Source organism: Saccostrea echinata, unplaced genomic scaffold, assembly GCF_033153115.1.
Source record: "Saccostrea echinata isolate AGI-Se365-2 ecotype Australia unplaced genomic scaffold, CSIRO_AGI_Sech_v1 ptg000009l, whole genome shotgun sequence".
Taxonomy (NCBI): domain Eukaryota; kingdom Metazoa; phylum Mollusca; class Bivalvia; order Ostreida; family Ostreidae; genus Saccostrea; species Saccostrea echinata.
In genome coordinates, this window is record NW_026889758.1 from 27,172,421 (window position 1) to 27,244,509 (window position 72,089).

Consider the following 72,089-nt stretch of genomic DNA (forward strand, 5'->3'; position numbering starts at 1 on the left):
ATATATATATATATATATATATATATATATATATATATATATATATATATATATATATATATATATATATATATATATATATATACACCAGACAAAATTGCTAACGCACCACTTGTTATTCTTCTTTGTGAATTGAACATTTGCCTAATTGGTATAAGTATAACTAGTATATCTAATATGCCATCTTTTCCAAATCCAGTGGAATTGACAAATGTCTTGGTGTCATGACAAGACCCTTAAATGATCTTTTTGACCGAAAACCAATTTCCCGACGTGCACTGCGCACCGTTTTTGCCCAGATAGGAAGCTGGTAATTACCGATGGTGGTACGAGAGGTTGTACGAGAAGCAGTCTCCAATTTAAAAATCAAATAATATACAGCGATTGTCTATCATATCGCGTAGTATCCATCCAGTGCCTTGCTGTACATACCTGGTCCACCCAACTTCCGGTTGCCCCAATTTTGTGTTTATATCCACAATTTTGAAATTGTTGTGTGGTGCTATGCCGTGGTTATGTATAGTAAACATTTTTATGTTTGTGAATCTACTTGCAACAATTTTTCACTGAAGGAATGCATAATTTTTTGATTGTTTTAATTAATTTTTTTTTTTTTTTTTTTTACAAATTTCTCCAAAGGAACCCCCTTCAGACACCATACTGATTGCTTTAGCACGCTTTTCTAGGGTCAAACGCCGCAAACAGTGGATTTTTTGGTGAGTTTTTAATTAGTACAAACATAGAGAACACAAACAAAAAGAAAAAAATAGAAATTTATTCCTTTAAAAAAATATGGGCACGATTTTCATTTTTTTCTATGAAATGGTTACGCTTGAGTTAATATTGTACTTATTTATGAGTTAAGACATTTAAATGACTCATTTTTACTGAAGTAACACAATCATATATCAAATACATCATAAACAAGTTTTGAAAAGTGAAATATTAACTTTCTTGGATGGTGCGTTAGCAATTTTGTCTAATATATATATATATATATATATATATATATATATATATATATATATATATATATATATATATATATATATATATATATATATATATATAATTTCAAAAACAAAATGAAGAACCGGTACAGTTTTGCTGGGTGTATTAAAAATAAAAATCCAAAAAATCACAAAATATTTTCTGCAAGCGCTTTCGCCATGTTAGGCTCTTCAGGCCTAAGTTTTTGAGGCTACCCACCTTTTTTGTGGGCAGGCAGTTTATTGATGCTACTATTTTTTACATATGTGTTTACAGTAGGGGGTCTGTCATGTATTTTTTGTACATGTGTTGCATAATATCTCTAGTCCTTTGGGCCCCTATCTGTTGTTTTGTGTAGATATTTATTTTCATATGTAGTATTATAGGGGGTCATGATTGTGTTCAGCACCACATGTGTTATTACTATAGTTACATGTTTATGAATGACCCCCTGTGTTGTATATATCTTTTCGTCATTTACAAAATAAATGACATTATTCATTTTATTATACCTCTGTGAATTTTTTCTATATAAAAATATGACGAATAAACTTGCTATTTTTTTAAACCGTGGAATAGTTTTTGTGCTATTAGCCCATGATGAAATAGTCATCAAACTATTCACCGGCAGCATTCCGTTTCCCTCGCTTTTCATCTCGGAGCTCTTCTGGTTTTATCCAGATTGTGACGTAACATAAGTAAAGTCGGCTTCGGTATAATAAAACACCTATTTACTGACTATTCGAACAATAGCAAGTTTATCGTCCCCCTCGACAGCAACTATTTCCCTCGGCTGCGCCTCGGGAAATAGTTGCTGTCTTGGGGGACGATAAACTTGCTATTGTCCTCATAGCCAGTAAATAGGTGTATACTAATACATGTGTTCTCATTTCGCCTGCTTTGAGCAAAAAACGAGCTCAGTCTCCTTGGCAAGGTTATACAAACTAAGGAACATAAAGTTATATGTATAACTGCCTGAAGAGCCTAACATGGCGAAAGCGCTTGCAGAAAATATTTTGTGATTTTTTGGATTTTTATTTTATATATATATATATATATATGGGGGTGAGGGTGAGTGGGTGTGCGTTTGTGTTTGTGAATAAAACGTTTAATTTGCTCTGCTTTAATATACGTTATAGCCCTCTTTGATGGTAAATCCCAGTATGCATTACTTTGTTCTTGTGCTATAAAGTAATGTTTACGCTGTCTGATATTTTCTTTCTTGTCGTTAAATCTAAATAAAAGTGTCCTCAAACAATGTTTTGCTTCACTGTTTCACTTCCAGTCTAATTTTCAATCGTCTCTCAGAATGATGACCTTTAGTTTAAAATGTTGGTGATATATAAAAATTTATAAATTATACGAGTATGTTGTTTATGTTTTGTCGTTTACATGTTAGGACACATTTTAGTTGACAAGATGACATCGTTAATTAGCTACAAAGATGTAAAATCCGAACTAGTACGTAGCTAATAATGCAAAATGCAATTATGAGCGTCGTTCTTTTCACCTCAACTGATTTTAATATGACACCGCATGTCCATATTGCGCAAGTGATGTACTTGACTGACGTTCGCGCGACAGACATTACACAAATAACAGAGCATGAAAATTTCTCTGAGACGACCTTTGCCTACCTTTTTTTGAACATCAATGACAAATTTATAAATTAAAAAAAGATGTGAACGTCATACCAATATCGGTCCCCCTCTTGAATTATATAGGAAATAATTAATGCCCCGACTGTCCTAATTTTGTTTAGAATTAATTTTAGAATTTTGTTACGCATGACGGACGATCGGACTGTCTTGACGAAACTGATGACACTGTATAATTGACATTATTAATGCGTTTGTTTGTCATCTGTGGGTTCTGTTTATAATCTGTTGCTGAAGAACTCGGACTTCTCTTGTGCATTGCAAATTTCAATGATGTTTTGAAGTAGTTTTGGGAAAGTTTTATCTGTTTTGATAAAAAAAAAATAATCATGAGCGAAAATGTCGAAGGTAGGAATTCGGAAGCGCTGGAACATCGGCCTAGGGATCAAAACGAGAACTCGGATCAAGTGAAAATAGAAATAACACCCCCAGAGGAAGAAGACAGACCCACACGCAAACTGGTGGTGGTACCCGTAAAGGAGAAGAGAGTTTCCTACGCTGGCATACCTGCACTGGATGAAATTTCAGAAGATGGATCAACTACGTCATCGCGACATGATCGAAGTCGGAAAGTGTCTTTGTTTTCAAGTCAACTGACCCAACAGCAACATCGAAAGCTCTCTTGCGATCCGTTCTTGATTGTGAATCAGAGAAAATATTCGGACATCTTAGCACCAAGCAGAAAATTTTCAGGTATAAATATTCCCCCGCCTCTCGTTATACCAGGTCGCAAAGTTTCTATTGAACCGTTAAATCTTCCTGGAGTTGCAAAGAAATATTCAGTGATTTCAATTGGCTCGGACTTCGACTCTCAGGAAACTTTTGAAACTCTACCCCATGCGGACCACTACCGCCATGATCTCTATGATGTTGTAGGGGAACTACGGCAGCGACCCACATTGGACGAACTTCGCGACGACGAACGGGTAAGCGTTAAATGTTATATAGGTCTAGGACATTCTAGAGACGTTTAAATGAGCCTTTTAAACTGTCTCTGGCTGATTTCTTAGACATGCAGAGGGGAAAAGGGAGAAATGTTCCATAGATAATTGGGAAGTTTTATCTTAAAACAACCTGACTTTGATGTAGAGGTCTCAAGCGTATACTTAAAAGCTTTTCAATGGAATAATTGTTTTGACATTTTCTTAATTGCATAAGAGGCACGCACTGCATTTTTTAATCAATGGTAAAAAATGATTGGTCTTCAACAAATTGTGCACGCAAGATAATTTTGGAAAAATCAGGCAGTTATTTCGGATCACCATAATAATTTCTAAAAAGACTGTATAAATATAAAATCTTGTACGAACCTATTTTGCATATTATGAGGCTTTTCTCACATTGCATACCTTTAACGATTTGTCTGTACTGAATAAGTAATTTCTTTTGTTTTTAGTCATATTTCGCATTCTTAAATTTAAAAAGAACGAGAGTACAATGCAACGTTTTGCTTGATAAAAAAAAAAGAACTACGTAAAAGATCTATTATCTGTATGTATTTCGGAAGTCCCTTTATGAGTTTTCGGTAGCTTTAAATTCTACATTCTTCCATTTTGTCAGTGTTCTTTTTCAATCTGTTTGTATGAAATTACTGCACGGTGGGGATTAAGAAAACTTCTAATACCGATGAGATAGGTATAATCGATTTGATAAAATAATAATTCTCTGCATCCAAAATCACTATACACGTAAATGTTCTACTACTTGTACTGGCTTTAACAGAAGAACGAGAACGAGTTCTCTGAAGAAGGTCGACCAAAAAAAAAAAAAAAAAAAAAAAAAAAAAAGCTAGATTCTGATAGGTGTTGGCTCAATAAAGAACCCTCACTGCTCAAGGTCCTGAGTCCCGAGCATAGGTCTAAATTTGAAGCCCTTCATCGATAGATGGTGACGTCCCTCTATGACTGAAAAATTCTCGAATGGGAGGTTAAACAACATAGAATCAATCAATCTTCCTTCCCACAAGAACATCTAGGTACCTGATCCCACCTCTGGAAATTTCAGGGGTCCGTGTTTTACCTCCTGTTCACAGATTTGTATTGTTTGTAAGTTTTTTGAGATGAATCACTGTACGTGCTATCTTCAGCTTTTTCATTGCACGGAGTTCTTCGCTATTTATTTCGGGTGATAGAAAGTTGATGTCACGTGTCAGTTGTTTATCAATTAACATTGTTGAGGTACAGAGTCTTGTGGTTTGTGCGTGCTTGCTTATTCTGCTTTCAACTCCAACAATGCAGTGTTAGGGTCAGTCTGTTGCTTGCAATACCTAAAATTCTACTATATTATCTTTTTTTTAATGGAAGTAAAAGTCAACATTTGATGAAAAAAGAAAATTCAATTGAACCAATAGCTTTAAGTTTAAATTTGTATTATACAATAATTACGATTATAATTCCCTAATGTTAATGCTCTTCGAAAAATCCATGAAGACAAAGGACATTTCTTTCCATATCATTTTATTTTGCATAAAAATGCATAATGTGATAAAAGGATTGCCATTGTGGCAATATACTCTAGTACTCATTCATAATAATTTGGCTAATTATTTATTGAACAGTTTGAAGAAAAAATTAGAATGAATATTAATTAATGCTCGTTATACCACTTGTTCCATTTTAAAAATATTGTAATTTTCCACGTTTAATTGCTCTATATCTCGTGTATTGTATGCACTTGCATTTGATAAATTGTCGACGCTACTTTCATATATGTAGACCGAATGATGGATTACAGTACGTTTATCTGCATTTCCACACCGCGGGTGCCGATTGTCTGACCTCTGACCGATGTAACGGCTGCCGCGCGTCACACTATTAAGCAGGTCCTTTTTTTTCTTTAATGAATTACTTAAACCGGTAAAATCCAGAACTCTGGAATTTATTGTTATTACGTCAATATATGAGCATAAAGCGATTATCTAATTAGCTTAGTCTTCCTTCCTTAATTATATTTGAGCATGTTGTAACATATTGTCATTAATATAAACAAAGACTTAAATATCATCTTTCAAATTTGAGACGATGTACAGAGCTACATATATGTATAAATCATATTCTTACTATGTATTTGTGAGTTCTGTTGAAAGTGGGGCTTTCAAAACCTAACAACATTATTTGAATGCTCAAGATGGACTTTCCAAACAGACGATGAAATGGCGACATATCCTAATAGTTTCTTTTAACTTGGATGATTTTTTTTTTTACTTTATGATGCTCTGACATTGTTATGAGTATTAATGTTGTTATTTACTTGAGAATTGTTAGAACAAATGATTTATTTTCACATCTGGACGTCAAGGCGAGTATATTCTGTCAGTATTCCCCCCGGAGATGAAGAATGCGAGACGTTCCCCTTAGAAGATTTGAGTTATGATTGTCCATTGTCAGAGAGATGGATATTTCATCGTTAATAGCTGACCGAGTTTCTTGCATATAAATTCTGAGAATTTGTAATTTTCTTTTATCAAAATCAAAACATATATTTGTTTTAAAAATATACTGAAACACTCAAGTCTTCCGGGATATCATAATTGTTATTCCAAACCTTTTCTCCGAAAAGCTTGGAAAATGGTTTGATTGCTAACCAAAGGCTACGGCTGTCTACCTGTGTCTATTGATGTCTATCACCAAGGGCTACAGCTGTCTACCTGTGTCTATTGATGTCTATCACCAAAGGCTACAGCTGTCTACCTGTGTCTATTGATGTCTATCACTAAAGCTACAGCTGCCCACCTGTGTCTATTGATGTCTATCACCAAAGGTTACAGCTGTATACCTGTGTCTATTGTTGTCTATCACCAAAGGTTACAGCTGTCTGCCTGTGTCTATTGATGTCTATCACCAAAGGTTACAGCTGTCTACCTGTGTCTATTGATGTCTATCACCAAAGGTTACAGCTGTCTACCTGTGTCTATTGATATCTATCATGCCTTTTGACGGAAAAAGCTCAAAAACAGTTCTTGTAGCCCTTTCCAGTTTATATGATAAGAATAATGTTTAATTGCATTACAATATAGTAAGTAAATCATTTATTATAGTGACATGTGTTATACAGTACAATGAGAAAAATTTAATACAATTAAATATTCAAACATCCGACCTATCGGACTTATATGTCACTTTTACCAAGAATGAATGAAATATATATATAGGTATACAAATATTACGCATAGCGTTTTTTGTACAACAAAGATTGCCTGTGCATGTATGATAGATATAAATGTTTGAGGTCTGCCTAGGACAATTTTTTTAAAAGGAAAATTACACTAGCATTAAATGCAACCCCACTTTGTCTATGTAGATTTGACATAGACAAAGTGGGGTTGCATTTAATGCTAGTAAATAAATCTGTTCTGAAATTCGAATATATATTTATTACAATGTAATAAAAAGTGGCACTCGTCTTCTACTTCATCTTTAGAGCAAAAATTACATTATCCATCTTCAAATGATTCTCCTTTATATCTTCCAGTTTCAAATTCCACTTCTACATTGAGCAAGAATAGATCTTTGAAATTTTGGAGTATTCATTTCAGGGTAGTTTTCAGTATTAAAATGTGTTTTGAAATCTTTATACAAACGTAATTTAGGTAGTTGTTTCAAGTATCGTACAGCGCTAATGCAGTGTCTATGGAAAGGCAGCTTCCAACTGAATTATCCTCTCCATGTAGTGCTGGTATAGATGTGTGTGTGTGTGTGTGTGTGTGTATATATATATATATATATATATATATATATATATATATATATATATATATATATATATATATATATATATCTATCTATCTTTGCACCTTATATTTTTTTTTGTTCCGTAAATGTTTTCTGTTTATACAAAATACTTAAACTATTCAAAGTAATTTCGAAACTGAGCGAATCATGTGGAATTTCCATTTATTATTATTTTAGAACTTTGACGCACGCTCAATGTCTTTTCCCCTACCTTGAATTTTCTCCCATTCTTGTGGTTATCTTAACAAATGACGGAATATTGATATATATTCGTTTTGCGTATAGATCGTGTGTGTGTTCTATCACAAGAGAGCAGTATCTAAGATTATAATTATAATCCCTATACCAGATTGAAATTTAATCAATTTTTTATTGTCTTGATTAAAGCTGTGGTTCGCTGTGAGCCTGTGTAAGTTAATTTCCTGATTGGATAGACCGAGTTTTAGTCTCCTTCCTGGGCAGATTAGCACAATACTGATGATCTACAATCTATATCTAGATTTCCAAACAAAACTAATACTTCAACGCAAAAATCATTCCTTCCTGTACTCATTTTATGGTCTCATCCATTGTCAATGCTCCAGCAGAGAGCTAACTAGAATTCTTTTCTAAGATGCATTTATTTTCACAAACAAATATATAAGCTCTTTTTTCAGGACTAGAAAAGAATAGGTAACTTTTTATGAACCATCCTCCCTTACCATATTCAGTGCTTTTTTTTTCCTGAATGTACTGAATAAACAGATAATCTGAATTGTATTCTGAGGGAATAAATTTTCAAGGCAGATTTAATTTATCATCACATGTTTAAATGGCTTTGACGGAAAAAAGTATATTTTGGTGAGCTAGGGGAAGAAAACGAAGCACTTCTATAGGATATTATTATAGAAAAATATTGTCCTAGACATTTTGTATGCATATTACAGTTTTTCATTTACCTGCTTCTCTTAGAAATTGTCAAGCTTTAATGAATTAAAAAAAAAAAAACAGAATTAGGACTTTTGGGAATGTTTAAAAGTTTCAGCTTTCATTGTATGCATGAAACAAAAATATTCAAGAAAGAGTAGATTTATTCATATAAAAAAGGTATTGCACGTTACAAAAGCACAACCTTTGTTGTCTTACTTCATTCAATCATAATAAAATTTGCATTTTAATGCTTCACTTTAAAAATATAAAGGACATAATTAGGCGCAGGTCATACATTGTATCCATGTTGTAAACAGAGTCAAGAATGTATTCTAACAGTTTGCCAGTTTCTGTAAAATAAGACGGTAATCAATTCATTTTGCATAATTTTACTGAAAATTTTTACCAGATGCATGAATTGATGATGTTCTAGAAAACATCAGAACAATTCAGAATTTTGAGGAAAATACATGTACTTATATACACAATAGAACTCGCGGGGGAAAAAAAAAGAAAATCCGCTCTCCTAATTCGATCAAGTTTTTCAGAATTGAATTCTAGAAGGAATTTCATTTTCTAAAACAAACCTACGTCATTGCTTTATACTTACTCGTGATAACAATCTGGTATTGTAATGTTGCTTCTTAACTTGTACTTGTTTATCTTGGTTTCTTCAGGACTTTCTTTTTTATTTTGGTATATGATACCTAAAAATGCATTTATAATTTTCCCTTGAAGCAATTATTTACATTGTTAATCTTATTGTAGAAATCAGAACCTCGCACACCTCTTACACCCAAAAAGCTGTTTGAGGAGGAGCTGGAGGATTCAGCACCTCCGCCTGTCCAGAAAAAGGAGTCGTCTGACGCCAATAAGTTTGGATGGATTCAGGGTGTACTTGTAAGTTCTTTATCCCACAGTTTTTGAAATAAAAAAAAATCACTGCATGGTCAAGTGTTCCAGTGATTTAGTGAAATTCACTGGTCCACACAAATATTCACTAGTCCATCAGCATATTTGAGATACTGAAATAAGAAAAAACCAATTCAAAAACTGAGAAATTGTTTTAGTTACAGTTACATTACAGTAGAGAATAATTCCGATTACATCTCTCTTTCACTTCAATGTCTCTCACTATGTCTGATTTTAGGTTGTTCTTTTTCCTTTGATTTTATTTTACCAAATATGAAACGTTTTAATTTGTGAAAAAACTGTCTTAAAAGGGCTTAAGTTTATTCTATCATACACGCAAATTCAAATGTAGACGATCTCGCAAATAAATTTAAAAAACAGCACGTTAAGAGGTTAACATTCGAAATTATCATCTTCCTCCTTTAACATTTCTAAATTGTCTTAAAATTAATATATCATTTTAGATTAACAAAGTAAATGCCATTACAAGAAAAGCAATCCAAATTTTGCAGTGCTGGGTAATTCACTTTAAAAAAAAGTATTAAAAAAAACATGGTCAATTAAGAGAGCACACTAATATCAACTGACTGACCTTAACATGATTATGGATGTTTCCTATGGAAATTCAAGTTTTCTCACAGTTTATCATTTTAGATTTAGAAGGTACATGTTATTACAAAAAAAACAATACTAAATCTGTCATATTTCATTGAAAAATAAAAAAAGTGTTTATGATCAATAAAGAAAACACATCAGTATAAACTGACGGACCTTAGCATGATGCTGGATCATACTTTCTATGAAAATTCAAGTCTTCTTAATGTATCAAAAATTCTCTATTTATTGCTAAATCAGTGGTATTAGGAATTCTTGATTATTTCCATATGTAAATTAGATTTTCAAGATTTTTACCAATTTCTCCAAGAGGTATTCCTCATCTTCTTGCAACTAAAATGAAATATGGCTTTTATTCTTCATTTAAGGACAGATGATACAAACAGACTTTTATCAAAAATTTTGAAAATAACAACTTAAGTCATGTTAATGTAAATAAAATGAATAAGTTTAACCGCATAGATTTTCATTTTTTTTTTAATTCAAAGTTTGATTTAGAGTGACAAAAAATTGTATAGATTAATAAGGATGGTTGCAGAAAGGTAGAATTTTGAACATCATAGAAAGTTTATCATTTCATTACATTTTAGAAATTTATTATTCGCATTATTTACAATCGAAAGAGGTCAAAAATTATGTACCAATCCAAGCATCCATTTTTTTGTATCATCTGTCCTTAACCCAACTTTTAATGGGTCATGTTCCAAAAAATATGTCCATTTTTTTAAATGACATATTTTTGAAAAGTGAAAGTGGTTAATCTTTTTTTCAACTTTATTTGAATAATATAGCATTAAAACTACAAAAATCCATCACACTGCAGAAAAGAAAATATCTCTTAAAAAAATATTGACATTATATCTTTGTCATTCAAAATTTAATGTCCATCCTGTTACTTCTTTCAAAAGACCTGTAAAATTCTTTATTTTAAAAATTTCTTCAAATAATTGTACATAATTTTGGTGATTCGAATATACAATTACAGTAACTTCATTAAACAGGTGAATTAAACCATGAAAATGTTCAGGTAACTGTAAAGACTCGGGGTAACAGGAAGGACACAACTGTAATAGGATGTACAGTGAATCAAGATTTAAGACAAAAATAAAACTTTTTTTTTTAGCTTAAAGGGTTTAGAAAAGAAGATATGTACAATGAAAACATGATATTACTGAATCTTGTAAATTCGAGACACTGAAAGACATTTATGTCCATCCTGTTACCAAATTTAATTGTAAAGTGCTATCAATATATATCAGTTAATTACATGTATTTTTTCCGCATTCCATGCTGTTGCATAACTTAGAAATTTTTATAATTACGCATACGTTAAAAAAAAAAAAAAGGAATATGAATATAATACCGGTTAAAAACAATCTTCTTCTAATGTATATTTTTCACATTTTCGGATTAAAAGACCAAAAATATGGACAATTTTGTGAACATGACTCTTTAAAATACATTTTCAGGTTGCATAGAATCCAAATCACATTTAAAATTCCAAACATTTAGTGCTGAAAGAAAAATATCAGCATTTCTTCAACTGAATGGGACCACAGGTTTTTTTTAAAAAGTTTTTTATCGTTTTTGCACCGGTCCCGCCCTGGTGATAAATATAGCCTTTCCCTTGTTAAGAGTTTCTTTGACATTGTAAGTATGAATGTTTTTTGTGGTGATTGGGTGGGGGTGCTATTTGTATTTTTTTTCTGCTCAACTTGACATTTAGCTTCAAAATATGATCTTCGTCCAAGATTACATCACACCATTTTGGCAAATGAAAAATGATATAAAATGACCTTGATTGAAGATGCGATGCACTGCACATAAAAGTATGATGTCAAGCAAGCAGTTAAAAATATTTCCTTCAATTTTATGCCATGAACTGAAAGTGTGTCAGTCTCATTATGATATATAATATCAAAAGTATAAATTTTAAGTAAAGCTTTCAGCTTTATGGTATACTTTTGTTTGTCGTTGCTAGTCCATATGCTCCCCCATCCCATCATCTAAACGGTGATTTTCTAATCTAAAAAAGTCTTCTACATCGGCTTGCATGTCATAAGGGAATGCCGTAAATTATTTAAGGCCTGTTAAATCTATAGTACAAATGCACCGGAAAGCAAAGCAATTCATGGAAAAACAATAGGAATCCGTTATACTCCCATTAATGACGAGGATGAATTGTGACACAATCTAACAAGGTTATATTGCAATTGTCTAGGACTTTGCGCAGAGACTACTTGTGTATATGAATCTGGTTCGAAAGACAAAATTACTAAAATTTTAAAATGTGGGGATCAGTGAGTTTGATTTCCTATAAGTACGATCAGTGTTTTGATTTCCTTTAGGTATTATCAATATGTATTTGATTTCCCTAAGTACAATTTTGTAGAAACTATTAGACAGTGTACTGGATTTCCAGTAAGCACGATCAGTATATATTAGATTTCCTTTAGGTATGATCAATGTGTATGATTCACCGTTGGTACATGAAAGTCAGTGTATTTGATTTCCTCTATAGGTACGATCAGTGAGTTTGATTTCCTGTATAGGTACGATCAGTGAGTTTGATTTCCTGTGTAAGTTGATTTATCGTTGGTACATGTACAATCAGTATGTTTGATTTTCTGAAGGTTCGATCAGACAGTGAATTTGATTTCCTGTATGTACGATCAGTGTGTTTGTTTCCCTGTATACGTCCGATCAGTGTGTTTGATTTAATGTAGGTACGATCAGTGTGTTTAATTTACTGTAGGTACGATCAGACAGTGTGTTTGATTCCCTGTAGGTTTGATCAGACAGTGTTTTTGATTTACTGTAGGTACGATCAGTGTGTTTGATTCCCTGCAAAGGTCCGATCAAGCAGTGTGTTCGATTTTTTTGTAGGTACATGTATGATCAGTGTGGTTGATTCCCTGTCTAGATCCATTCAACTTGTGTTTGATTTACTGTAGGTACATGTACGACCAGTGTGTTCGATTTACTTTAGGTATAAATACAATCAGTGTATTTGATTTCCTGTATAGGTACGATCAATGTTTTCGATTTACTTTAGGTATATGTACAATCGGTGTATTTGATTTCCTGTAGAAGTACGATCAATGTGTCTGATTTACTTTAGGTATATGTACAATCAGTGTATTTGATTTCCTGTATAGGTATGATCAATGTGTCTGATTTACTTTAGGTATATGTACAATCAGTGTATTTGATTTCCTGTAGAGGTACGATCAATGTGTCTGATTTACTTTAGGTACATGTACAATCAGTGTATTTGATATCTTGTATAGGTACGATCAATGTGTCTGATTTACTTTAAGTATATGTACAATCAGTGTATTTGATATCCTGTAGAGGTACGATCAATGTGTCTGATTTACTTTAGGTACATGTACAATCAGTGTATTTGATTTCCTGTAGAGGTACGATCATTGTGTCTCATTTACTTTAGGTATATGTACAATCAGTGTATTTGATTTCCTGTATAGGTATGATCAATGTGTCTGATTTACTTTAGGTATATGTACAATCAGTGTATTTGATTTTCTGTATAGGTATGATCAATGTGTCTGATTTACCTAAGGTACATGTACAATCAGTGTATTTGATTTTCTGTATAGGTACGATCAGTGTGTTCGATTTACGTTATGTACAATCAGTGTATTTGATTTTCTGTATAGGTACGATCAATGTGTTCGATTTACGTTTTGTACAATCAGTGTATTTGATATCTTGTATAGGTACGATCAATGTGTCTTATTTACGTTAGGTATATGTACAATCAGTGTATTTGATTTTCTGTATAGGTATGATCAATATGTCTGATTTACTTTAGGTACATGTACAATCAGTGTATTTGATTTCCTGTATAGGTACGATCATTGTGTCTCATTTACTTTAGGTATATGTACAATCAGTGTATTTGATTTCCTGTATAGGTACGATCAATGTGTCTAATTTACTTTAGGTATATGTACAATCAGTGTATTTGATTTCCTGTATAGGTACGATCAATGTGTCTAATTTACTTTAGGTATATGTACAATCAGTGTATTTGATTTCCTGTATAGGTATGATTAATGTTTTCGATTTACTTTAGGTATATGTACAATCAGTGTATTTGATTTCCTGTATAGGTATGATCAATGTGTCTGATTTACTTTAGGTATATGTACAATCAGTGTATTTGATTTCCTGTAGAGGTACGATCAATGTGTCTGATTTACTTTAGGTATATGTACAATCAGGGTATTTGATTTCCTGTATAGGTACGATCAATGTGTCTGATTTACTTTAGGTATATATACAATCAGTGTATTTGATTTCCTGTATAGGTATGATCAGTGTGTTCGATTTACTTTAGGTATATGTACAATCAGTGTATTTGATTTTCTGTATAGGTATGATCAATGTGTCTGATTTACCTAAGGTACATGTACAATCAGTGTATTTGATTTTCTGTATAGGTACGATCAGTGTGTTCGATTTACGTTATGTACAATCAGTGTATTTGATTTTCTGTATAGGTACGATCAATGTGTTCGATTTACGTTTTGTACAATCAGTGTATTTGATATCTTGTATAGGTACGATCAATGTGTCTTATTTACGTTAGGTATATGTACAATCAGTGTATTTGATTTTCTGTATAGGTATGATCAATATGTCTGATTTACTTTAGGTACATGTACAATCAGTGTATTTGATTTCCTGTATAGGTATGATCAATGTGTCTGATTTACTTTAGGTATATGTACAATCAGTGTATTTGATTTCCTGTAGAGGTACGATCAATGTGTCTGATTTACTTTAGGTATATGTACAATCAGTGTATTTGATTTCCTGTATAGGTATGATCAATGTGTCTGATTTACTTTAGGTATATATACAATCAGGGTATTTGATTTCCTGTATAGGTATGATCAATGTGTCTGATTTACTTTAGGTATATGTACAATCAGTGTATTTGATTTCCTGTATAGGTATGATCAGTGTGTTCGATTTACTTTAGGTATATGTACAATCAGTGTATTTGATATCTTGTATAGGTATGATCAATGTGTCTGATTTACTTTAGGTACATGTACGATCAGTTCGTTTGATTTTTTTTGTAGGTACGATGTCTTCTGAACATTTTCGGTGTGATGCTTTTCCTACGTTTGACCTGGATAACTGGTCAAGCTGGGATAGGACTGACCACTGTAATCATTTGCCTGTCTTCCTTATTAACCACTATCACTACTTTGTCCATGTCTGCCATTTGTACCAACGGAGAAGTCAAGGGAGGTAAGCTTACTTTGATACATGTGTATGCACATTATAGTATTTTGCAAAATATGCGGCATCTTTTCACTACCGACATGAAACAATCGTTCAATACCTTAACTAAGTAGTGTAAATTGTGATACATGTATTATTAAAAATTGAGTTGAAAACTATAGTTTTGTTTTGTATTGTTTGAAGGTGGAGCCTATTACATGATTTCAAGAAGTCTTGGACCAGAGTTTGGTGGCTCAATAGGAGTCGTATTTTCCTTGGCAAACGCAATAGGAGCTGCCATGTATATAGTCGGATTCGCAGAAACGGTTCAAGCGTTAATGTTTGTAAGTAGCGTGGAGGGAATTTATATGTTATCTCAGAATCACAAAAAACCTCTCTTCGATTAATTATCATATTAGTTTGTTTTCACGTAATCTAATGAGTTTATTTGAAAATCCCATTTAAAGCTCTGCTTATTAAGATATGTTTGTGAACATTACTTTAAGGATCATGGTGCACAGATAACAGGACATGCACTGAACGATGTACGTATCATTGGATCCGCCACCAGTGTCTTACTGATAGCAATTGTTATAATTGGCATGGACTGGGAGGCAAAGGTGAAGAGTCCAATATATATTTTTAATAACATTTAAGTATGTGAATGCGTTTTTGAAGCATTGATGGAAATTAATTTTTGTCTGCGTTTTAAAACTCTTTCAATTCTGCATCGATATCGTTTCAATTAATTTTTAAATTATCATTTGAAATTAAGGCATTGAAAGGCGACGACCGTTACTTTCAATTCTCGGTCACTTATGACAAAAATAATTAGAAGTAGCACTGGGTAACACATGACTGATTTTTTTTAAAATACTTGTGATACGAAAAACAGTAATCTTACGAGGGTCGTTCAATAAGTGATGGGACAAACGGTTTTTCAAAATACATGTAGAAGCAGTTATTTTATTTTTTCACACTAGAAAGGTTCTATATATTTAAGAACTCCTTTTCATTGAAAACCGTGTGTTTTTTTACTATTGTCTTCGCACAGAAATTCACTTTTAAAGTAATCATGGTCACGTCACTGAGCTTGAAATTCTTAAAAAGGTCTCGATCCAGAAGATGAAAATGAGGACTTGTGTGAAAACAACTGATCATTACAAAGGCTGAAGAACCCAAATGAAAATAGGGTTTTGATATCTGGATGGACTAGTCTTTTAAGTCTTTCAAGTAGTACTAGTTCAGGTGGAATTGGAAAGGGGGAATCAAAAGATTGCAGTCGAATTGGTCGATAGAGATCTGTTGGGATACCAAAAAATCGATGCTATGATTAACATGATATCTGAAAATGCCAGAATTACATGTACAGTGAGAGACATTTCTAAGACACTAAAAAACTCATCATCACAACAGTTGACTGAGTTCTGACGAAGGAATTAATTTAAAAAAATATTGCTACCAAGTGCATTATTTCCTTACAGATGCCCACAAGAAAATACGCTGTAAATTTGTCAACCTTCTATTGAAATATAAACATTTTAACAATAGAAGGTATGATAAACCTGCGTGGTGGATGGCGAAACATGGGTGCACTGTTTATAGCCTAAAATGGAAGGCCTATAATAAAATGCGGAATCAGAGAAAAAGCTTTCATCTTATCATTGCAAATAAGTCATAACTCCAAACAGGTCTTTTACCGGTTTTTCTTTTTATTCGAGAGGTCAAGTAAAACGTGTACCTGCACCCAAAAGAAGGTCCACCAATGGTATTTTTTATGTTAGATTTGTATTGAGAAAGATAAGCAGGTTTTCTGTAAAAGAAATTTAAATACCGGTGACCAGATTAATTTTATTTTGTAGTTGACAACGCTGCTATAAATAGGAATAGAGATGTGAGGGGAATTTTGAAGAAAGTAACTTTTACAGAGCTTAGTCATCCTCCGTATTTGTTAGGTCTCAGTCATTGTGACATTTTTTATTCCATATACTAGAGAAAACCGCTATTATTTTAGAACTGTCGTGGGGAGTGCTATCCATCAGTGTTTTGGGGGTTATAGAGACTTGAGACATTTGTAAAGGGTAGCAGGGAAAACTTTGAAGGATTAGATATATAAAGGAACTGTTTTTGTGCTTTTCTTATTTTTTCATGACTTTTTGCGTAACTTATTGAACGACCCTCACATCTTAAGAAAATTTGAAAAGTGAGTTTTGGCTGATAAAATAGGGGAAGAATACTTTTTTTTCAGGCTCAGATCGGTTTGTTGGTAATCCTCACTATTTCTATCATTAATTATTTTGTGGGAACGTTTATACCACCAGAAGAAGAAAAACAGTGGAAAGGAATCGTGGGATACAAAGGTATAGTTTTCATATATATATATATATATATATATATATATATATATATATATATATATGTATGTATGTATGTATATGTATATATATATATATATATATATATATATATATATATATATATATATATATATATATATAACTAAAGTTTACTGCAATGTGCTGGGTAATTAAGTGAAATATTGAAGTGGTTCCTCCTCCTCTGAGCCAGAATTATTTTTTAAAAGGGTACCATCATGGAGGGTTCTGGTGCATTGAATATCTGCGGGTATGCTATCGAAAGTATCATAAGAATAGTCCTAAGATATGACTTAAGAGATATCTTAGGACAAAACTTAGGATGGTCCTAAGAGAGTTCTTAAGATCGACATAGAAGCTCTCTTAGGAATGTCCTAACTAGGATAGACTTACGAGATTCTTTAGACAAATCTTACATATTGTAACATCACAGACTATGTTTATAATAATTATAGTTATATAATAAAATAAAAAAAATAATTATGGGGACTTACAATTTTTTTAATAACTTTAAAAAAAAATTAAATTAGAGAGAAGTAGCCATAGAACAATTGTCTACTTCTAAAAACGCTTTCTTATTTTAATTAATATATTAATTAAAGGGACAACTCTCTCTCTCTCTCTAAATAAATAAATAAATAATGAAGAAAATATGAAAATATACATTTTGAAAAAGTTTATAAGTTAAGTTTGTACAAATTCACATTTCAATATTAATACTTGCACAGCAAAATAGATAAATAAATTTTATATAATGAACAAACTAAGAAATAAACCCGTCGGGGATTAACTTAGCTTGGGCGAGCAATGTAGGGGACAGAGTCTAGGCAGGGAAATACTGCTTCGATTATAGTAAGATAGCTTTTGACGCGGTATAGAACCTCCTCCATTTCATATAAGGTACAGCGAGCATGGATAGCCCTTGGGGGTGACCTCTTCAAGTTACTGTGTCCCGCTAAATCCCGTGCTGGTTAGTGCTATTCTCATTCATTCGTGATCTTCGACTGAATAATAAGTAGTATAGCTTTAGGTTTTAACGCATATAAAAAACCATCAAAGCAATCTCAACTTTTTCGAAGTTTAACTTAAATACTTTTGTGACCACTAACTCCAATATTAAATCAAGTCAATTTAATTTCTTAATTGCTAAGAAGAAATATCATAATAGTACGGCCAATTACAATTGGACAATTATTTATACATAGGTAGGAACGAAGCACTCAGTGCTTTTCAAAGTTGGAGGGAAGGGGGTGGGCAGAACAACAGATTGTAACTAAAATGTACAACCGTATGATAAACGTACAAACAAAAAAAAGAAAAGGTTCCTGATTAACTCTGAGAGACACAAAAAAGGAAAACCTCTAATCTCGATATATATTCATTGGGGGGGGGGGGGGAGAGACTTTTTTGTGAAAGGTTTTGGGGAAAAAAGTAATAGGAGGATCCACCTTGCTCCCCCCCCCCCCAATACTTAATGCCTGATAAGAAATGAACGATTGCACAAAGTTTGGAGTCTCCTAAGTTCATGTTAGGACGGGTCTTGCAATGTCTTAACTTTAGGAGAAATCCTAAGATATGTCTTAAGTTAGGACAGATTCAATGGCCTCACTTAGGACTAAGATATCTCTTAAGATATGTCTTAGTCCTAAGGTGTCTTCGATAGCATGCCTGCTGGTACATTATTGAATGATTCCGACCGCTTTGTCGTTTTCTTCAGTTTTAAGATGGAATCTTATACTAGGAAAAGATTTCAGCTCCAATCGCTAAATATGCCATATTGGCTACGGAAAACTTGCTATCGATTTTCAAGGTTATATACAAAGCTTAATATGGTAGACATCACGAAACAGACAAAATACTGGGGAGGGGGGTCTTTCTTCTTCTTTTTTTTTTTTTTTTTTTTTTTTTTTTTTTTTTTTGCATTTTATTCATGTAACTGGCCTAGTAATTGTCTCACGAGAAGTGTTGATTTTCAAGGTCAAACAGTGCCGTAAGGTAAAAGGTTTAGCAAGCTTTTGATTTGTTACATGGTTGTCCAACGGTCTTTGTTACATGTATTATACAAGTATTATGTGTAAATGAACTAAAATTGTTCTTGCACGACATTTTACAATGATATAATGCCTGATATTCTTTTGTAGCTGAAGTTTTCTCAACAAACTTTGGTCCTGACTTTAAGAATGGGGAAACATTCTTCTCCGTTTTTGCCATATTTTTCCCGGCAGCTACTGGTATTTTAGCTGGGGCCAACATATCTGGGGACTTGAAAGTAACTATTCTTTTCTAATCTGAAAATAATAAAATTAGTTTAGTATAAAAATAATGAACATGGATATCCAATTTCATTTTGGCATTGATTGTCTTTACTTAATACATTTTAATTGCTTGTATGATTGTTAAAAAATAGGAATGAATAAATAATATATTATACATAACACAGGATCCTCAAAGTGCCATTCCTAAAGGGACAATTCTAGCCATCTTAATCACGACCTTTGTGTACCTTGGTATTGCGTGGACCAGCGGATCGGTCATAGTCCGTGAAGCTGTGGGGGGTCAGGTTTTGAATGCTCTTTTAGATCCCTCTACGAACACTTCCCTGGCCCCTACCTTGGAACTTGTACAGGATTGTAAGAAATTTAATATGACCTGCGAAGGAGGATTACTACCAGACAAAGGGGTACGACTTCCTTAGAGAAAATCAAGAAATCATAAACAAAATATTCTTAGGAGGTTTGATTGTTATTAAAGCCATATTTTAAAGAAAACTTGCTTTTGTCAGAAAATGCTATTAAAAGGTTATATCAATATGAAAGAGATTATTATAATATTTATCAAAGAATTCTTTTTTTCAGGCAATAGGCATAGCTTCCGCCTTTGAACCTCTCATTTTGGCAGGAATATTTTCTGCAACGTTGTCTTCGGCACTTGCTAGTATGGTTGGAGCACCAAAGGTTTTCCAGGCATGTCTAATTCTATTAAACCCTATTGTTTAAATTGAGCATATTATATCCATGAAATATTATAAAATGGTTTATGTGTACAAACCTACACTTTTTTTCCCTCAGGCATTAGGAAAAGACAGACTGTTTCCTCTTTTGCATTTCTTTGCTAAAGGGTACGGTCAAGGCGATGAACCGCGGCGGGGATACATCTTGACTTTCTTTATTTGTGTGGCCATGGTGTGTATAGGTATGTTAACTGTACAGGATAGTTATAGTTTCAGGCACATAGTATCGCTTTTGAAAGAGGCAGCCAGAAAAAAAAAATGACAAATTACCTAAAAATCTCTGACAAACTTAAAAAAAAAAAAAGAAAAGAGAAAGAGAGAGAGAGATTGTCCAAACTCAAATATCCTATTTCGTTGGGGGGTCCAACTTTTTCTACACAATACACATGTTTAATACATTTCCATGGGACGATTTGGGGGGTCCAACTTTTCCCACACAATATACATTTATTAATACATTCACATTGGACGATTTTACTACACTGCAACAAAAAGTGGGGGGGGGGAGCAATCAGTCTTTCTATGAACATTTTCAACTGTAAAACAGCCACCACCCATCCCCATAACACGTGTCTGAATTTAATATTGTTATATTTATCAGCGATCATATGAAGAACATGGCCAGTATACTTTATACGTGCTGCCGCAGTTATAATTTGCTATAGGTTTTCTTCATTAAAAATGTTAACCAATTTTTATCAGTCATAGAAGTTATCAATTAAAGAATAAAATTTGACAACATATGATAAATATATATATCGTGTCGTTGGTCATTTTTAGTGCTTTATATATATATATATATATATATATATATATATATATATATATATATATATATATATATATATTCGTTTTGATTGCAGGGGAATTGGATTTGATTGCGCCTATTATTTCAAACTTCTTCCTGATGGCTTACGTTTTGATTAACTACTCGTGTTTTGATGCTTCGTTAGCCGACTCGCCTGGATTCAGACCCAGCTTTAAATATTATAACAAATGGATAAGCTTCATTGGGGCCTTGCTTTGTTTAGCAGTAATGTTCTTGATAAACTGGTGGGCTGCCCTGATTACTTTTCTGGTTGTCGGAGCTCTTTACCTCTACGTCCGAACTAAAAAGCCAGGTAAGAATTAAAAATAATGGTAATGGACTTACAAGGTGAGACTATTTAATGTTAATTTTTTTCATTAGATGATCAGAACTGTTTTATATTCAGTATATTTCACGCTTAAAAATTACAACCGAATATAAACTATTTCCTCTGGTGAATTCTAGGCATTTTGCATGCCCCCCCCCCCCCCTTTGCTGATCAACAATATTTCCATGAATAATTTTTAGCAATTGAAAGCCAAAAGGTCGCTTTGAAAATTTTTCTGAAGATTATTGACTTGCCAGAAAATAACAGTCAATAGTTATTGTGGTGGGGGGCACTTCTGGAGGGAAAAATATAGTAATGTCGTTCATTTTTGAAATTTGCTTTTAAGGCATACATGTAAGTATGCAGTCTTTTCCCAAGTCACAATAAAATCACCTGTACTCATCAGTAAAAAAAGTCTTCATTCTGAGCCAAAATGAGAAGTGTATTGTACTTTTAGAGTAGAAAGTAATTAAGGGATATAATCATCTTTCACAACATGAGCAACAAATTGTATAAAACTCTATAAGATGATAAAAAACTTGATTGAGCTCAGTTGTAAAGGAGTCAATGTAACATCTCTCCACGTCATGCACTGGAGGATTTCAAAGAATTTTCCTTTATAAGATAGACATTACATAAAAAGCATCTTCAAAAAAATTCTTTTTATCTGGCATGTTGCTGTATTTATATTTTTTTTATGTGAAATAATAACCTGCTCATGTCGCGCCATATGAGTAGCAGTATGTAAGAATTTTATCCCTTCTGAACGAGGACATAAAAGTGAAATCTGCATGCACATCAGATGATTTTTTTATACAAACCTACCCACCCCCTCCGCTGTGGAGGTATATAGTGATATTAGTGTCCGTCCGTACGTCCTTTGGTATGTACGTAACACTTGCAATGCCCACCTTTTATCCCCAACTCCTCCTATGCAACTGAAAAGAAATTTAATGAGACTCACAGAATATTTTTACATGGTTTTATTGTGCTTCTTCTATTTTACAATTCGATCAGACAGATATTTGGAGTTTCCCATAGCAAAAAAATGGACTTATGCGAGAGGGGGCATCATTTTTTGAGCTCAGTGCTCACAGTACCTTTAATTTTTATAGGAATGTCTCCACATTGATTTTTTTTTACTTATCTAGATGTGAATTGGGGATCTTCAACACAGGCCCATGTGTATCGAGACGCACTACAAGGAACGTTACGTCTTGTAAAAGTAGAGGAACACGTGAAGAATTTCAGGTATAATATAATTATAAAGTATTAAATTACGCCATATTGTAACACGAAGTGAACTCCTAATGATCTTTTACAAAATGTGTTGACAAGCTCAGCTTAATACTATTTTAATTGCACTGAAGTTGCACACGAAATGAACGTTTTCCTGCGGATCTTAAGCTGCAGATATAAGCTGCTTTTTATTAAGTGTCAAGAACTTAATATAGATAAGGTGTAGATCCGCTCTTGTATTGTGAGTTTCAATATGCTGGTCTATGTTTCATTGTTACTGGTTACATTTGCCAAAAACTTAGATGAAATTTGTATATAATGTTTATTGATACACCATCTTCTTTAGAATTTCTTCCTTCACGACAAAAAAATGAAGGTTTTTCGATTACGATTAACTGAGGTAGTTGACCTCATTGATTAACTGAGGTAGTTGACCTCATTGATTACAAATTTCACATTTCTTTGATAATCTACCGGTAAATAAATAATTTTAAAATCTAACACAGATATTATATTTTATATTTACATCTTAAGATTGATCTATAATTGCCCTGAATATCATTTCACTTTACAGCTTCTAAATCCTTTTTTAAAACCGTTTTAGATTATGTATTTTGTTTTACATTTATTTCATCAACTCCCAAGCAAGTTTGTATGAAACATGGAAGCTGCTAAAATAAATATAGTATTAATTTTGATTGAATTCCTATCCCTTTTTAAGATAAAGTTTGCCCTAAACGTTTGATATATTTTTTAATGCATTTGATTTTTATGCAATCGAATTTATAGGGATTCGTGGTTACATTAATATGTTATGAAGGAATAGGGCATAGCAATTTCCTTAAGCTTCCATTTTATGAAAATTGATTTAATTTTTTGCTGGCGTTAATTAGGTCAAAATGGCAACTTAAAATGGCGAATGCCTTGTTAAAGACCTAGTCGAAAGCTGTGAGAGTCTGAGAGAAGTGGGATCACAACGAAAATGAACTAGATAGACTCAATATGTATACCTTTATATGATACAATATTCTCGATATCCAAAAGCTTTTTTCAGTAGTTTTAAGGGCCTCCCTAAAGTATTCCACAGTAAGTATAAAATGATGCTAGCACACACCCACACACCCACACACACATAATTATATATATATATATATATATATATATATATATATATATATATATATATATATATATATATATATATATATATATATATCTTAAGAAATGATTTTAAGTTTTTCGGTTTTTTTCCTTGATAAGTTCTTGGTTGAAGGTGTCTATATAATTTTTATGTCAGAAAAAAGCGATTTTATTTCTTTCTTCAGTCATTCTATAGATTAGGGAGATTATTGCTTCATAGCTGAATTTGGATTTTATTTTCCTTGTATATTCAAAGTTAATTAAAAAAAACATTTAAACTTATATGAAATATATTTTCAGACCACAGATTCTGGTTTTATCGGGCTATCCAAGGAACCGACCAGCTTTAATAGATTTTGCTGCAAACATTACAAAGAAACAAAGTCTCCTAATTACTGGTCACGTGTTCACTGTGAGTAGTCAAAATGATAGTTGGATAAATTTTGTAGTCTTTATCTAGTAAAATAAATGGGGTTTTCACCAATGATGTCTTTGTTAACGACGTTACAGAAGTTGTTTTCTATCTAGGGAGATATGTCAGATCATGTGAAGAATTTACGATCACATGGTGCCTATAAGTGGTTTGAAAGTAGGAAAATCAAAGCATTTTATAATGCTGTGGTAACTCCGACGCTGCGAATCGGAACTCAAGTTCTCCTACAGGTAATAGGAAAACTCATTTCCATCCAAGAAACTTAAGGCTAATGCACATTCTTGTTGCCATTAATTATATATATAGCAATTTATAAATATGATTTTATCATTTCATCAGTCCCTTTACACACAAAAAAAAAGTTCACTAAGTATTTGACCGTTTTATTCCAGGCCCTTGGCATTGGCAAACTCCGACCAAACACATTATTCTTGGGGTTTAAGTCTGATTGGCAGAAGGCCGAACCTGAGGACCTAGAAGACTACTTTAATATTATTCAGTGTGTTTAAATTATCGTCATTAAAAAGACCTTGATCAGAAAAAAAAATTAGTCAAAATTCACTTTCATTAAACATTTGGAAAACTTCGAAAAATTTGCCACAGCTTTACTTACGAGAGAATATGAATTTTGTTACTTCCTTCTTTTTAAAATCAATATCAAATCAAAGTGTACGTGCATCAAACTTTAAAATACTAGTACCCAAAACGTAATTTTGAAATGAAAAAAAAAACTTGAAACATTTTCAGGGACGCTTTTGATCTGAAATATGGTGTAGGTATATTGCGAATTCCTGACGGCTTTGATATTCATAAAATTCCTGACGAAGGTGAAGTAGACGATGATGACCCAGATCTAGCAGAGAACGTCGATAATTCTGATGATGAAGAAGGTAGATATTAAATTGTTTCTAATTGTGATATTTTCGGGGGTGTGATTGGGGTAAGCCGAATGAAAAAAAAAAGGCTATTTATGTAAAAGTTTAATATGTTTATAACAGAATTATCACGTGTTCAATCCCATTAACCCCCAAAAGTTACATTGTTTTCTTTTAAATATTTCGTCCTTCGTAGTATCTAAGGAAACTTATTTGATTTGATGAAACTGGTATTTCAGAGACTTGGGGAGATCTGTTTGTATGTCATATCTAGTAGTAGCTATTTCTTGAATGCGCACATTTACATGTGGATTAAAGTGTTCAACACTGACCTACTTTTTACAGGACTGAGCTGATTCATTTTATGTAATACATTTTCTCACCAGTAGTGCCTGTCTGTCCGTGAACCAGTGCATTCATTTTGTACAATTGAACACGAAAGGCAGAGCTAGAGTATTTGACTTTCTAGTTTCATACTAGTGATTTTATTTAAACACAAACTCACCAATATAGCTACTTTCAGTCAATCATACATCAGAGTAAATATAATCATTTGAATCTTTAAGAAAGCTCTGTCATGGTCCTTTTTTATTATTAGATGAATATGATGAGTCAACAAGCCAGCGATCTCCATCTTCACATCCCGATGAAAGGAAATCATCTGGTGGTTCTTACAAGTAAGTTATTAGTTCGCAATAAGATTTCTTATGAGTAAGTTGTTAGTTTGTTATAACATCTGCAGATCTCTTACATGTAAGTTGTTAGTTCAATATAAAATCTTGATTTAACATCTGCAGATTTCTTATGAATAAGTTGTTATTTCGATATAACATCAGCAGGCCTCATTAAAATAATTATTAGCTTGATTTTACATCTGCAGATTTCTTAAAAGTAAGTTGATAGGTTGATATAACATCTGCAGATTGCTGACAAAAGCAAAAGGTGCACTCAAGGCTATCACTGACTTTGTCCAGGTTAGCTAAAGTGAGTTTTGGCAATAGATGGTTCTTTAATATTCGTCAATAAAACTGTTATGATGACATGTTCATCAGATTGTTTTCAATGCAGTTATATAAGTGCTATGATCAATAAATTCGATCAATATTACATATACTTTAGTTAAAAAGCATGTAATATGTAGGCATTCAGCAGTCCCAAAGAATACAATGAAGAGTTATGCAAAGTGCTTAACTAGTTATAGTAAATCTACTTGTAATCTAATTAATAGTTGAAATACTTTGTTTTGTTTTTTTTAATTTTTTTAAACGTAAGGATAGTCTTATTTATTTTGAAGAATCTGATGATTCATAGTCCTGCATTTTAAGTCCAGTGAACGTTCCATAGATTATTTTATTTTAGTAAGATAATCAGGGTATTTTAGGACATCACTACAATTACTAGTCCCCACTCAATCACAAACAATTTTATATTCTTCATGAATAGGCTTGAAAATATGCATTCATTTAGAAAAAAATATTTTAATAGCCTCAAAGATAGTTCCAAAAATGCCGGTGGAATAAAACTGAAACGTTTGAACACCGTGGAGGAAGGATCTGAAAACCAGGGATACATACCTGACACTCCAAATGGCAACATGGCAGTAGACCGACCCAAACTTAGTACCCTCTTATCAACTGAATCTACAGCCCCACTGACCTCCAGATTTCAAGAGGTTCAGCATGGCACCATTGATGTTTGGTGGCTCTTTGATGATGGAGGTAGGAATTGTGTGTATGGGCTGGTTATGGTTTTTTCTTTAATTTCTTTTCACGTTGAATACAAATCTCTTTACAATAAGTTTTTAAGTATTGTAACATGTAAAAGATGTGGAAACATAATGGTTATCAATGTCATAAATCCTTTACACAAAACCAATCATGAGCAGAGCAAAAAAAAAACACGCACCCCTGGAAACACCAGACAGATGCCAAAAGGAGTAAGGGAGTAAGCATTTTTGTAAACTGGTTATGTCTTCTTGATATATCCCAGTGAACTCGAAATCAAAGACACAACTAGAGTTTGCCACATTTGTTTCATATATTGATTTCTTTTACTAATTTAGATGATGAGTCCAACTATTAACTAAACTGTATGACAAAAGGGATGACTTCAGCTTTTTCAATCGTCAACTTCCCTTATTTATTTAGTAATATTCCGGCATCACCTGCAAATGGTGTTTATGTCTTCCAACTCATTCGATACACAAGAGCATGCTCTGAGTACAATCATTTTTTAAACTGAGGCAAACAACTAACAAAAAGTTGATGTTACAATAATTTCAACAAATTCGTTTAAAGTCAGCTTTTTGCAAACTCTGTGGTATTTTTCCTTATAATGACTTGTTTGTAAATACAACCTATTGTTGTGTCGTATTTTGACTGACTTGTTTGATACCAATTACTAGATCATTACTATTATACAAAATGTGTCTCCGTATATCTGATTAATACATAGGGCTCAAGAGGGTGTGGCCAGTCAACAGGAGATGCATATCGTCATAGGCACCTGATCCCATCTCTGGTGTTTCCAGGGGTCCGTGTTTTTGCCGTCTTCACGATTCGTTTTGTTTACGTGATTTGTGAAATTGATCACGGTTCGTTACCTTCACATTTGACATTGATTAGAATGCAACTAATCTCGAGTTTGGTTTTGCTGATTGACATAAAGACATGTTATGACCATGACTCAAATTAAAACTCAATGATTATGTCACTAAGCGGTGAGGTGTGGAAATGATGCAAATTTGGACACAACTTTGAATCGTCGAAAAAATACTTAACTGTTTATATATTGTTGATTATTTTATAAATATATAGGTAAGGTTTATAATTAAAGGTGCTTGGACACAGATTTGAAGTTCATATTTTCTCAAATTTTCGAAATGATATCATGACTTATATGTTTTTATAGCATTTCACATGGAAATAAAATTAAAAAACTTATTTTATCTGGAAATTATTGAAACTACAAATTTCGGAATGCGTTTGATTCACACATCTATGCACTTTTGAACACACCCATGAAACGTAAACTGTTTTTGTAAACAGGGCACGAGATCTGTTATTGTTAATGTTTACGTTTCACCGGGTGTGTTCAATTTGTTAAATTCTGCACACATCACTGAGCACGTACTGACAATACTGGTGAGTTGGTTTTGCTTTCTCACATTTCTACTCTGAATTTTCTGTATTATAGTTTGAATATGTTTCATTAATACACAACAACATTTTTACTTTTCTTATGTATTAAGGATAAAGTTTTCTTTATGAAAGTGCTAAGATGTATCAGTCAAAGGCGTCCCGAAATTTGTAGTTTCAATAATTTCCAGAAAAAATAAGTTTTTTTATTTCATTTCCGTTTGAAATGCTATAGCAACATATAAGTCATGATATTATACCGAAAACTTGAGAAAATATTAACTTCAAATCTGTGTCCAAGCACCTTTAAGGAAGTTAGCAGTTAGCAAGATTTTAGTTCCCTTGGATCACACCTATTAGATCTGTTTACTTGGGCAAAAAAGAAGGAAATGGTCTGTATGAAAGGGACCAGAATCTTGATAACACAAAGTGGTACAATTAAAATTTTTTATTTGTATACAAATTATTATATTAAAGCTTCATTGACAATGTCACTTATTAACTGCTGTTAGTTAAGTGAAGGTAGTGTATCTTCTCTGATATCGCTATCCACAACATTGCTGGCTTATCAATACCATGAAATTTTGGTAAATTAACTTGTGATAAAGGGGTGAATTTTAAGGAATAAGCAAATATTTATGATCTTTTTATATAGTAAAACATGAGTAGAAATTTACAGTTCAGATGTTTTAATTCTGACGCAAGACTCACTAAAAAAGTGATATAGTGACGAAAAAGGCCAAATGATCGGGGAAGGGGAGACATACGTTTTTGATTTTAAAATTCAAAGAAGAAATGTAGTTCTGTTACTGACTTCATTAAGAGCTTTGATTGTAGGATTAACTTTGTTGATACCATACATCTTATCCAAAAGAAAAGTTTGGAAAAATTGCAAGCTGAGAATTTTTTGTGCTGGAACAAAGAAGGGAAATCAATACCAGGATGAAGTCAGGTATATCTGGGGCACCATTAAAAGATTTTACACTTAAGCGTAAAAGAAATATCAGTACAAAAGCAGGTATGCCTAGGATGTCATTAAAAGATTTTACATTTTAGAGTTAAAGAAATATCAGGACAGAGACAGGTATTTCTAGGGCGTCATTAAAAGATTTAATACCAGTACTGTAGTGTAAAAAAAATAGTGTGTTATTTCAAGGGCATCATTCAATGATTGTGCACTCTAGTATAAGAAAAAATATAAGGATGAAGTCAAATATCTGTAGGGCTCATTAAAATGATGTACACTATAGTTTAAAAGGATATCTTCTATTGTTGTAAGAATGTAAAATTTCCTCTGATTTATGTGTCTTTTCTCTATTTCCACTGAATTTTTAGGATGTCATCTTTGCTGGCGAAGTTTCGAATAGAATATTCTCAGCTAACTGTGATACCAGATTTATGGAAGAAGCCTTCTCTTACAATGTAAGTTAAATAAAATTACATTTGACTTACAGAAAGTATGTTTACTCCTTTCGTTTTCGCTGAATAGTAGGTGATACAGGAATAAGACTACGTGAACTATATGATATAGTTCCATCAGACAATGCTTTAACAAGTTCATCTTTGTTTGTAAGGTTCATTATTATAACTGAATTTTAGAAGAACTTGATTTGAATTCTACGTCAAAGTTAACTTTCTAAGGATGCAATGCCGTGTCCAGCAAATGCTCTACTTAGCCCCTATCTTTACACCTCACATATTAACTACTTTAAAGGAGAAACTTCAGACGTACTGTGCTACAGTATATTCTAGAAGTAGTGTAGATCAGATGTGGATTCTCAAAACTTCCCAAAAACTTTAAAGAAAATTTAAAAACACCGTTTTTTTTCCAAAAGTCAGGAACATCAAAACGTACCACTTTTTTTTATATTATACAACCATTCCTAACGATATATTAAAAACTAAGCTTTTGATATCATAGACAACTGCTTCAATAAAAATGAAACTCAGAAATTCTTGATAATGTGATTGGTCATCAACAAAATTATTTTGTTAAAAATCACTCTGACTCTACACACAAGTACTCTGAAGTTGATATCAAAAGAATGCTGGTATTCTTCATTAACGACATTTATGTAGTCTTTGGAGACCAGATCTTCCAACAATTGTGTTTTATGACATATTGTACTCCTTTACCAGCCGATATGTTCTTATATTCATATGAAGCAGAATTTTGTTTCAAGAACTTCTACACGAGAAGAAGTAAAACACTTGCTGTGATCTTCATTCAACTCGATATTCAGATATAAATCGACGATATTTTAGTTACGGCCATTCATATGTAGACTCGTTTTAACCTAGGGAGACACTTCAGAGTCTACCACATCTGTTTCATATTTAGATGTTTTACAATAATGACGATAATGACCAACTAACAATTTAATTGTATGATAAACGAGATGACTTCAGCTTCCCTTATTTATGTAGTGATATTCCAGTATCACCTGCATATAGTGTTAATAAAAATCCTTGTTTATTCATTTGTGTGCAATTCATTCACAGAAAATGCATGTTTGTATTTATATTTTTATTTTTTTCTTCTGCAGGTACAAGGAATTTGAAAGTATAATTCATCAGCAGCGAATCAGGCCTCACGAATCCCCTGATGATTATCCATGGAAAATTTCAGATGGTGACCTTCTTGCAAATAAACAAAAGGTATTACTATTATTACTAACTATTTTTTTTGATAGGTATTAAAGGTACTGAAGAGCTAAGTTAAAGGTTTTTAGATATTTTGTGTGAATTTTAGTTTTTCCTTTGAAGCTTACTTTAAATTTGTTCTTTAACTAGACTGGTCATAATCGATTACGACCAGTAGAGTTTATGCAGTGGTAAAAAAGACCATCTTCAAAATACTTGTTCCTTCCTTTTTTTCTTTTATTCATATCGGTAAACTTCATTAGGTTACGTAATTCTGTACAGCTGTTTGTTTTTTTTTATTTCAAAACAAATTTCGTACACAAGTAGACTTCTGTGAGATATTATTCTGTTTAACGTTTTTTTTTTTTAATTTCAATAACTGTGTTTTAGTAGTGACTGAAAATTAATTAAACTGCAAAAGCTTTAAAGATACATTTGACACATTGGTTTGATATATATAAAGCTTAATTCACTGACATGAAGATACCAGTATATCAAGTATGCCTTTTTTTCATTTAGAAGGGGGCTGAAATTGTTACTGAAATAAATTCTGTTCTTTTTTTTTTTTTTGAAATGCAAGCCCCTGCCCCCTGAGATTTTAGTTAACTTTTAATTGAACCTGATACATAGATTAGACTACAGCAAGGTTTTCTTCAGATTACGAATTTCAATATCTGATTTCAATATGTAATTATGTTTCGTAAAAATAGAATAATCGTGTAAATTCTTCTTTCATAATAATAATAATGAATAAATATATACTTAAACAATATACCTTATTTCTTACAATAATGTTGGTTCAATAAAGAGGGTTACAACTGTTACTGAAAAATTTAAAAATCTCTTAATTAAATCATTTCAAAAGACCACTTCTTCAGTATATAATATTCATTATATATTTTGTGTTATATAAAAATGCAAGTGTTACATGTATTTTCATATATATATTTTCACTTTGGAATGAGTCAAGTATAAATGAAAATAATATCATTTTTCATCTTGCTGAACAAATTTGATGTTTATGAACAATAAATATCCGATTACCTTAAGTTGAGTGACCCTACCACTTTTTTCTTTTGCTAATGAATCATAATACACAATTACCCATTTGTTTTAATTAAAATTACTGCGTACATCTTTAAGTATTTCCTTTGGTAGATCTACAGAAATATCAAATTAAAGGAACAGCTACTAATACATTCTCCAGAGGCGTCACTTATAGTCATGTGAGCATTACTTTCTCTTTCTCTACTTCACACTGATGCGAGAATTTTACCTTTATTATAAAAATAAATAATAATTCTAACTATTAATTTTTTCTTGTTAAAAATTTTAATTTTTTCCCATTTAGGACGCTTCCTGTTCCAAAACGAGAGGCGTGTCCAGCCACGCTATACATGGGTTGGTTAGAGATGTTATCACATGGGTTACCTCCAATGCTCTTTTTGAGAGGAAATCAAGAAAATGTGCTCACATATTACTCATAAGTTGAAATTCAATGTAAAAAGTTAGTAATAAGACCTTCCTTGTGGTAAGAAGTCGGATGTTTACAAGTATCTCATTATGCTTATATATATATATATATACATATACCTGCTGCTTCACAAAAAGATGTTGTTGTCTGATTATTTAATTCTGCATATAACCGCCCGAATAAACTGATGACAACAGTCTTAGTACAAAATTACAAAGGCTTACATCTTAACCAATAAAAACAACAAAATCGGCTCTTCCTTTATTCCTTTATTCTTTCATAATCTGACATGAAATGTTACATTTAATATGTGCATTTATGGTTTCATTTTATTTCTTGTTTGCTTCGGTTAAAAAACAGTAATATATATTAAACAATATAAATAACAAGTCGTATACCATGGATGATAATTTTTCTATCTTGAGCTATGCCAGACTTTCTTCTGTATCTTTTGCATTTATAAGCATATCAACTACATGAACCACTTTTGGTGCTACTTTGGACTACTTTCTTTCTTCCTCTGAGGTTTATGAATTTTTAGTTGTTGTGCCATTATTTTGTGTCTCCAGTTTACCCTGAAAATGTGCATATAAATATTGTACTGGTAATTTGTAAATTTTCTCATTATATTCTGAATGCGTGTATATATTTACACACCTGATTTCTTTTTTTATTCTGACACTTTCTTTCTATTCATTTGTCGTCTGTGATAATTGTGAACAATTACAAATTCTAAAAACGCCAGAGTGATTATGATAAAGCATCCAGCATTCCATGCCTCCACAGCAGCCATGTGAACCTGGTTAATTATAAGAGTACCAACACTTTCTGCAATAATGGCAGTTAAAGAAATCGTGGAGATTCGAATTCTTTCTGATACTTCTGTATGATGAGCCCAAAATCCCAACCCTATGATGAAGACAATGCAGGTAAATAAATCTGAATAAACGTGGCCGATATTTTCTCTGCGCGTGTAAAAGCAGATGGAGACATGGCATTGATTCCCCTGCAAAACAAAATGCGTAAGATTTCGTATGATTTTTTGAAATCTTAATAGTTACCAAGTATTTGCCAAAATGATAGCGTGGCTAACAACAAATGATGTACAGCTGTGTGTTATCTTCAGTTACACTATGATTACATGAAATGTGCTAGCTTAAGGTTTGTCTTATTGAATTTTAATGGCCAAGTAGTATAGCTTGCTAGAGGAGATGTACAGTTTCCATTCAACAGATATACCTTGAGAAAATGACTTTGTTCCCCTTCTCTGAGACTTACCTGTATATATTTCTATGGTTCTTGAATATGGAACTTCAAGTTTTCGGACGAATACGAAGCTAAAGGTAGCCTTATCTTCAGAATTTGAATTAAATGTATATATTTCAAATAAGTGCAGCGAGAATTGTACCAAATTAATTTCCTGCACTGTCAAACATCCCTCCCCTTGAAAATCACGATTAAAAGAAGGCACATATTAACAGTGTGCAGAATATATCGTTCCTCAAAAGCAAATCAATTTCATTCATCTCCAATTGATGGACATACTATATAATACAAATAATATTTTTTTAAATCATCTGAGCCGTAGCACTGTTAAAGTACAAGGTGCATGTTTCGTCTTTTATTGGCAACTTTACATCCCAATGAAATATTATGGAGTGCCTGTTAAATAACATATACACTTGTCAAAAGTCTTAAGGTGTACAAAATAAAATTTACTGCACTGTACTACCTTACTTATATTGAATTTAGCTATACACAGTTATGATTTTGCTACTCACATATCATTTTTATTGCTTTCTATCAAGTGTAAGCAATGCATTTTACAAGTTTGACAAAGTATTACAATCAAACCATATATTTCACCTCTTAAATCTTGAAATGGAGGTCCATAAGTAACTGTCTTAAATCAAACGGTCCCAATCTATTTGACTTTGTATTATGCAATGTTTATAATGCACAACTCATGACACAAACCAAGGCGTTGAAAAAAATGTAAGCACTTGTGAATCTTGTTAAAGTATAAAGAATACACATGCTGTCATTAATAGTTTGTTCAAAAGAGTTCGTCACAATAGCGTTTTGTCCAAGTCAATGGTCCTAGATATACTTATTGTTTACCAGGATATTAATTACAATAATCCAAATTAAATAACTTGTACCTTTCTTTTAATTCTTAAATGATATTTGTGCTTACATGGATAAATTTACAATGTGTACATATTTTCATTTCTACTTCCATATAATTTTACACTAGTTTACATACTTTCTTTTTATAAAATATATATTGCATTTACATAAATCATTCTAAAACTAAATTAAGTAAATAAAATATACATATATAACATTGCAGACTTTAATATGACTCTTTGCTGCTTAATATTTAATATAATAATATTTAATGATTAATATACAGGAAAATAAATAGTGCGGGGATGTGTGAAAAGGGGAATTTTGGAGAACAGTATTGAATAATTCACGCTTGTGCATTTGTCTATTAGTTGATAAATATTCTGTAAGATAACATTGTATTACAACATATCACAAATAGTTTTCCAATGCCTTCTTCCATACACATCTTTTACATGGAAACATTCAAATAATAGAAAATCTTTTTTTTTTTTTTTTTTTTTTTTTTTGTAAAAACCGCAGTCTTTAAAGATTGCAGGTAGTGCTAAAGTGTTGTTATGAGATTTGTTACAAGATTTCAGGACTGGAATGATTAATATTTATTCTACAAGCGTATATGTTTGTAGAAATCCTGTTAATTAAAGGTTTGTATATACAACGTAGCTTGACTTCAGGTTTCGGGCGAATTACCTTAATGAGTAAGTAATACATTACATTACCATTACCTCTAGATTTGGGCAGTACCGGTAAATTACCTTTGCCTTACAATTATGCGCAACTTTACCATTTCTTTAGATAAGTACTGCATTACCATTCTTTTGGGTTTTTCAGAAAAAGAAATACAAGTACAAAAGAGCAAGAGCCACTTAGAGCCTTTTTTGTCCCTGAGAATTTCTAAAAAAATCGAAACTGCTCAGTTTTGGTTGAAAATGCATTATTTATAACTTGGACCCTTTGTGACCGTGTATCTATTGAAAATGACGTTATTTTCTCTCTAGTCAATACATTATGACGTCATAAAATGCGTCATCTTTCCCATATCCTGTAAATTCCCTTAAAAAAAGGTAGTCAAACAAGCATGTTTTCTGCAAAATTCAAGAACATTGCATTTTCTCAAAGCCTGTTTTCCAATACCTGGATTCTCAAAAAGAAATTGTGTTATAGGAAATGAAAGCACTAAGTCTCCACTTTATTTTGATATATGACAGGGTTCTCCACAAGGGGTTTTACCATGGCGGCCCGCCATGGTTAAATTTATGTGCGCCATGGTTAAACGAGCTGCGCCATGGTTAAAATGGACGGCCGCCATGGTTAAATTTTTATTGCATTTTAGTATTTACATCTACTTTTTAATGACTTGAGTAGTTAATTGTGTTTATACTACGACTGCAATGCATCTGGCACGCCTCGAGGGAAAGCGGACTGTGCAAACAAACACGGTCGCTGATCGGCACTATGCTGGGAAGCGTGACAATGGAGGGTCAATCAGCTGAAGATCAATATCTGGAGAATTAATTATCCTGTAGTAAACAAACATGTAATTTCGGGAAATTCCAACGTGTTCACTATTTGATAAAAGATCATAACGAGCAGTAGGTATGCCCAGAAAAAATGAGCCCTTTCAAAATTTCCTATTCTTTGTATTTAATCAATTCCTCATGCTTTGTTTTAAAGTATTAACTTTATTATCTTTCTGATAAAATGTACGTAAGTGCCAATCGTCGTCTTAGTTTTAGAGTTACCTCCCGTTTTTATGAAACTTCGCGTGGCGCTCTTCTTAGCACGGGCACGTGGAGGAATAAACAATGGAGGAAACTCAGCGAAAATGCAATATATAGAAAAAAAAACGTTTAGAGAAAGACAGAATAGAGAAAGCAAAATTACATTAATGCAAATTAATGCCCCCGGTTATACTGAGTTACTTTTACCATGTATGCCACCAGTAAGTTTTCATAGATCATGCAGTTAAAAAAAGCTTAGGCATTAGTAGGATGTCGGCTTTCGTTTGTTTGTGTGTCTGTTAACTTTTTTTAAAAGTACTACCAATTCATCAGTTTTTGTCATATTTAAATAAAACTTTTGATATAACAGGCAACATCAATTCTGTATATCAGTTTTTGAAAACTGTTGCCATGGTTACTCAATCAAAACGTTATTTTGAAATTCCTTCAAAATGTTCCTACAGTTTTGGACCAATTTTGGTACATTTGTAGAGTAATTAAGATACATAATCCTTTTTGTTTTTAATTTTTTAGCTTAAAAAATTATTGGTTATTTCAACTTTTTGTGCTGCAGTGGTTAAGTTTTGTGAATTAACCAATTGATTAATGCAGGTTAGGAAGTCTAACATGCATTCGTGTTTTTGGTCGCATTGCGCCTTCGCGTAGCTTCCTCCATGGTTAAATTTTCAAATGTGGAGAACCCTGATATGAAATGGGACAGAGGGTGATAACCAATTAATTGACATAAGGACAGGGCCATTTATGCAGAAAGTGAACCTAGCTCTTTGTGCAACTTTTTCACAACCAACCCCGTTTTCCAAACTAATTAATGTGATGGATGTTTATTCAATTTTAATTATTAAACACTGGTATCTTTTGCGCTTAGATATCTTTATTCATTAGAAGAAACTATTCAATTAGATATGATTATATACAATATGTACTTTTGTATAACTATTCATGTCAGAGAAACTTTTTGGGCATATTGTCCTGAAGTATGTATTTTGTATGTATTTATCAGATATTAATTATTTTTATCCAGTACGCACTGACCCACAGTTTTCTCTACGGTTTTGAGTCATGCTATATGAGTAGTTGTCTAAAATATACGTTTCAAAAAAAAATCCTTGATATAACTCATGTCAAAAGTGACATACCTGAAATAATTTTAAGTAAGGCACAAGCTACATTCGTTCACCAAGCATAGATTTGTTTGTAAACAGGCGTTAACAACAACACACACCAGTAAACTACAGGTGGCATGTTCATGAAGGTATCCAAAGATTACTCTTCAAATGTATCTTAAAGTCATAGCTTAAGACCACTCTAAGACGCATCGAAGGATTTAAAACGAAGCCATCTCAGACGTATCGTAAGTTTCGATGTCTTAAATTAGCTTATTTCCTTTTTTAAAAATAAAGTTTAAAAAAAAAAAATTAATCTTTCCCTATTTATGTAGTAATATTCCGCTATCACCCGCATATGATGTTTACGTTTCCCAACTTATTTGATACTCAAGAGCATGCTCTGTGTATGTTTAAGCAAGCTACTGACAGATTAGTTGATGTTACAGAGATTTCAAAAACCGTTTAAAGTCAGCTTTTCGAAAATTTATGGTCGTTATAATGACCTTGTTAGCAAATATAACCTATCATGTGTCGTAATTTGGCTGACGTGTTTCAGTCGTATACCCTTTCATAGTATTCATTGCTGAAGTGAAGCGGGACTATGTTATTGCAACTATAAAGATAAGCGGGCTTAAATATTACAATTTGACAAGATATTTCAAACAAAATATAACATTTGCCTATGTCTGTATGTGTAAAGTCTGTCCAGCTGTGGTCAGCCCATCATATCGTCGACATTTAAACTATAAATGTTCCATGCACATGATTCCTGCAGATCACACTCCAAATACGCCCATCCTTGACTACGGAATGCTTCGTCTACCTGTCAATACATAGGACTCACGGCGGATGTGACCGGTCAACACGGAGTGCTTACTCCTCCGAGGCACCCTATCCTACTGTACCTTTGGAATTCCCGGGGGTCCGTGTTTTATGTCTTTCTCACAAATTCGTATTGTTCGTAGATTTTTTTTTAGATCGATCACTGTTCGTTATCTTCACCTTTTCATTTTCAATCTAAAATGAAACATTAAAGCTTTTAACAAATATTTTAAGTAAATAGAAAAATAGTCAAATTTATAAAAAATTAAATAGTTAAATACATTAAAATTAAACATAGCATTGTGAATATTCATTTAAATGCATACTATATGTGCATGTCTTGTGTTTATGTATAATTGAGAACAATTTCATTCGCTTTTTCATATCGATTATTGTTGATTTTACTCGCACCGATTTAGAATTATCCGCGTATTCAGTACTTTCTTTATTGTAAGCCATGACCACATTTACTAGGAAACGAACTCCCAAATGAAAACAGTGGTTTGGCCTCCATTTTTGCACTGCATTGGTATTAAGAATTCCTACAGATACGTATTGATGTATTTGGAGAAGATGGCATTTGAAATATAGTTTCAAGCAAGCGCAAACTATTTCAATAATCAAAGAATGTAAATTATTAGAACTTGATTTATAATTTTTTAATTCGGTATTTTAATGATTTATTTTGAATTTTGGAATATTGAATAAAAATAACACCTTCATTTAAGTGGAAAGATGTATTTAAACACCAGTATTATTATTTCTTTTCTGAATTTTAATAGTTGTTCGAGGAGAGAAAAAAATACATTGTTGCCTCTTTCATTTTAAATGTAGTCATTGATTTTTTTTTCTTAGTAACACAATAATGCTGTTTGCTTATGAAACGGGGATGCTTCAGTTAATTGAATGCACGAGTGCTACTAGAGTGTGATGTGATCATATTTTATATATGCATGATTCCAGCTGTGTATGAAGGAATTTCAATTTAATCAAAGCTTAATTTTCACACGAAAAAGAATTCACTAAAGATGATTCTTAATTGAATGATTTGACAGTATCACGGTAGGCGTTGGCACGATAAAGATCCCTCTAAGCTACTGCTGTAGGCTCCATGCATTGGTCAAAATTTGTTACACTTCACCGAAATGTATAGTAAATGTCTCTATATGGGTGAAAATTGTCGAAAGGGATGTTAACAAAATATAATCAATCATTTTTTTTTTTACCTTTTGTATACCCGATTTATTATGTATTGGAATTCTGGGGCTGATGGACAGGTTTGTCCTTACGATATTTCCTTTACTGTATCATTAAACTAATGATGTTGTAGACCTATTTTATGGTCGATACAATGACCTTATCAGCAAATACATTCTATCATTAAGTGAATGCTGACTGACGTTTTTCACACTAATTGATAGGCCATTTCTTCAAAACTGAATTGTCTACGGATTTTTACGTTTGCCCGATCATGACAATGAGCACATGGCGTTCGTGACCGGTCGACAGGGGATGCTTACTCCTCCATGGCAACTGATCCCAGCTCTGATGTTTTGTAGAGGTCCGTGCTTGCTCTGCTCCCGATTTGTATTGTTTTATTGAACTTTTGAGCTTGATTACTGTTTGATATCTCCATATTTCATATCAGCGTTGGAAATCATTACTCACTGTTCTTACTTCAATCAGTTTAAGTCATAATCTGTATGAAGTTGCCAAACAATATATAGTGGGTTAAATTTTCTCTCCACTCACAAGTTAGTAACGATTGGCAAAACTATTCAGGTACAAGAGGGATATCTACAACTGTTTTCGGGTTGTTTTGGTTTTTAAAATACATAGTACATGTATACTTGTAAGAATATTTGAGGAACAATGGGTTAGTTTTATTTTTTTATGACTGTCTTGAAATGCGCAGAATTCAATACTCTCACATCGTTACATTTATTGTATACTACAAAATAATGCATCGAACTGTAGTTATCTGACAGTCCATCCTTTTCTCGTCAAATGATCTACAGATGGAAGGTTTCTTTGTGTTTAGAATGTTTCATTAGATTAAATCAAATAAAATATCATTTCAGTTGTAAAAATATGATTGCTTTTGTCAAAAACAGGAGAGTAACAAAATGTTAGCTGTATCAGTGATAAATGTTGTCTCCTGGAATTTCAGAGATATAAGATACTTGAGAAGGTTTCTTTATACATTTGTATATACCAAAAATTCAATAAATTCGTACAAAAATTTACAAATAGGTATATAGTTCAGTCTTTTTATACATTGAATAAGTTTGAAAATGCATTTGTCAAATTTTTTTCATAGGGTTTTCTCATCGATATAAGATTTTGCATATGCCAGTTAAATTTAAGATGGATATCACATTTTACAAGAAGACGTCACCTCGATTCAGCACATTCGGTATTTTGATTTTTTACATCTATCTGCATTTCCTTTGGTAGATCCACCAAAAAATCGATCAAAGGAACAGCTACTTATTCATTCTCCAGAGGAACCACTTATAGTCATGTGAGCATAACTTTCTAATACTCTACTATACATTGATAAAAGGAATTTCACCTTTATATTAAAAATAATCAGAATACTGTTTTCTTTACTTCTTTTAAATTATGTGTCTTTTACTCTTCCTTTAGGACGCTTGCAGTTCCAAAAACAAGAGGATTGTTTAGCGACGCTACACCTGGGTTTATTAGAGATGTTATCACATGGTCTACAATCAATGCTCTTTTTGAAAGGAAGTCAAGAAATTGTGTTCACTTACTACTCATAATTTAAAATCCATGTAGAAATAAAGAGATAAAACCTGCATTGTGTTAAGAAATAAAATTTTATAAGTCATTGGATAAAAAAAATCTTTTACTTGCTGCTACACAAAAAATGTTATAAAATCAAATCCGCATGAATACAACTGATGATGACAACTGCTTTAGTACAAAGGATGACAACTTCTTTAACATAATCTGATATGAAGCGTCTGTTTATTTTGATGTGAAGGACAGATGATACGTCCTCATTGATGTATATAATTTTCCCAAAGAATTCGTGTTTGAAATATTGCTACTTTAACAAGTTTCCTCACAAAAAATGAGGTACATTACCAGACATTTGTCAAAGGGATGTTAATTATTATATAAATCTTTTGGAAATCACTCGAATTGCTGATATAAAAATATTGGGTTTATATATGTTTTCAGATATAAGAAAACAGTTAGAAATCAGAAGATAAATAAAATTATTATCAATATTTTTGTATATTACGAAATACAAAAACTTTTATTCGAGAAATTTATCGTCAGACCTTAACCTATATTTTTGATTGAATGTGTGTCTTCTTTGTTTCATTTTATTTCTTGTCTGCTTCGGTTAAAAAGAAAGCCCAGTAATAAATATTGAACAATATAAATAGCAGAGCGTAGAGCAGGCAGGATATTCTGTCTATTGTTTCTGGAGCTAGGCCAGACTTTTTTTCTTTTGTATCTTCTGCATTGATAGGTATATCAATCACATGAATCACTTCTGGTGCTACTTTGGACTTTGAGATTTTTTTTCTTTTGTTGATGCTTGTGACTTTTGAGTTGTTTTGGATACTATTTTGTGTCTCCAATTTACCCTGAAAATACGCAAATAAATATATAAGTTACTTGTTATAAAATTTCAACACACATATTCTGAATCTGTATATATTTACACACCTGGATTCCTTCGTCTTCTGTCGAATTCTTTTTATTCATTTGTCGTCTGTGATAATTGTGAACAATTACAAATTCTAAAAACGCAAGAGTGATTATGATAAAGCATCCAGCATTCCATGCCTCTACTGCAGCCATATGAACCTGGTCTGGATTCATTATAAGAGTCCCAACACTATCTGCAATAATGGCAGTCAATGAAATCGTGGAGATACGAGTTCTTCCTGATACTTCTGTATGATGAATCCAAAACCCCAACCATGTGATGAACACAATGCATGTACTAGGTAAATATACCTGAACAAACATAGTCTGATATTTTCTCTGAACATATAATATCAAATGGAGACATGGCATTGATTCCCCTGCAAAACAGAAAGGACACTAAATTATATATATTGTCAGATTTTGAAACTGGAAATTTTTGCCATAATGATTGTCATGATAACACAAAATAATATACATTGTATATGCATTGATTTCAGTTACACAATTATCACAAACACGAGACATTATATATTTTTCCTAACACAAAAAAATGATAACCCTTAATCAATAAGGTAGGGATTATATTTGTTTGATAAGGAACAAAATCTATAACGTTAAGTGATTGTGACAGAGGTTTTCATGAAAGGTGTTTGCTTCAGGGTTGTCTTCTTTAATTCTAATTGTTGCAAACTAGTGTAGACGTAAACTCGTTTCAATACAATTGTATTTCAATGAATAAATTATACCTTGCGAACATAACTTGGTTTCCGTTCTCTTAATAGTGACTGCGTAAGTTTTCATGGTTTTTGAATACGTAACAGGTGTTACCAGCTTCCAGAGAAACTTCAGATTTTCGGACGAATACGAAGCTAAAAATAAACTCATCTTCAGATTGTATCGCCCTGTACATATTGTAGGTGTAAATTGTCACCGACGGCTATGTGAGCAGAACGACAAAGAATTCTATCTGTGCATTTACAAAGAAGTGCACGAAGAATTTCATCAAAATATTTATTAAATATTTACTTAGTATTCCTCTGTAAATAACGATAAAAGCTCTGTACTAGCAGAGTTCATAATTAAAAAATCTTTCTCTATTTAAATCTGTTTCATTTCATTTTTTTTAATCTCAAAGTGAATTTTCAAAATTTTACAAAATTTATCCAAGCTATACCACTCTTAAAGTACAAGGAGCATGTTTCGTCTTTGATTGGTAGGGCAAACAACTTCACGTCACAATGAAATACAATGGAGTGTCTGTAAAGTAAAAAGAGACGTCTGGAATACAAACTACATATACAAACAATTGCACTGCACTACATTGTTCAAATCGAATTTTTACACACAATTCATAAATCAATCATGAAAATTGACGATAAGATATTTATTGCTTATTACCAAGGGTTACCAAATCAATCTTCCAAGTTTGACATTGTGTAACAATTAAACCATATATTTCACTTCTTTAAATCTTGAAACGGTAGACCATAAATTTAAATGTCTTAAATGAAACAATCGCACTTATTTGTTTTTGCATTATGTAATGTTTACAAAGCACAGCTCATGACGCAAAACAAGGAGCATAAAATATTGAAAGAACTTGTTAATTAGTTCTACTAGAGAATCTTGTTTAGAAAGAACACTTAGAGAGTCGGAGATCTATAGACAGATACCACGTAAAGTAGTCACAACGCCCAAATTTATATTTTAATTTTAAAAAAAAAAATGTGGGAAGACAGAAAACAGGCATTTCAATACTAACTGTTGACTATTTCTTAATTTACACATATAGATGACAAAAGTAAATGAAATGTTATTTTCTTAATTTACAGCATGTCTATACGCTTTTTCGGTGAAACTGGCAAAGATGTGAAAAAATTACGGATTTAGTTTTACATGTAAAATCATGAGTCCATAAGCCAAAAAACTCATCGGAGTCGCACTTATGATCTTAAAAATGAATATGTAAACGAAAGAAATTCGACTTGTCCTAGTTTAAAATATTTTGTAGCATATTAATATGCCTTATAAAATTAAATATATGTTATTCCTATGGGAGTATGTCTATTCTATTGTAAAACCTTTTACCCTTTGTAATTTACAAAAAAATTAATCTACATTTTATGGAGAGAAACAAATAAAAATGAAAAGACAGTTGTTTCCACTACGGATATTTTCTATATTCAAATCTTAAATGAAATAAAATTCTATCCTGAAAATCTTCTATGAAAAATGTCTGGTCCGTCTGGTGTACTCCGGACTTGCTTTATACCACCCCTTCCAGAGTGTTGAGGCTATACGGTTTACATGAATTGGCTAAAGCAAGGTTTTACCAGAATATTTTTTAAAAAAAATCAAAAAATTCTTTTAATAATTTTGCAAAGTACTATGCATACGCAATCTCATTCATAAGTGTGTAATTCATAGCCCCTTGAAATCAGTAGGGTATCACATAAAGAATACCAAATTTAAAAAAATTATTGATATCTAAAATATAAAATTTGAAATAAAATAAAACATTCAATAATTAAAACTCAATGTTTTATAAATAGAGGATATTCAATGTTTTGTAGCTGGATATGGAATTTATTTCACGAGTGGGACAGCATTTTTTTTAATATATATTTTTTCAGGAGTGCGAAGCACGAGGGAAAATATAAAAAAAAAATCCTGTCTAACGAGTGAACTAAATTCCATATTCAACTACAAAACATTGATTTTTCTGTTAATAACATTTTTCCTTTGCCCCTGTCTTCTTAACACAGTGTCAAAGGCTGCGACGTCATAGTTGAGCGGTTGAGACGTCGGTTTAGCAACATATTTGGTAAGAAAATGGCAGTTTTAGTCTCTATCAAGATGGTTTAGTTACTATCTCTATCTTATGACTAGCTGCAGAACTGTAGCATTATGGTTTTATATAATATTCTTTGACCATAACGCTAAAGATCCCCTAATGCACATATAGTGCAATTTACGACGCAAGATTTTCTGCGCACGGCTGAGGAGAATTTCTCCACTTTCCAGCATTGGTCAAATAACTACCTTTCACTCCCTAAATTTAGACACATCCTTTAACCAAACTGTATATTTTATCTATCTCCTGACCCTTTACAGCCGTTTCTACAAACATTCAAAACAAACTAGTTTATTGGTCTGTAGAAATGACTTCAAGTAAAATTGAAGAAAGGCATCAAAGCGGCCGCAAACAAAATTTACCCACCTAAATAAATAAATTAATAAATTAAGAGAAATTTAAGTGCATTTGTTAATCCAATTGATTCATCGATGTTATAAAGTCAGTGATAAATGGTAGGAATTTATTGTCATCAAAACGAAGATGATGGCCTATCAATATTACTATTTACATAGTATATTCAGATCTCAAGATGAACCACGTGCTTATCTACCCTGGAGCTTTGTCACGTGATGATGCCCATGATTTCTGCAGAGTATGCTATGCTGCATGGCGCGGTGCAAAATATAGAGAAAAAAATTATCCTTGTGCCATTCGCAGCTAGAGAAAATTCAAAACAATTTTACTAGTTGAACAACTTTTCAATATTTATTCATCATGTACTTTTACCACTTATTTATTATCCTGAAAATCATAACGATTTGCGTTCATATCTTACACACTCCCGGGTTAGGGAGTATCTGTTGTAAACTCTTTTTATATAATCAAGAATTAATAATTATCTGATGAAAAATGAAATCAAAACAAAACAAGCATTCTGAGAGTATTGCATTAGCAATACTAGTCCCCTACCGGCAAGTGTAATCTGGTTCCCGTTAAGAATTGAAAATGCCATAATTCCGTCAAAAATCAATGAAGCGGGGCGAAATGCAAACTTGATCTATAACTAATCAAGGTAAAGTCACATACCAAAATTCAGCTCAACATCTGAAAGCATTTAGAAGAAAATTGTGGAAAACCCTTAAAAATTGAAAAGGCCGTAATTCCGTCAAAAATCAATGAAGAAGAACGAAATGCAAACTTGATCTGTAACTCACCAAGGTACACTCACATACCAAAAATCAGCTCAATATCTGCAAGCGTTTAGGAAAAAAGTGCGGAAAACCAAGTGGGACAGACTGACAGACAGACAGACAGACAGACAGACAGACGGACAGACAGACGGACGGACAGACTCAGAGGAAACCTATAGTCCCCTCCGGTTTCACCGGTAGGGGACTAATAACAACAATTAATACTTAGTTTGAAGGAACTTTTTAAAGATATTTTCTCATAATTTTAGAGATGTTATGATTAAGGAATTATTTTACTGAACTATTTAAGAATTAAAGTCTCATTTCCCATGTGCACTTTCTAACACAACCACAATAGATCGGCCACTGCAAGGTGTTAGGAGGTGGGTAAAATATAGGTTGGTTAAGGAATATGTCTGGAATTAGGGAAATGAAGGTAGTTGATTGACCAATGCTGGAAAATGAAGAAATTCTCCACAACCGTGCACAGAAAATCTTCCGCCGTAAATAGCACAATATATAAGGCGTTATGGACAAGATTAAAATATAAAATCATAACGCTGTACTTCTGCAGCTATCTTATATGACAGGCCAGAAATTATTTTCACTTACTTTGATATCCTTTCACATTGTGACAGAATATCACTTTTACTCAATAAATAAAATTCAATAAATAAATCACAGTATTTCACTGTTGAAATGTAATACAAGGTGTTATATTTAGCTTTTTATTTCAATACACAGGACTGATAACTTATCATGAAATGTTATATTTCACTATCTAGACAGTCTGAGTCATTGTTTCGTATTAGTCCCCTACCGGTGAAACCGGAGGGGACTATAGGTTTCCTCTGAGTCTGTCCGTCCGTCTGTCTGTCTGTCCCTCTGTCTCTCTGTCAGTCTGTCCCACTTGGTTTTCCGCACTTTTTTCCTAAACCCTTGCAGATATTGAGCTGATTTTTGGTATGTGAGTGTATCTTGATGAGTTACAGATCAAGTTTGCATTTCGTTCCGCTTCATTGACTTTTGACGGAATTACGGCCTTTTCAATTTTTAAGGGTTTTCCACAATTTTCTTCTAAAAGCTTTCAGATATTGAACTGATCTTTCGTTTGTGACTTTACCTTGATTAGTTATAGATCAAGTTTGCATTTCGTCCCGCTTCATTGATTTTTGACGGAATTATGGCATTTTCAATTCTTAACGGGAACCAGATTACACTTGCCGGTAGGGGACTAGTATTGCTAATGCAATACTCTCAGAATGCTTGTTTATATTTGTTGTTCCTTTTTATAATTATTAGTCAACCTGCGACGTCAGTCAAACTTTGTTGTGTTTCGTTTTAGTCCGACATATCTAAAACGGAAGAGATTGTAAAATTAAAATATTCTAGATACAAATTCCAGACTTTTAAGCGTCATTCTCCTCGATTATCAACTGATTAACCCTAATAGAGAAAGCAGAATTCCGGATTTAAAAACTGCAATTAGATACAAAGTTCATATCATTCAAACCAAAATTCAGTTCTCTCCCGATTTACCGGCATTAAAGTCAAAAATCGAGTTTATAATTCTTATATAGTAGTATAGATGGGTATACATGACGACTTTATGCTTTGAAGATGCTACTTTTTAAGCCTTGAAATTTTGCGTATGAGTCCTGATAAGATTATCAGTATAGTTATATTGTTAATTTTGGTGGAATATTACCTTGTTGTCAAGTAAAGACTTCCATTAGGGTATGCATAGATGTTATCAGTTAATGATGTTTCGAAAAGTCCATTGGGCATTTCATTAGCGATGTAAGTGTCTGGTCTCCACAGATTTTCGAATTCCTCTGCTTTGTACAAGATATAATCATTGGGATTTCGAGAAGCATTTACAAATCGCTGATCCTTCCACGACTGGCGAATGTCAAAGGTCATGTCGGCGTCCTGGCCATTACATATGTTATGGGAAAAAAAATCACTTTGTTTAATTTCACATCACATACAGGGCACCCCCTACTTTTTCTTTCCACAAGGTACTAAATTTGTTAATTTTTATGAATTATGTAAAAATAGTTGCTTTAAAAGAGTAAATACGATTTATTTTACTATGCTGCGCGAAGTATTGCGCAATGAAAACCCCAGTCGGCCCCCTTAACTCAATTTCAGGCACCCTCCACTTCAAACTCGTATTTAATCATTGACCTGCTTTAACAAGGCATCGTTCAAATTCACAAACTTTTGTCTTTCCTAATGAATTATTTCAGACGTCGAGCCTCTTTATTGTAAACAACATTTTAAGATTAACAGAGGATACATCAACTTCTAGTTATGGTACGTTAAAGTGTAGGATGAAACCAGAGACTTCATTCAGAATGAGTAAGTTCAGACGACTCTGGTTTCTCCCTACACTTTAACCATAACCAGAAGTTGATATATTCTCTGTTGTCGTGAGGTAATTTTCGAGGAATTAATGAATGGTTTACAATAAAGAGGCTCAATGAAGGATGTCTGGAACGATTCATTATAGAAATGGAAAAGGTATTTCGAAGCAAACTATTTCTTGTAAAAGTGGGTTAATGATAAAATACGAGGTTGAAGTAGGGGGTGCCTGAAATTAAGTACATGTACCTTGTGGAAAGAAAATGATAAAAGAAAAAAAAAACAAGTATTATCGTATAATTATGTATATCTAAGGATAAAGCAATTACATTGTAATTATTAGAATAATTAAAATATACATATATAATACACAGTATTTGTCAATAATAAAAAATATTTCAGGAAGCTAAATAAACAATTATAATTTTTTCTCGATGGTGTAAAATCATTGTTGAAAATGTTCACTATTTTTCTTAACTATGTTTTTATGTTCTAAGCTTATAGCTAAAAAAAACAAAATAATGAAGAATCTAAATTCATACTTACAAGTATAAGGCTTCTGAACTGTGTCACAAACAGAGAAATAAACACTGTGGTCTCATTACCTAAAATCAATTATAAACATATTGTCAGTTTTGTCCAAAAATCCTAATAATGAATACAATGAGTTTATTGTCAATATAAATTAACCTGAAACTTCCCAAGGAGGTAGAATTCCCTGACACAGACAACATAGAATGCAATGTGTGAGCAAAATAAAACACGGCGTTGAGATTCCGCATCCCTAAAAAGCAAAATAAATTATTTTCTTATGACAAATTTTTAATTATTTATATATTGTATATATTTGAACATTCAGATACTTTATTTTGTTACCTCATTAATTGCTTAACACAGCTTTCATATTTTAATTTGTAACTTTACATTATATACAAAATGCATAAAGTCAGAATTAATTTACATGCTTTACCATCATTCCAAGCTTGCACGGAAGTGACGAAAAAAGATAGAAATACTGGTATATAAAGAGGAGTCTATCTTGAAGATTTGAATCACCCAATCAGTAAAAAGGTAAACATTGAGGAAGTTTTTACGGGTATACTTGTTCTATTACGAGGAGGATATATTTATTGCATGCAATTCAGATAATTATAGTTATATATTTGTTTCTCAGGATTTTAGAATTTCTTCTATAAATTTGAACACGCACTTATCGTGAGAAAACATATTTCAAAATGCAGTAAAACCTGTCAAGGGAGATATCTACTGATAATTGCCGAAGTTCAAATTTTTATGTATACTTCTATCAAATGTCAGCGCAGGCTAAAGCTTAAGAACTTGATTTTTCAAATGAATCCTGATGCTTTGATAAAACTGAAAGTAAAACACAACATCGTGGCAAGCCATGACCAAAATGTACGATCATCTGTAGGAGAGAGTCGTATACACACTCCTCAGGACCGGGGCTTGAGACGATGTAAGCAACAGAGCTTGAAAAGTTTTAACATTTAGACATTTTTAATGTAATACACAATAACATAGTATGTAACACATTAGCGGCCAGTCAATCGTTATGATTAAATTCTAAAATTAAATTTATTTTCATATATTATCTTCATCTTCTTCTTTTTAAAATCGCCAGATGTTCTCTGTTCTTTAAGCTCTAGCCAATATTTTCCTGAAAATTTGCTTTGGAAAATACCTATACAATTTCAATAATTCGTTTATTTTATTAAAGCATAGTATATTTTTTATACACCCCTTTTTCAATCAAGAACATGCTTTGTCTGCATAACATTGGTAACTTGCTATACATAGGTGTACTACTTTTACAAACATAATGTTCAAATTAAAACAAAACCTGTCCATGGAGACTGATTCTCTTAAATAACCATTGGAGTGCTTACAGAGTAGATAAAACTTTTTACTTAGTACCATCTTTATAATTGTTTATCATATTGAAAAATGAAAATTATAGAGGATAACATATGTCCCATTCAAGAACTTTTCACCTACTGATGAAGAGCTTCGAATTAAGACCCTTACTTGGCACTCATGGCCTTTGAGCAGCGAGGGATCTTTTTTTTTAAATATCTTGCAAACGCCTGTCGTGACACGGGACTATTTTTCAAGATCTCATCCGAAAGACCCATGACTTTCTCTTCTAGGACCGAGCGCTTGGTGAAAAAGAAACCAAAAAAAATTGTCATTACCTATGTTTACGTCTTCGGTTTGACACAGCGCCTTGAACGATAATTAAACTTGGGACCTCCCGATCACGAAGCTAGCGCCCTATCACTAGACTACCGTCAGGGATGGGCACGATTACTGACAAATGTAATCGATTAATAATCGATTATTCAATGAAATTTTGTGTAATCGATTAATAATCGATTACACTCATTTTTGTCCTGTAATCGATTGTAATCGATTACTTTGGAAGATGTAATCGATTAATAATCGATTACTTTCAAGTTTTTATCCCTTCAAATATCAAAGCAATATTTTAATGGTATATATGTTGATGTTATCCACTGAAGTTTGATGTGTTCCTGCAGTTTCATTTCAGATTCTTTTTAGGTTTTTTTCTGGTTTAGTTTCATATTTTAGACCTAGCATTCTCACTAAATGCCCAAATGAGGGATTCTCTACCATGGAAGGTGGAGAAATGATTCCTACAATAAAATATGCCAAGGAATTAATTATTCCTTTCAACCTTGGATCTGAACCTCCATATTTATTGACTTGTTGCAATATTATTTAATATTTTATTGTGAATTACTTCATAAGAAGTATTTGGGCTGTCTGTATGTTGACAATACACATTAAACATTCCTGTACGTGTCTTTTTCCAATAAGTAATTAAATTAGAACTCTTCGTAATAAACATGTAAATGAAATGTGTCTTAAGTAATTAAACTAATAGCACAATTTCATTCTGTATTGAAATAAGTGTTTTGAGAGCTTTTAATTGTTTTAATAATATTGTTTGTCTTCAATGGAATGAAAGTTAAACACTAGGTAGTTCACAGTTTACACCTCATTATCTGCAAATCAGGGATGTCTCTGTCAATTAATTAGCCAAGATAAGCAAACACAGTGACACTTACTCCCTCTCTTACAGACACTTATATAACCTCTCACTGATATAAAAGCAACCTTACAATTTTGAATGAAAACATGAGAATGATTTTGCAAATTTTAAAGTTACTAAAACACAAGTTTGAAGTTTTTAAATCCTTTTCAGATATGAATAAGTATTTCCATCTTCTTCTTTTTTTTTTTTTGGAGTACAATGTAGTGTTCTTACCAAATTATTTATATTTAATACAGCACTTAAATCTGTTTTTGCTATTTATAATTTTTATTTTCTAATACAAGACAAAGTTTTTCAACATTTGCAATATGAAAAAGGATATATGCAGCAAGAGGACAGTGGGTCAGATGAAAAATCTGTATATTTTATTAATAAATGGTTGAAATACACTTCTGAATTATTTAATACTAGACCAGAAGGTCTATAATGCAAATTTTATTAAGGACATTATTAAACTTAAAATAATAAAAGTTAGGAAATATAAACATTACACCAGCTGGTTTATATTTGATATTTATGTGTGACTAGCTGGAAATAATTCTCCAAAATAACATCCATTTATGTATAAAGTAATCGAAAGTAATCGAAAAAGTAATTATAATTACATTGAAAATTTTAGCTGTAATCGATTAAATTACGATTACAAGTAATCGAAATTCTCTTCGATTACAGATTACTGTCGATTACTTGAAAAAAAGTAATCATTACAATCGATTTCGATTACTCGATTACGATTACCCCATCCCTGACTACCGTGGTCAAAAATGTTAGTGGATAATTTTCTGCAATACCTAATGATGTTGTCATTTAGCTATGATCTGCATTGCTTCCATTGTTTCAATTGCTATAATGATTTTTGGGGGAAGGGGGTGGGGTGGGTAATTTTATACATTTCTTGACTGTCTTTAAAAGCAAAATGTGTTTTGTCAGACCCGTGATCAAAACTGTTTGCCCGAGGCCATTAATACTATTGATTTTTTTATGTGTTACATGTCTCTTGAAGATTTTACACATTCAAAAATATTTTTAAAAAATAAATGTTTATATTTTTTGAAAAAATGACTATTTGACTCTTCTTGATATGTTCTCTTTGATATAATTATACATGTAGCAAATTATGAGCTCTAAATAGAGGATATCTATATTTTGTGATTTGATATTTGCTTAGTCCAACGAGTTGAATGGTGTATATTCACTTGCCAAGCGAATATGCACCATTTCAACGAGTTGGATAAAACAAAAATCAAAACACACATAGATGTTATATGTATCGTATCGAAATTTTATGCTGAATAAACAACCCTAGTCTGACCTTGTTTTGATTTTTCCGCATTCTTTTCGGTTATGGTCAGCTATTTGTCGGGATTTATGACCGTCAAAGAGTGACATCTTAACCTTTGGACACCTCTTCATAAGAGGCCAGTTGGTACATACTTTTATTTCATCAGTATAAATATAAATACCCTTTGTACCTATTTTAAAAGGTAAACACAGAGTGGGGTGTTCTTTTTGATGACTACAAATACTATATCGTATATCTATATATTTAGGTACAAAGATAGATAGTAAATTTGACTTCCTCTTGCTGTAAGCGGTCACGAACCTCTTCATTATCGACCATAGTATGTTTAATAGCTAGGCGCTTTACATTTCATAGTTGAATAGCAACATATTTTCCTCATAGAGGAAGATCATTTCATTTGAAATACTGCGTCCCTCTTCATATTTCAGATCAATAAATAAACTAATATATACATTAAAATAATGCACGCAATTTATTGATTCAATTATAAATGGATTGGGCAGCAGATTTTGCTCAATCAAGCAATTTTTATACAATAGATTGTTTTAGGCCGAGTCGGCAATATTTCAACCATATTTTGGCGGTATACAGTAAAATAAGGAAAGATACAAGACTTGCCTTTTCTCTCCTAATATATTGTCAAAGCTTCTACTCAACTCATTTGTTTATTAAGCAACAGAAAAATGAACGAGAGAGAATGAGTCATCTTTTCCGTTGTTTGATAATGAACATGTTGAGTAATGGATTACTGTTATAATACGCGGAGATAAGCATATAAGCTGACTCAGCATATTATGGTTATCTATAGATTTTTAGAAACCGTCTATCATCACTTAACTTTGCACCATCGCAAACCACGGGTTTTGTGTCCTATTTTGCAGCGGGCAGCCCCGTGTTTATTGAAATAAAATTGACTGGCTATGATGTATATTTTTCTACCACATTTTAAGCGGTCAGCGTATTCGCTAAATGCCTTATCATCTGTTTATGGCATGTAACCAAAATCTTTCGCAACCGGAAGCTTCGTCAAAGCGCTACCTATGATCTGTTTATACCAAGCAGCCATCGCAACCTCTCGGGCCTCTCTGACCTCTGACAGCCAAATGTCCGAGATGATCACTCGGCTTGAATTCGGGGGGGGGGGGGGGGCTGCAGGGTCTAAACCCGCCGGTAAATCCAAAGTAACATGGACGTTTTCTGTTAAAGTTTTTACAACCATATACGATCAAAATATTTTAATACTAGTATTTTAAAGAAAATTTTTATGGGATACTAAGAAAAGTAATTGAAAAAATTATTGAGAAAACTTATGAAAATTTTAATCGGCATTATTCTCTTCTAAAATTCATCGAACTTTGAAAAATATGCAAAGATTCAGCTGAGAGAATTGTAAGAAACCTAAAAAAAAATTAAATGATATACGACATAAAAAATCTTGACAATGAACAAAGATTTTAATTGACAACTAAAATCTGATTAAACACTTGTTAAATATGTCATGACAATGAAAAATATGTAAGTTGTGAACATACTTCGAAATGTTAAAATTTTTGATTATGATCTTTATTTTGAGCATTGGAGAAGAAATAAAAATGACATGATAATATTCGAGTACATGTATAAGCATATTGATAGAAATTAACAATCGCATTTTTAATAAAAAATATCGATGGCAATTGCTTATAATAGATATAATAATAACAATATTGAAAGTAATTGGCATTGTTTACGACTAATTTTTGCAATGGCTTTAAATATTGTACTGCTCAATGCCCAGAGAAGAGAAATTCTTGTAAATGCGTATGTCTTTATTATCATCAACTCCTGCATTCACATCATACGATTGGCACCATACAATCATACGTCATACGATTGACAACACAGGATCATACGAATGACATTCCTCCAACTGACATATCATATGTTCATACGATTTACGGATAAGTAATTTCTCCACATTTCCAGAGATACATTGAGTTCAGTACAGACCAGAGAACGTTGAAACTGTACAACAGCTTTCCAGCTAATGTCACTGCTCGTGCAGTACTCAAGAAAAATATGTGTACTAAAAAATCAGTGACGTAATACACTGACATAGTGGCGCAAAAATTCGAACATCAATAAATGGCTATTACAACCCAGCCCCCTAATTGTGGAACATAGTGACACAATTACTCCCACAAAAGTCCATTCAAAACAATATTATAAGACAACGTTTTGATAAAAAATCTATGACAATTTTTTTTTTATAATACACAGCACAAAATGTTGTCAAATCATGATACCTGCATAAAATATACACAAGATCCAAAATTATCCTAACAGAGTCCACAAATCTACAGAATTAATCTGTTTCTAGGATAAGTCACAATTTATCTACAGGACGGATTAGATTGTTCGTAGAAGTTTTAACTCTCACTTGACGCACCAAATCCTTGTCATCTGGTAAAGTTTCTTGAATGATTCACATGGGATACGAATTTCTCGGAGCATTAAAATCGACAACCAGAACGACATCACCCACTTTCAAGTTTCTTTTCTCTTCAAACCATTTCTGTCTCTCTTGAAGTAACGGTAAATATTCACGTGTCCAGCGTTTCCAGAAAAAAAATTGCCATGTATTGAATTTGCTTCCAGCGTCGTCTACAATAGTTATGTTCTTTCACAAAGGTGCCAGGAGGAAAGTTTGGTTTTGTTTTCATTAAGAGTAAGTGGTTTGGTGTTAAGGTCTCTATGTCCCCATGTTGATCTGAACATCTGGTAATGGGTCGTCTATTAAGAATAGACTCGATCTCACACATCAAGGTATGAAGTCCTTCGTCATCCAAAACTTGTTCTCTCAGTACGCTATTTATGACTTTTCTGACGGATCTCATACTCCTCCATAATGAGATCCTGCAGGTGGATTAAATTTCCATTCGATATTCCTCTGTAGCATAGAATCTTCTATCTGAGACACATTCCATTCATTGATAGCACTCTTTATCTCCCGCTCAGCTCCTACGAAGTTGGTACCATTGTCTGATCGCATCTTGACAACTTGACCTCGGCGTGCAATGAAGCGACGTAATGTTAAGAATATAAGAATCGGTGTCCAGAGATGCTGCTACTTCTAAATGAACTGCATGACTGGTCAAACATGTAAATAGAACCCCATAACGTTTCACATGACTTTTCTTTGGTTCACAATAAATGGTCCAAAATAATCTACGTCTGCTCTGGTGAATGGTGGTTCATCTGGGATCAATCTATCTTCTGGTAAATTGGCCATTTTTTGTTCTCCAACATTTGATCCTTGACGACGACATATCGTGCACTTAGAAATAAGTTTTCGTATTGCTGAAACTGCATGAACAAGCCAATACTTCTCTCTCAAGACTGCCATCATATGGTTTCTACCGCTGTGTTTCAAGTCTTCATGAATTTGTCTGAGAATCGAAGTTGAAATGTGATGGTTCTTGGGTAAGATAATTGGATGTTTACATTCAGTCGGCATACTGGCTCTCTGAAGTCGTCCTCCTACCCGCAAAAGTCCGTCTTCGCCTAAAACTGGGTCGAGTTTCCGTATATAACTGTTTCGCTTCACATGTGTATTTCCTTCTGCAAGCAAGAGTACTCAGTTCATCACAGAATGTTTGATGTTGTACATAACACAAAATGGCAATTTCAGCTTCCATGCAACACTTTTTCGTAGAGTATACCAAGAAGAATGATAGTTGATAAGTTTCTCAACTCTCATCAGGTCAACGCTTAGTTCTGTCTTGTGTATATTAGCAATTAATGCTCTCACTGACACTTTTTTCACTTCTGGATCATCATCTAGTGTTTCACGCAAATTTTCTGTAGCTGTTTCTGGCCAATTATCAACAGAAGTCCATAAAAATTCTGGAGCTTGAATCCAACGTCTATGCTGCACTATTTCCTTTGCTGAAAGTCCTCTTGATGCATAATCTGCAGGATTGAGTTTAGTGTTGATGTATCTCCATTCTTGTGGTGTTGATCCTTCATGAATAACAGTAAGTCTGTTAGCTACAAACGTGTGAAATCTTGATGTTTCGTTTCTAATGTAACGTAATACAGCCATACTATCTGTCCAAAACACAGTTTCATCTATAGGAATGTCTAATTCTGCTTTCAACATTTTATCAGTACGCACGGCAACTGTTGCTGCTGTCAGTTCTAATCTTGGAATACTTGTTTGCTTCAAAGGAGCCACACGCAACTTTCCCATTATGAAAGAACAATGGACTTCGTTGTTCATATTATCCAATCGCAGATAAGAAACAGTCCCATAATCAAGTTCACTAGCGTCTGCAAAATGATGTAATTGGGCAGATCACACTGTTCCAAATCCTACAGGCATAACACATCTGTCTATCTTAAATTCTGATAATTTCTGCAAGTCACAAAACCAGCTGTTCCATTGGTCAGAAAATTTCTCAGGTATGGTATCGAAGATGAATTTTACTTAACTCCTGAAGTATTTTCTTTGCTCTCAGTATGAACGTTGCAAGAAATCCCAACGGATCAAAACCACTACTTATCATGGATAAGATTCCTCTTCTTGTAAGGGGTTTCTTATTAACTTCTATGTTGAAACAGAACACATCTGATTCCACACACCACTGAACTCCTAAGGCTCTTTCTATCGGTAGTGCATCATAATCCAAGTCCAAACTCTTGACTTCTTTTGCTCTCTCTGAGATTGGAATTGACATCATAACATCTCTGTTGTTGCTTATCCACTTTGAAATGTGAAATCCTCTTCGAGTAAGAAGTCTTTGTACATCCTTGATTAAGCCAACAGCATTATCAAAAGTCTTTACGGACATTAGACAGTCATCTACATAAAGTTCTTAAACACGGTATTTATGATCTCAGAATCAAAGAGTCCTTCAGAATCTCTAGCAGTTTTTCTAAGAGCATAATTAGCACAACTAGGCGATGATGTTACGCCAAACAAGTGTACTACCATCTGATACTCTACGATCTTCTTAGTTGTGTCTCCATCTTCCCACCATAGAAATCTGAGGAAGCTTGCATCTTGTTTTGGTACACGAACCTGGTAAAACATGCTGTCTATGTCTCCCATCATTGCAATCTCGTCTTTTCTGAATCTTATTAGCGTACCCACAAGTGAACAAGTTAAATTTGGTCCAGGTAAAAGTTGATCATTCAGCGAAGTGCCTTGAAATCTAGCCGTACAATCAAACACCACTCTCAACTTTTTCTTCTTTGGATGGTACACTCCATGATGAGGCAAGTACCAAATCTTGCCATCCACTTGCTTGATATCTTCAGTTGGAACTCTGACAGCATATCCTTCAGTCATAATCTTGTTCATGAACTCACAATATTCACTATGAAAGTTTTCATTATGATTGAATCGTTTGGCAAGTGACGATAACCGTTGTTCGGCTTGTTTCTTGTTGTTTGGTAATCTGACATCATTAGACCAATTTTATAATGTCCATTCTCAAAACAAATAGAATTCGAAACAAGATCTAGAAACTTTCTGTCATCTCTGGATGGCTCGTGAATGTCGTCAATTGTCCTCTAACTAAAGTCGTAGTTAAACTGGTTACGAATCTGCTCCTCTAGTCTCCTTGCATCAATACGATTGATGGATACACATGAATTACTGTTGTCATTTGGGAGTCTCTTCCAGTGGTCCATTTATGACCCAGTTCCATTGCCTTTAGTGCATTCACACCTATCAAAAGTCCCACATCACAATCAATCACAATCAATGTCATGTAAATGTGGCCATTCTTTTAAGTCTTCCGGAGAAATTACGTCCTTCCTGGACACCTGGTAATGTAGCCTGTGTAAAGACAGGTGGCAGTTCAAATGTATTTTCACCGTGAATATCACTCACTTCCAAATCTGATATGACGTAAGTGTCTTGGAATCTTTCTTGTTAACGAGATTCAACTTAGTTCGCTTTCCCTCCATGTTTAAGGAATGCGCAAGAGTTTCTAAACAAAATGTAGCGTTGCTTCCCGAATCTAGAAATGCATATGTTGTTACATATTTGTCACTGTACTCTGACTTTAGTCTAACAGGCACAATGGGTAATGCCTGCTTCACTGCTTCTCTAGCCCCCTTATGAGCAGCCACCGACAAAGCTGTTGCTTCACTGCCATCACTATCAATTGAATTCCAGAAAACTTGACTGATTTTCCAGGTTGACTGCGCTGACCATCTTGTGAACCTTTGGCTGATGCTTTAGTGTTGCTTAGAATCTCTCTCCCATATATAGGATTTGTAGCTTTCTTCGCTTCTTTGTAAACAAAGTTGACAAGTTGTTGAAATTTCATAATCTGATTCTTTTCTTTAAGATCGTACACTAAGTTTCACCATTTCTCATGCAAGTAGTATGGTAACTTTTTCACTAACAGTTTTAAGTCTTTTGAGTATTCTAAAACTCTGGCTGCTTCCACGTTTTCAATTGCGAACTGACACTCCTTAAGAAAAATACCATAAGCATTCAAGGCCTTCGCATTGTCAGTCTTTATAACTGGCCAGTCTAATGCCTTTTTCACGTACGATTGAGCTAACATATCAGCATCCCTATATCTGTCCTTAAATTCATCTAGTGCTGCCTTGAATCCAAGCTCTGCATCCAGGTGTGAATATCCTAACACAATTTTGTGCGCTTCACCTGAGGTATACTGCAATAAGTAATTTAACCGTTCTTCATAAGAGTCTGTGTTAAAACAAATTCTTCTGTTGAATTTTCTTAAGAATCTCTTATAGTCCATCGGATTTCCATCAAAAGTTTGTATAACTGATCTAGGCTTGTTGAGTTCCCGTGCAACAGTCAATATACCATGGTCGCTATTGGTCGATGTTTGTAATGGCACAGTAGAACATGGTTGATCAGAAACAATATGCGGCACAATGTTATCACTGACATGAAGAGCCGGCGTTTGAGGTGGGGTAGGTATATACGCACTATAGATGTCCTGTGGTATGTTTCTCGGTAACGGTTCATATGAAGTATATGTCTGTTCACAATTCCTGTTTTGTAATGCACTTGTAGAGTGAGGTACGTGTACACAAGGTTTATTCTGTGGTAGACACGTAGACTAGGGTACATGTAAATAAGGTGTATTCTGTGGTTGACACATATTAGATGTTACATGTGAATGAAAAGATTTTCTTCTGTCTTCCCATGGTGGTGCACATGGATTCAAAGTCACATTAACAGTTTCTTTTGTTTCAGGCTTATCACTTGCATGGAAGTCATCCTTCAGAGATTCTTCTAACTCCAAATTCCTCAAAACACTTTTCTCCATTTCCTCAATAATTATGGTTTTTGCATCAGTTATTTCAATTTCTGTTTCGATTTCCAGTTCCTCTCTAAGTTTCAGTTGTAGCTTAGCTTCTTCTAATTCCTTTTTCTTTGGCAATGCTGAGGTTCTGGCAATGAGTTCTGCTTTCTTTGTTGTTCTTTTAATTTTTAGATGGAAAGATGACTTGAAGAACTTATGCTGATTTTAGATTGCACCGATTTGTTTTCGGGTGTTGTGTGTTGTAATAACCATTCTTCAACACATTCTTTCAAATCTGAGAATGAAATATATGGAGATAACGAACAGTATTCAAGCTCAAAAGTCCATAATCAATACAAAATAGGAGCAGAGCAAACACGGACCTCCAAACATCAGAGGTGGGATCAGGTGCCATGGAGGAGTGAGCATCCCCTGCCGACCGGTCACACCCGCCGTGTGCTCCTTGTCATGATCGGGAAATAACGGAAAAATCCGTCGACAATTCAGTGTGTAAATAATGGCCTAACAATTAGTGTGAAAAACGTCAGTCAGCATTTGACTCAATGATAAATTGTATTTGCTGACAAGGTCATTGTATCGACCGTAGAACTTACGAAATGATGACTTTAAACGAGACAGCTGATATTCTCGTTTCATCAACTTATTTGTCAATAATTTACCTCGTTTTAGAAATTGTACATACATGTACGTAGAGCATGCTCTTGCGTATCGAATCAACTGAGAGATATATACCCCGTATGCAGGTGATGAAGGTATATTGCTGCATAAGTAAGGGAAGTTGACGATTGAAAAGTTAAAGTCATCACGTTTATCATAAAGCTTGGTTGTTAGATTACCATTAACGTCTTTTTCAAGTAAAATATCCAAATATGAAACAGATGTGTCAGACTCTGTGATATCTTTTATCTCAAGTTCACAAGGATATATCGTATCGACATAAGAATGGAAATAGCCATTGTTAATTGACAATACGTCGTCGATATATCTAAATGTCGAGTTGAAGGCCACAGCAAGTATTTTCTTCTTTTCACGTACAAGATTTTGGACAAATTCTGCTTCATATGAATACAAAAAAAGGTCTGCTAATAACGGGGCGCAATTGGTACCCATGGGAATTCTAATAGATTGTTGGAAGACCTGGTCTCCAAAAACCACATAGATATTGTCAATCAGAAACTCAAGCATCTTTTTAATGTCAACTTCAGAGTACTTGTGTGAACAATCAGAATGTTTTTAACAAAATAATTTTGCAAATGACCAATGACAAGGTAAGTATATTTACGAGTTCCATTTTTATTGAAAAAGCAGCTGTCAATGATATCAAAAAGCCTGGACTTTAATTTATCGTGGGGAATGGTTGTGTACAAAGTTGAAAAGTCGTAAGTTTTTAAGCTGTTGATTTTGGTAAAATCTTGTGATTTCAAATTTTCCAAAAGTTCCTTGGAATTTTTAAGTATCCACATCTGATTTACACCACTTCTCGAATATATTGTTGCACAGTACTCTTGAAGTTTCTCCTTCACCACTGTTAATATCTTAGTGAGGAGTAAAGATAGAGGCTTGGTTGTACATTTACTGGAACCCGCTATGTATCTTTGTTTGTGAATCTTTTGTTCTTAGATTGAAAATTCTCATCATCCAGGATTTTCTCGCTTGGTGTCAAATACACAATTTTTGGTATTCTTCATGTGACACAATCAAGTCCTCATATATTTGGATCCACTTCTTGTACTCATTTTTACTGTATCTTTGTTTGGATTTTCCAGTAGTAAATGTTCTATGTTACCACTTACTTTCTAAACTTTAACTTTTCTTGCACATGGTAGGTAAGTCCTTTCTCGGTCCTCACTCTGTGCCTCTGTTCTAACTGCTCTTCTGTTTCACACATGGCTGTTGATGTTACTTATTCATAAATGTTGTACTGCTCAATGCCCAGAGAAGAGAAATTCTTGTAAATGCGTATGTCTTTATTATCATCAACTCCTGCATTCACATCATACGATTGACACCATACAATCATACGTCATACGATTGATAACACAGGATCATACGAATGACATTCCTCCAACTGACATATCATATGTTCATACGATTTACGAATAAGTAATTTCTCCACATTTCCAGAGATACATTGAGTTCAGTACAGACCAGAGAACGTTAAAACTGTACAACAGCTTTCCAGCGAATGTCACTGCTCGTGCAGTACTCAAGAAAAATATGTGTACTAAAAATTCTGTGAGGTAATACACTGACATAGTGGCGCAAAAATTCGAACATCAATAAATGGCAAATTTCACTAGTAGTTAGATTAGACAACAAAGTTAGTTTCCATGCAGGAAACCAAGTTTGAATTTTGTAGTTTAAATATTCCAAGAATACTAAAGAATTTTATAAAATATATCGTCATAAATGATACAGTTTTAGAGAATTGTTTGAAATGCTATGGACGATTTTTTTTAAAATTTTCCCTATTAGTTTCAGAAGAATTTAATCTAATCAATACCAGAACTCCCTAGATTAGCGCAGAGTGTACACGGCGCTGATCTAAGATCTGATTTCAATTAGATTGCAGAGATATTTTTATTCCATTTTCGAAAGATACAAAGATTTGCAATATTAAATACATATTTTCTCTAATATCAAGCGTATTACTCAGTACCTGCATGTCCCTATTAATACATGTATATAATGAGCAAGACTGTGAGTTTGTCATATTACTACTCATTTATACATTCAAATTGATTATAAACATTACTTGAAACATTACCTTGTGTACTGACCCGTCTTCCAGTAAAGGTAGCAGCATATATAATCTTCAAGGGAAATATTCAATACCTCGAAAATACAGCATCCCTAGCCTACTCTCAACTTTAACATTTAAAACTTGGGATAAAGAGATTTACTTTTGATCCCTTTAGTTTACCCCATCTCCTATTCATAATGTATACTTAAGATTGTGAGATAGTAATTAACTGATTTTTTATGTCAGAGATTATAGAGCATGACAGATAGATGTTCAACGTCAACTGTTTTACGTCGTCGGTATTTCCGATCACCACCGGACGTGAATTCCAAATATCACATTTTTGTCTTTCAAAGGAAATTATGATTTAATAATTTTTTGAACATGCATTTATGACATCACTTGATAAAAAAAAATTGATGTCTTCGTGTTGCTGTTTGCTCTGTTTTCTAGTACAATACTGCAAAGTTCAGTATTTCTGCTTCTTGTCTGATGTCATTAAAAATAAACTCTAAAGTACTCTAATATCATCATTTCAAACACATTTTGTTGTAAATCCCAAACAGAAGCATGTTAACAGCTTTTCAGTACTTTGATTATATTCTGCTTATCGATGTAGATTACCAATTATTTTTACTATTTCCCATCAATGTTGATAATATTGTTTTTCACTAATTAACAATTAAAATTGTCAAAAGTGAAAGACAAATTTCTCGCTATTGCCTTGCAGTTGAAATAAACTTTAGTTTAAAGGGGCCTGGACACAGATACATTCTTTACAATTTTAAATGTCTATTTTTTTTTCAAAAAAAAAAATAACTTCACTTTATGATATGAACTTACATGAATATTCTAAAAATTCAATGACAACGACATTCTTCATAACAGCACGTCAAACAGCTGTGGTTGTAAACAAGGCACGAGCTCTGTTATTGTCAGTATTTACATTTTACCGGGTGTGTTCAATTTGTTTAGTCACATCACTGAGCACGGACTAATGCCCAGTTCACACGGAGAGTTTAATTCGCAGTAAATTAGTGCGAAGTAAAATAATGCGAATTAAACTAATGCGAATTAAATTGCGTTCACACGACAGCTAATGCGAAGTAAACTAATGCGAATTATAATTTTATTTCTACAACAAGGCTATTCAGTGAGGCTATTATGACGTCATTTCAAATCACGTCATATTGTGCAAAACAGATATACATTTGACATAATGCCATAGTGTCTGTACACATTTTAGTGATAAACATAATTCTTCTTTTTTTCCACTCAAAAATAGCACAAGTACCTATATTTGACCATCGACATGTGGCTTGTGACTTAATTCTGTCCTTACGCATGCGTCAAAATTTAATTCGAATTAGCTTTGCTTAGCGTTCACACGGAGCTAATGCGAAGTAATTTAATGCGCAGTAAACTAATTCGCATTAAATTCTCCGTGTGAACGCGGATCAAATTTAATTCGCAGTAAGTTACGTTTAATTCGAATTACACTCTTCGTGTGAACAGGGCATAACATTACTGGTGAGATGGATTTGCTTTCTTGCATTTCTAATCTGAACGTTCTGGTTTACAGTTTTCATATTTTTGATTAATACACAAAATTTCTACTTTTCGGAAGTATTATGGATGAAGTTTACTTTGTGAAAGTGCAATGATATGTGTCAATCAAACGCGTCCCGAAAATCGTAGTTTTAATAATTTCCAGATAAAAGAAGTTTCTAACACGCTTTTATGCCCTGTTCACACGGAGTGTTTAATTCGAATTAAACGTAAGTTACTGCCAATTTAATTTGAACAGCGTTCACACGGAGAATTTAATGCGAATTATTTTAATTCGAATTAGTTTACTGCGCATTAAATTACTTTGCATTAACTCCGTGTGAACGCTAAGCGAAGCTAATTCGAATTAAATGCTGACACATGCGTTATAGCAGAATTAAGTCACATGCCACATGTCTGTGGTCAGATATAGGTACTTGTATTATTTTTGAGTGAAATACTATAGGAAAATTATGTTAATCACTAAGATGTGTACAGACACTATGACATTATGTCAAATGGGTCTGCTCTGCATAAGATGACATGATTTGCAAATGACGTCATAAAAGCCTTACTGAATATAGCCCTACCAAAGTAATAAAATTTTGATTTGCATTAGTTTACTTCGAATCAGTTGTCGTGTGAACGCAATTTAATTCGCATTAGTTTACTTCGCATTAATTTACTGCGAATCAAATTCTCCGTGTGAACAGGGCATTAATATATTTCGATGTGAAATGCTCTAACAACATAAAAGTCATGATATTATTTAGAAAATTTTAGAAAATATCAACTTCAAGACTATGTCCCAGCCCCTTTAAGGCAGGATTATTTAAAATGATAAAAAATGAGTTATGTAAATTTTATTTATTTTTTTTTATTTTTCTGCATAATCAATTGATCACAACGAATACAAGGTAAAGTCTTTGTAGATATAAGGGGAGGGGTGATCCTGGTTGTACAAGACAATATTATGCTAAGTATGTGTAGTGACAGTACCGAACTTTCTATAAAACCCTGAACGGTTATATTTTTTTTCCTCAGAACTTTAAATTTACAATTTATTTATTTATTTATTTAATTATTTACTTCTTTCTATCTTTTTTTTCTTTGTTTCTTTATTCATTGATTGATTGATTGATTGATTGATTGATGGATTAATTGATCGATTGACGCTAATTATGTATCGCCGAGAATGTCACGCCTTACTGAAAGTTCAAGCAGAAAAGAGAATGGTACTGAGATTCATCTTACAATTTTCACATGTACAGTGTGGTGACAAATGTGAGTAAATTGGCAGCCATTTTGAAATTTGTTTGTAAACAAATCAAGGTAATTAAAAACCTACTTACTTTTCTGTATAGTTGTGTTTTGTCTTAATAATTTGTAATATGGCCCTTTCATCTGATACAACTGACGACGACGAGGAATTGATGAATATAAGTTCGGTATGTACATGAAAGGGATTGATAGCCAGGCATGCTGAAGTACTGCTTTCAGGCCATCAACTGTTTTAATATTCATCATGTGTCTTTTTTACTTGTTTTTTCTTTAAGATGAGCAAGATATTTTCAATAATATTGATACCAGGAGATGGAGCAGGCCATGGTAGGGTTGGAATGTTGTTATTTTCTTTCCAGGCTTTAGTCATTCTTGAGGCATGAGATACGTGGAGCATTGTCATCCTGAAACATGTATGGTTTGTTTGTGAAATATTTGGCTATGGCTGGCCACAGGTTCTCATCTAACACGTTAATATATTTCTCACTCTCCATATTTCTATCTACAAAAGTTAATAATCCCTGACCCTGGTATGTTATGCAACCCCACATCATTACGTTCAAGTTCCTTCCAGTATCTGCAGATGGCCATTGGACTCTAGAAGGTACTTCTCTTTTGTTCTCCAGATTTTAACAACCCCACAACCACTCACAGTTACTGTCATTTCATCATTTAATATGATCTACTCCAGTTTTGAGCTACTGTCCATGTTGACTTCTGGCCCAAGAAACTCGACGTATTCTATTTATTTGACTGACTCCCAACTTCTTGGCAATAGCTCGCTTTCTCAGGTCATACTTGTGAATGAATATTTGACACAGATACATGTACATGGTTAAGCGTATTGAATTCATTGGTGATATCTATCGATCAGAGTTGATGTCCGATGTCCCCGAATGATCCGATCAAGTGTCTGACAACTCCGATCGTCCTTGTTTTTTTTTTTTAGATCGTCCTGATCGGTGCCGATTTTCAATAAAGCCGCTGTCCCGATACCGCTTCAAAAATTTACAGATTCTTGTTGCTGGACTTATTCTCAATACTTAAGATATTTTACTTTGTTTGGAACCGCTGTCAAATAACTTCAAAGTGTTTTTGTCTCATCTGTCAATTCCTTTCGTGTGGTATCCAAAGTGAACTAATGGTGGTCTATAGTAGAAACAGATGCTTGTTAATATAATACTGAAGAGCTGACACAGTTATCATTTTTATACATGACAACAACTTTTGACGCTCTGTAAATGTATTGAATACTTTATTTGTATAAACGCGACTTCGGCAATCAAAATTCAAAATGGCGAAGAAATTACTCACTTCTGTCACCATCCTGTACATATATATGCTATATTATTTTGTTTCAATTCGGTGCGGTTTCAGTCATATTTCTTTACTTTAATTATGACACTTGTACCGGTTTTGCATTGCAGGCAAGTTGTAAGCAGAGTCCTTCTGTCTGAGCATTAATAAATTGCTGGAAGATTAAGGCTGTTTTCAAAGAGGAAAATATATGTTATCAAATTCGAACTTCAAAAAACCTCAGTTAAAACAAATGTTTCACTTTCATTGGAAACTTCTTCATGTTGAATACATCGTGATAAAACATCTTATTTACTCCTGAACAAGTGTCAAACAGGTGCGGCCTAATATTTTTTCAATGAAAAACATAAAATCCTCAGTGGATCCAGAAAGAGGCAAGAGATAGTCATTCACATAGGCGTCGGAACCGGGGGGCTAGGGGGGGGGGGGCTTAGCCCCCCCCCCCCCACTTTTTTTTGCAAAGATAGACATAATATAGGCATTGAAAATTGGGGCTTACCTTTTTCGTTGGTTTAGCTCCCCACTTTCAATTAGCCACCCCACTTTCAATTTGCTTCCGACGCCTATGATTCAATCAAAATTGTGAAAGGATACAATACTCACTTGTGAACAGATGAGTGAATGTACAATATCTCATTATTATTTTTAATTAAATACCGCCAGAAAAGACGTCCAGCAATATGTTTTGGGTAATGAAAACATTTTTTTTTTAATTTTTCAAACTTGATTTCAATGGTTAAACCAAAGAAAATAGTTCGAGATATTTAGACATAGACTGAGATTATGTAATGTGCTGACTTGCATATTTAGTTTCGATTTAGATTCGTGGTATAGCTATCAACGTCAAATACAAAGGACATTTTCAGAAAACATATGTCAAAGTACGTACAATAGAGAGCACAGACAGCTTTGCTGACAGAGAAGTTTTTTAAGGTAAGGTTACCCTAACACTTTTCGTTGCAGCGAAGTTGACTTAGATACAAGGTTACGACACTGGGCATGATAAATGGAAGGTAAAATAAAGACAAGACTTGGAGAAAAAAATCTCGAGATTTCAGTTGTGATTCGAATACAATTAGGGCCTAATGTTTTTAGAAAGAGTCATGAAAATGAGTCTTTTTGGAAAACGTCTAAAATAGTAAAATCACAAAGTACTGATTGATACTTTTTTTTTTTTTTTTTTTTTTGTAAGTTCACACTCAGACTTGCATTGGTAGCAATTACGTCTCTCATTATATCTGTTTACTATTTTAATGTAACTGTTGTTAACTTATTTTCTATTTTTTTTTCCCACTCGAAGGGCCATTTGTATTAAATACACGTATATGTATTTTAAATTAGGCCATTCCAAGTTTTTTTTTTCTCTGTTTAGTGCCCACCCAACTTTCAAAAGCCTACCTACCTATTCGCAAAAAACACACAAGCCAAAAAATAAAACACAGACTTTATAGTCATAAAATTGATATCATTCAAGGGATTTGATTATTAAAATCTATTTTTCTCGTATAGGGATCTATTCTTCAGCAAAATCAAGGTATTAAATGATTAAAATATTCCTATCAAATATGACATATTGAAGACAAATACTTATTCCTTTATTCATTCCATCTTTATTTCCTCTTTTCAGAGATTTTTATAACACAAGTCTTATAATTTACATGTTATATCATGAAATTGTAAATTGACAAATAAAAAAAATGAAAAGAAAAGGAAAGAAAAGCGTATTTACAAGATCAGTGGTATACTGGAAAAAAAATTATGTTTGAGTGGAAGTCCTGCTAAAAAAAAACAGAGGCTTCGCAGATAAACTTTGCACAACAACAAATAAATTCTTTTTATACCCGCACTTTCTGAAGAAAGTTCGGGTATATTGTTGTTACTCATGTCTGTCCGTCCGTCCGTCCGTCCGTCCGTCTGTCACACTCTTATTTCTCAAACTCCTCTTACATTTTACACAGTAGCCTAATCATCTTTTGGGAGATGGTTGGTGGTGTCATGTAGATGTGCAGTAAAGTTTCGGAATTTTCATTTTCACCATGGGGGTCAAATGGGGGTCGAAAAATGACATTTTTTATGCAAAAAGCCCCTGGTTCCCTGAACTCCTCTTACATTTTACACAGTAGCCTAATCATCTTTTGGGAGATGGTTAGTGGTGTCCTGTAGATGTGCAGTAAGGTTTCGGAATTTTCATTTTCACCCTAGGGGTCAAATGGGGGTCGAAAAATGACGTTTTTTATGCAAAAAGCCCCTGGTTCCCTGAACTCCTCTTACATTTTACACAGTAGCCTAATCATCTTTTGGGAGATGATTGGTGGTGTCATGTAGATGTGCAGTAAGGTTTCGGAATTTTCATTTTCACCCTGGGGGTCAAATGGGGGTCGAAAAATGACGTTTTTTATGCAAAAAGCCCCTGGTTCCCAGAACTCCTCTTACATTTTACACAGCAGCCTAATCATCTTTTGGGGGATGGTTAGTGGTGTCCTGCAGATGTGCAGTAAGGTTTCGGAATTTTCATTTTCACCATGGGGGTCAAATGGGGGTCGAAAAATAACGTTTTTTATGCAAAAAGCCCCTGGTTCCCAGAACTCCTCTTACATTTTACACAGTAGCCTAATCATCTTTTGGGAGATGGTTGGTGGTGTCCTATAGATGTGCAGTAAGGTTTCGGAATTCTTATTTTCCCCCTGGGAGTCAAATGGGGGTCACATTTTTAAAAAAAAATATTTAACATGTTTAAACATCCTGGTTCCCAGAACTTCCCTTATATTTTATGCACTAGCCTTGAATCATGATCATTTGGAAGATGATTGATTTTGTCCTGTGGATGTGTAAAATGGTTTTAAAATTTGCATTTCCATGTGGATAGCAAATAGGGGCAGGAAAAAAATGGCCCCTCCCTAACCCATGGGGTCATGATTTGTACAAACTTGAATCTACACTCTTGGGAATGTTTCCATATTAATCATGCTTTTGTTGTTCTTAAAAAGAAGAATTTTGAAGATTTTTTTCCTTTTAAATCTCTATAAAACTTTGATCCCTTATTGTGGCCTGACCCTATCCTCGGAGGTCATGATTTGAAAACTAGAAATATGTCCATAGGACATAAATGCCCCGCCGAATGTATATTACTAATGCAACATGAAAATTTGTATGAGTGTATGAAGTTTGATGAGAATATCTTGAACAGTTTCTTTAAAATTGAAACTAAAATCTAAAAAAAATGGATATAGATGATAAATTCTCACAAAATTATGTATAAGTGCATGCTTACATAAAAATATCTTAGATTGTTTCTTTAAAACTAGTAAGCAAAATACAAATTAAAGAGAAGGGAGGTCAAGGTCACAGGAAAGTGCAAGGTGAAAAGTTTTTGATGCAGTTGAATAGCTCTCACTAATACATATCAGCATATTAGGTTTGATAAAAATATCTTGAATGATTTATTTAAAACTGAGCTTAACACTTATTTGAGAAAAGAGAGGTCAAGGTCAAAGGAAAGGTTGAGGTCAAAATGCTGATGCAGTTGAAAAGCTTATATCAGTATGTATTTACTATTAGCATAGAAGTTCAATAAAAATATCAGAAATGGTTTATTTAAAACGTAGATAAACACTAATTTAAAAAAGTGAGGTCAAGGTCAAAGGAAAAGTCAAGGTCAAAAAAGTTGATGCAATTGATATCTCTCAGCAGTATATATCAGCATATGAAGTTTGATAAATATATCTTGAATTGTTTATTCAAAACTGATCTAAGACACTAATTTAAGAAAAGTAAGGTCAAGGTCAAAGGAAAAGTCAAGGTCAAAAATTTTGATGCAGTTGAAAAGCTTACATCAGTATGTATCAGCATATGACGTTTTATTGAAGTTGGACATGACAAACACTATATGCCTCGGCCATATTCATGGCAGGGCATAAAAAACTTGAATCTACACTATATGAGGATGTTTCCATATCAAAATGACTAACAAGCAAATTCAAAGAATTGTGGTCCCCTGCTTTCCATGTCCTAGTGGATGGGATGCCATTATTTATGACATATTGTTTCAAATATGCAGGCCTTATCATATGTCATTCAAAAGTAATCACGAAAGTAAAAAATTTTGAAAATTAGGTAAAACATCAAGGTCAAGGGGTAAAAAAATCATAGCATGCTTGGAAACATCTTGTTACAGGTAATGTACATGTCAAATATAAAAGTCCTATCTCTTCTCAATCAAAAGTTATAAGGAAATATAACATTTTTGAAAAGTAGGTTAAACTTCAAGGTCAATGTCACAGAGTCAAAAGTCATGATATATTTAGAAAGGTCTTGTCACAGGTAAGTCAGTGGTTCTTGATAAGACTTTTTTAAAATGATACCACCAACTTTTCACTAATTCTTGATTATCCCCCCTTGAAAGAGGGTGTGACCCTTCACTTGAACAAACTTGAATCCCCTTTACCCGAAGATGCTTTGTGGCAGGGTTGGTTGAAATTGGTCCAGCGGTTCTAGTGAAGAAGACAAAAATGTGAAAAGTTTACAGGCGGACAGATGGATGACAAACAAAATGTGATCAGAAAACCAAAAAAACTCAAGTGAGCTAAAAACTGATGATCACAAGTACTTGGAAAGAAAAGCAGTTTTTTTCATGCATTGTTTTCAGAAGCTGAAAAGGTATGACTTGTATCCATGTTGAAAAAACTTCACATTTCAGAAAACAGTATGATTAAAAATAGTTAATCAAGGTGATTTGAGAAGCAAAATAAGCTAAACTGGTATAGCTAATTCAACCACAGAGCTTAGTGAATTTTAAAATGCACAACCTTTTCAACTCTTAATCATTCTTAAAATATTTATATCATCATTTCTGATTCAAGGGAGAACTAGAGATATGATAAGAAGTATATGCGTTGACTAATAAACATGTACATATATATTGTGTTTTTTAAGTCATTAATGTTTGTTTGTTGTTAAATGTCCCTCTTGGGAATTTTTCACTCATACGGAGACACCACCACTTAAAAATAATGAAGACGTACAAGTCAGATTTGAGGTTAACATTCATTTTAGGAGTTTTCAACAATTAAGACGTAAAGAGATAACTCCTTCCCCTTGCCCCTTCCTCTTCCCAGACCCCT

The 72,089-nt window shown here is 33.1% G+C and overlaps 3 protein-coding genes across 3 annotated transcripts; 1 reads left to right on the top strand and 2 right to left on the bottom strand.

Annotated features, from left to right (window-relative positions):
• The first annotated feature begins 2,894 nt into the window (after positions 1–2,894).
• Positions 2,895–32,878, top strand: LOC133182131 (solute carrier family 12 member 3-like). The gene is made up of 23 exons (XM_061316857.1): positions 2,895–3,574; positions 9,056–9,187; positions 14,929–15,100; positions 15,278–15,417; positions 15,580–15,693; positions 17,322–17,433; positions 19,590–19,717; positions 19,889–20,128; positions 20,304–20,411; positions 20,517–20,640; positions 21,322–21,579; positions 22,746–22,845; positions 24,274–24,385; positions 24,502–24,636; positions 24,799–24,905; positions 25,154–25,296; positions 25,880–25,958; positions 26,767–26,999; positions 29,256–29,370; positions 29,754–29,840; positions 30,965–31,076; positions 32,220–32,287; positions 32,413–32,878. Exons 1-23 carry the CDS (start codon positions 2,978–2,980, stop codon positions 32,546–32,548), a joined length of 3,552 nt encoding a protein of 1,183 aa, XP_061172841.1. The 5' UTR covers positions 2,895–2,977; the 3' UTR covers positions 32,549–32,878.
• Positions 32,879–41,506: 8,628 nt separating this feature from the next.
• Positions 41,507–55,813, bottom strand: LOC133182602 (gamma-aminobutyric acid receptor subunit pi-like). The gene is made up of 8 exons (XM_061317449.1): positions 55,661–55,813; positions 49,073–49,166; positions 48,929–48,987; positions 47,724–47,947; positions 43,203–43,285; positions 42,775–42,897; positions 42,044–42,405; positions 41,507–41,961 (listed from the first exon to the last, which is right to left on the bottom strand). Exons 1-8 carry the CDS (start codon positions 55,811–55,813, stop codon positions 41,695–41,697), a joined length of 1,365 nt encoding a protein of 454 aa, XP_061173433.1. The 3' UTR covers positions 41,507–41,694.
• A 132-nt stretch (positions 55,814–55,945) lies between these two features.
• LOC133182603 (uncharacterized) lies at positions 55,946–56,278 on the bottom strand. Its single transcript, XM_061317450.1, has one exon. The coding sequence runs from the start codon at positions 56,276–56,278 to the stop codon at positions 55,946–55,948; it is 333 nt and encodes a 110-aa protein (XP_061173434.1).
• Positions 56,279–72,089: the final 15,811 nt, after the last annotated feature.

What these genes read in the sequence shown, in the direction of transcription:
- LOC133182131 (XM_061316857.1), top strand. Translation starts at nt 2,978, where the DNA reads ATGAGCGAAAATGTCGAAGGTAGGAATTCGGAAGCGCTGGAACATCGG. An exon ending in GATGGATTCAGGGTGTACTT is followed by an intron (nt 9,188 to 14,928) that starts GTAAGTTCTTTA and finishes TTTTTTTTGTAG; the next exon opens with GTACGATGTCTTCTGAACAT. An exon ending in TCATCTGGTGGTTCTTACAA is followed by an intron (nt 25,959 to 26,766) that starts GTAAGTTATTAG and finishes ATATTTTAATAG; the next exon opens with CCTCAAAGATAGTTCCAAAA.
- LOC133182602 (XM_061317449.1), bottom strand. Translation starts at nt 55,813, where the DNA reads ATGCGATCAGACAATGGTACCAACTTCGTAGGAGCTGAGCGGGAGATA. An exon ending in CTCCTTGTACTTTAAGAGTG is followed by an intron (nt 42,898 to 43,202) that starts GTATAGCTTGGA and finishes GTTTATTTTTAG; the next exon opens with CTTCGTATTCGTCCGAAAAT. An exon ending in CAGAAGACGAAGGAATCCAG is followed by an intron (nt 41,962 to 42,043) that starts GTGTGTAAATAT and finishes GCGTATTTTCAG; the next exon opens with GGTAAATTGGAGACACAAAA.
- LOC133182603 (XM_061317450.1), bottom strand. Translation starts at nt 56,278, where the DNA reads ATGCCGACTGAATGTAAACATCCAATTATCTTACCCAAGAACCATCAC.